The sequence below is a fragment of the Salvelinus fontinalis genome, chromosome 41, assembly GCF_029448725.1.
Source record: "Salvelinus fontinalis isolate EN_2023a chromosome 41, ASM2944872v1, whole genome shotgun sequence".
Lineage (NCBI taxonomy): Eukaryota > Metazoa > Chordata > Actinopteri > Salmoniformes > Salmonidae > Salvelinus > Salvelinus fontinalis.
This window is the reverse complement of record NC_074705.1, coordinates 10,961,422-11,033,510: the sequence shown is the minus strand read 5'-3', so window position 1 is coordinate 11,033,510 and position 72,089 is coordinate 10,961,422. Positions and strand designations below refer to the sequence as shown.

At 44.4% G+C, this 72,089-nt stretch overlaps 1 protein-coding gene across 1 annotated transcript; it reads right to left on the bottom strand.

The window, feature by feature from the left end:
* Window positions 1-21,911: 21,911 nt before the first annotated feature.
* On the bottom strand, window positions 21,912-67,224 carry LOC129840408 (rho GTPase-activating protein 6-like). Its single transcript, XM_055908255.1, has 13 exons — window positions 66,795-67,224; window positions 49,764-49,923; window positions 40,936-41,007; window positions 35,457-35,734; window positions 35,112-35,307; window positions 33,478-33,533; window positions 31,210-31,360; window positions 28,849-28,997; window positions 27,765-27,944; window positions 25,386-25,477; window positions 24,967-25,199; window positions 24,572-24,643; window positions 21,912-24,484 (listed from the first exon to the last, which is right to left on the bottom strand). Exons 1-13 carry the CDS (start codon window positions 66,834-66,836, stop codon window positions 23,892-23,894), a joined length of 2,274 nt encoding a protein of 757 aa, XP_055764230.1. The 5' UTR covers window positions 66,837-67,224; the 3' UTR covers window positions 21,912-23,891.
* Between the last annotated feature and the right edge of the window lie 4,865 nt (window positions 67,225-72,089).

Below are 72,089 nucleotides of genomic sequence, written 5' to 3'. Positions count from 1 at the left end.
ATCGCTAACTTTTGCTACTGGGAAATGGCTTGTGTTTCTGGCTATTGTGGTAAGCTAATATAACGCTATATTGTGTTTTCACTGTAAAACACTTAATAAATCGGAAATATTGGCTGGAATCACAAGATGCCTGTCTTTCATTTGCTGTACACTATGTATTTTTCAGAAATGTTTTATGATGAGTAATTAGGTATTCGACGTTGGTGTCTGTAATTATTATGGCTGCTTTCGGTGCAATTTCTGATTGTAGCTGCAATGTAAACTATGATTTATACCTGAAATATGCACATTTTTCGAACAAAACATATATTTATTGTATAACATGTTATAAGACTGTCATCTGATGAAGTTGTTTCTTGGTTAGTTTGGTTGGTTCTTGGTTAGTTAGGTTGGCTTTGTGCATGCTACCTGTGCTGTGAAAAATGTCTGTCCTTTTTTGTATTTGGTGGTGAGCTAACATAAATATACGTGCTCTTTTCGCTGTAAAACATTTTAAAAATCGGACATGTTGGCTGGATTCACAAGATGTGTACCTTTCATTTGCTGTATTGGACTTGTTAATGTGTGAATGTTAAATATTTAAAAAATATATATTTTGAATTTCGCGCCCTGCACTTGAGCTGGCTGTTGTCATAAGTGTACCGACACCGGGCTGCAGCCAGAAGAAGTTAACTCACACACACAACGCAGCAGTCTAATGCACTGCATCTCAGTGCATGAAACGTCACTACAGTCCCTGGTTCGAATTCAGGCTGTATCAAATCCGGGCGTGATTGGGAGTCCCATAGGGCGGCGCACAATTGGCCTAGCGTCGTCCGGGTTTGGCCGGAGTAGGCCGTCATTGTAAATAACAATTTGTTCTTAACCGACTTGCCTAGTCAAATAAAGGTTACACACACACACACGCACACACAAACACACACACACACACACACACACACACATACACACACACACACACACACACACACACACCACACTGACCAAAAAAGTTACGTATGTCCCTATTACCAGTAAAACATAATCAAAACCTATTTATTTCACTTACTTGCTGTGTTGTTTTGTTGTTCATTTGTTCAGTTGTTTCATTCTCAACCAGGATTTCTATGGAATGCCGTTTGCATCTTTGCGTGTCAAAAAAGATACATGTCAAATAACAGTATTTGACGTGTCAAATAAGCTTGTTGACCAATCAGGGCCTGAATATGACTGCACGTCACATAATAATTGAACGCGTTCATACATTTTTTACGTATCTATGTGAAGCAAGCCACAATAAGGATTAGCCACAATACTGGACTTTGCGGTTAGCCTTCAAAATAATAGTATGTCATTGACAGCATTGCAAATGAATACAAATAGTATCATTATGCCATAATTGAATAGATCATGCTAAACAAGGTTGGAATGTTGTTATATAAAATCAACAAAAGACAATAATTTGTTAATCTGACAAAAATCTGTTGAAATCACACTCGATGTATTATACTTTAGAGTTGCATTGTGGACAAACATATTTCACTGTACAGCCTTACCTATGGATTGTGGATCAATGACATCTGGGTATCAGTCTACTCAGTGACACTCAGAGAACATTAGCATCGTAGCTCTTATTGCGGGACTCTGAAACAACTGTTTATTAAGACACATTTATTGTCAACCTATCTGTATTGATCACTGATCCTGAGGAAAAACAACCCTGCGTGGATGTTTTGGAGTCTGATAAGTCTGAGGAGGACGTTGGGAAAAAATATCTTGGGTATTGAGTAGTCTTTTGCCCCATTTTATTGATCCCCAATCCTGAGGCAAAGCTGTCCAGTGCTATATGAATGTCTATACACACCATAGGCTGACTGGGGAGGTGATTACACACAGTCATAACGTCCTCCTAAGAGCTACAACGCTAATATTTGCATAAACTCTTCACAGTTGTGTTCTGTGGTTGTCACCGAGTAGACTGATACCCCTATTTCATTGCTTCACATTCCAACCTTATTTAACTTGATCTAGTCTAAATATGGCATGATTCCACCAATTGTAACCTTCTGCATCACTTTCAAAGAGGTACTTTTATTTTTAAGGCAAACTGCAAATTCCACTATTGTCCCAAATCCTTATTGTGGCTAGCTTCACAACATATAACCCGGTGCGGTTGAGCCTCACTACCCAGATGAAGCTAGCTAGCTGCTTATAACGTTAGCTTTGGGCAACAGGGTTAAGTAGCTGGCTAGCTATTTATTTTCATGAACTGAAGTTCAATTTCAAAAAGGCGAACAACAAGTGGTTACCGAACTAATACTTACTTACAAGGATTCCTAAATCATTGATAAGAATCGTGAAAATGACTGCAGTTTCTACCGATCATTGTTTTCAGGCTAGTTGTATTGGTGCTAGCTAGGTACCAAGCTGAAGCTAGCTAGCTACCCAAGAAGTTGCGGTCGAACAAATATTACCAATGCGGTATTGTAAACACATCGTTCGTTGCCGGTGTTTGCTTGTTTGCAGACTTTTTTGTGCGGCTTTGACAGTGCTACTGATAGTAGTGGTGGTGCATGGCTTGCACGTGCAAAAACAGAACACACAACATTCTATAATAGAACTATGTTATTTAACGTGCTAAATTAAAAGCTTATTTAACGCGTCAAATAGTGTTATTGTCAAATAGTGTTATTTGACGTGTATCTTTTTTGACACTCAAACACCCAAACGGCGTTCCATAGTATGTCGTGAAGCTAATAGCAGTGACGCTATTACTGTTTAACTCCGATAGGGCAACATCTGAACAATAACGCACTTTTAACATTAGTTTGGGCTGGTGCTCGACCAGTCGCGAAAGCCAACATCACCCACGACAGAGAACAGTTGATTGTCAAGGGCAATGAATTCCATTATCTTACTCTTTCAAATAACTGCTGGACTTGTTGACTGCTCGATCCACACAGCAGACATTGTGAGCTAGGTTAGGAATGCTGTGTTGCACGTGTAGCGCAAAATTTTATGTGGTATCCTTACGTCATGTACCTACGTTATATAGGTATGCACGTCAGCTTTGACACCGGTTTTTCACATCGGCGTTAAACTAGACATCGGGCCGATACCGATGTTGCCATTTTTATCTAATATCGTCAGATTCTGATGTGTTCACCGATATATCGTGTATGTTCACCAATATATCATCCATGCACTTGAGCTCAATTTCGAGTCTAATAGCAAAGGGTCTGAATACTTCCGTAAATAAGGTATTTCTGTTTTTGTTTTTTTATACATTTGCAAAAATGTCTAACAACCTGTTTTCACTTTGTCATTATGGGGTATTGTGTGTAGATCGATGAGGATATGTTTAATCCATTTTAGAATACGGTTGTAACGTAACAAAATGTGGGAAAAGTAAAGAGGTCTGAATACTTTTCGAATGCACTGTATATATATATAATAATAATTTATATATTATAATATATTTATGCTATTTGATTCAATATGTTTTCCACTATTTCTGTGCCAAAACTGACAAAACAAACAAATATTGGGTTAGACTGTTGTATTGCGTAATCTTGGCCAGCATGCTTAAGTCCACTTTGTTCTCCTGTCATTCATTGCCATGAGATAAAACATTCAGTTTGAAATAATGAACACAAATTAAAGATAAGTAAACCGTTTGTCAACTACGATCAGTCAACCAGAGTAGACAGTACGCTTAGCTCGCCCCTGAGAAAAATCCATCAGCATCTGCAGAACCACGATTGTCTGAACCACTTTCCTCCCAATTCAATTTCAATGCAAATCATGCCCAAAAGCAATATTCAAGCCAACCAAAATACAGGAAGAAATAGTCTGCATTAAATTCATACAACTGGCCCGTAGTGTATTAGTCGCTTCATGTATTTTGATAGGATACAATCATTACATAACCAATGCGCTTTCATTATTGTAATGATGCATTATTCAAACATAAAGTCTGGGCAAAACCAAGTCCTGATCTTACCTTGTACACCTGTAACATTAGTAAACAGATTTGTGGGTTGCAGCATATGATCTTGAATTTTAATCCATGCTGAATATTTATTTGCCCTGGACAGGAGAGGATCATGAGTGAAAATATCCCCAACAACTGAAGTTCTATGGCGACGGAAGAAACTTACTGTACATAAGCCTTAGCCCTCCTACGCTATAGCCATAAGTAATTCATAAGAAGTCTTTATTTCAGTATAGCTATGAGAGGGAAACTGAGAGAAGCAGTGAGGAAAAGTATTTGGAACTTTGTCCCTGGACACAAAAGGGGAAAAAAGCACCAGCCCTGAAACATTCATGTGGACAGGACGGAGCGTGGTGATGCCTCACTCTTTTACATGAAACAGATTTCCTAAAGGGGAAGAATTAAGTCATGCTTACACTGCACTGTGTACATAAATCATACACCAACTAGGTTACATACAGTATTCACACACTGTATTCACACATTCACACCATACCTGTATAATGGGTGGCATTAGAAACTTTTCTTACATTTTGAAGGAAAGGTATTTTTTTCCACTGAAATGAAGAAGTAGGATGAATCCTTGGGGAACTTCCAATGAAGCCATCCACTTAACGACTGTAAAGTTAATTGTCATGTTTAATGATACTGGGTTTCCCTCCAGCTCTACGCACAGTAGCTATGAGAACCACATGGAGAGGGAAGAGAGAGATCAATGAAGAAGAGGAGAGGGAGAAGTAGGGTGGGATGGAGAAGAGGGAATGAAACGGGGAGGAAGAAAATATAAAGTCATTTCCTGACCCGTCCAAGATGGTAGACTAGAGAGGCAAGATACACACTTGCGTATAGGCGATAAGTCCTGACCTCCTGTGTCTTTCCAGAAAATCCCCACAATCTATCTTGCCTTTATACCATGGTTCCACTCAACAACCGCTAGGTACGGAATCATTATTTCACAGACAGCTGAAGCTCAGACCTCTCCAAACAATAGAATAATAGATGCCCATTAGGCATCTACCTTGCATTAGTCATTCATTCTCTCCTCTCCAAGTAATACATATCGCACAAGGCGATGCAACTTTTACCAAACTTCAGGTAAGTGAATCTCCCATAAAAGCTCTGCGGCGATGTATGATGTTTCAGGCCATTTGCGATCACTAGTCTTACCCAGTAGACTGAGTGGGAGGCCTTTGGAAAACATCACAACTCGGAAAGTATTTTTTCTGAATCTTATTTATTCATTCTAACAATAGATATGGAGTGGCATACAACTGCAGAATTGGCATCCATGACAAAGATGCACGGTGGACCACGGGAAGAGATTTGAAGGTACCTCAACATACATTCCGCTCGTCTCTTCAAGTGGGATTAATTGAAAGTTTATTTTTAATATGCAATTCAAAATGTGCAACCGTTAAACGCGTCTAAGTAGAGCAGATCTGTATCTCTCCAGTAACTCAACAAGAACATCAGCATAGCATTCTCATTAATATGAGAACGAGTTATCTAAATTAGAAATGGACTAATTATATTGTAGTACGGCAGTCAATCTGAGCCTCGACATCCAAATTCATCGGGCAGAGCAAGAGAGTTATTCTGTAAAGGGAAAGAGAGAGGGAAAGACAGAGAACATAACACCTGTTGGACTATATTGATTAGTATAGAGTTAAAAGTCAGGTTGGTTCTATCACTTCAACCCGTTACCTGCACAAATTTGCCTGTGTTTTGAGAAAAACATACATTGGTGACTTTACCTATTTCTGGTCTGTATAGCATACGATAGCTGATCCTTAAACAATTTGCCTGCTGCTGTCTGCTGTGCAAAGTGAGTTCTCACAGTAAATGGTGCATACCACTCCCAGCAGTCTTTTTACAGACAGGCTCACTGAGAGGGAGGTACAGTGAGAGAGAGAGGACAGAGGAATGTGGAAGAGAGCCAAAGGTTCTGCTTTTCTAATACTGCTCATAGTAACGAGGCCAAATTCAGTTCGGCCACCTCTCTGCCCCTGCTCTCACATGCTCAGGAATGTTCAGTGCAGTGAATGGTTTACATTGACTGTGTGTGTGTGTGTGTGTGTGTGTGTGTGTGTGTGTGTGTGTGTGTGTGTGTGTGTGTGTGTGTGTGTGTGTGTGTGTGTGTGTGTGTGTGTGTGTGTGTGTGTGTGTGTGTGTGTGTGTGTGTGTGTGTGTGTACATTGGTGACTTTACCTATGTGTGTGTGTGTGTGTGTGTGTGTGTGTGTGTGTGTGTGTGTGTGTGTGTGTGTGTGTGTGTGTGTGTGTGTGTGTGTGTGTGTGTGTGTGTGTGTGTGTGTGTGTGTGTGCTCCTGTCTATGTGCCTGTGTGTGTGTATAGGCCCAAGATGACCCTGCCTGTCCTCAGAGTCGTCTCTTCAGAAAATACACAGCCTTCTTATCATCAGGACTTCTGCTTCAGCATAATTACTACCTGATCTGAGAGCCCATAGTTATGTGTTAAAAGGCGGTCGTGCCCAGAACAGTCTCTACACTCTTCGGAAAAAAGGTTATATCTAGAAGCTAAACCTCAGCTGTCCACATAAGAGAACCCTTTTGGAACCCTTTTTTCTAAGAGTGTATAGTGTAGTTTAGCTTTGCCCCATAGACACACTGTAACGGTCCTGACCTGTTTTATGTTGTTTTTTATGTGTTTATGGTCAGGGCATGTGTTTTGGGTGGGCAGTCTATGTTATCTGTTTCTATGTTGGTTTTGGGTTGCCTGGTATGGCTCTTGATTAGAGGCAGGTGGTTTGCGTTTTCCTCTAACTAAGGATGGGGGCGCTGTTTAGACTATTTATGCTAATGTGGCTAATTTTTTAAACGGCTTCCCACAAAATCCTTGATCGTACAATATGCATATTATTATTATTATTGGATAGAAAACAGTCTATAGTTTCTATAGGAGTTGAAATTTTGTCTCTAAGTGGAACAGAGCCCATTCTACAGCAATTTCCCTGACATGGAGTCAGATTTGAGAAATGTTGGCCACTTTTCTGAAGTCAGTTAAAAGGGCACTGTCGTTGCTATGACTATACGGACACTTCTTACGTCTTCCCCTGGATGCCTTTACGTGATGACGATTCCAACGGGCTCGATTGCTCGTTCACAGGCCCTACAAATGAAAAAAACCTTTAGCTAGCAAGTCTTTTCTTGCTGCGTAACGCGCGTGGAAGACACCGACCCTCTCCTGTTCCAAGCGTTAGTTTAGCCTGTTATATTTCTCCGGTCATCTTTTCACTCGTTATAGGAGTTAAAAACATCATAAGGTAGTTAATTTAAAGCGTTTTATAGCAATTTATATCCGTTTAGTGCGATTTTGGGACATTTATTTTTGCAACGATGTGAAAAGTTGGGCATGCTTTTCAGTTCATCCCGAACTCAGTTGACATTTCCACATGGCAAGAGGACAGCTTTCCACCAAAAGACGATTTCTCCCAAGAAAGGATCCTTTGCCCAAGATACTGATGGAAGAACAGCTCAAGGTAGGACATTTTTATTATGATAAATCGTGTTTCTGTCGAAACATTTTAGTGGCTTAGGACGCCATGTTTTTTGACGTAGCTTCGCTTGGCGCAAACTGTATTGAAAAGTAAGGATAAATTAAAAAATGTAATAACGCAATTGTATTAAGAATTAAATTGTCTATCAATCCCTGTCCACCCTATATTTTTTAGTCACGTTTATGAGTATTTATGTATAAGAGTAGATCACTGTCTAAGTGGCGCAAGGACATTTTCTGACCAGCTGAGCTACATTTCACATTGTCTAACCATGATTTTGGTGGCTAAATATAAACATTTTCGATCAAACTGTATATGCATGTTGTAATGTGATGTTACAGGAGTGTCATCGGAAGAATTCTGAGAAGGTTAGTGAAAAAATTAATATCTTTTGGCGATGTTGACTTTTATCGCTCACTTTGGCTAGAATCAATGCTGGGCTGCTAATTGCTATGTGCTAAGCTAATATAACGATTTATTGTGTTTTCGCTGTAAGACACTTAGAAAATCTGAAATATTGTCTGTATTCACAGGATCTGTGTCTTTCGATTAGTGTATGCTGTGTATTTTTACGAAATGTTTGATGATTAGTAGTTAGGTAAACACGTTGCTCATTGTAATTATTCTAGTCCATTTGTGATGGTGGGTGCAATTGTAAACTATGCCATATACCTGAAATATGCACTTTTTTTCTAACAAAACCTATCCCATACCATAAATATGTTATCAGACTGTCATCTAATGAGTTTTTTTGTTGGTTAGGGGCTATAAATATCTTAGTTTAGCCGAATTGGTGATGGCTACTGGTGTTGGTGGACAAATAAAAGATGGTGGATTATGCTAATGTGTTTTTAGGTAATAGATGTACATCTTTACATATTGTGTCTTCCCTGTAAAACATTTTAAAAATCGGAAATGTTGACTGGATTCACAAGATCTGTGTCTTTCATTAGCTGTATTGGACTTTAATGTGTGAAAGTTAAATATTTTAAAAAAATATTTTTTTTGAATTTCGCGGCACTGGTTTTTCAGTGGGGGGGGGGGGGGGTGTGCCGCTAGCGCCACGCTGATCCTAGACAGGTTAAGAGTCATATTTAGGTAGGGCGTTCTCACTGTTTGTTTGTGGGTGATTGTCTTCCGTGTCTGTGTCGTGTCGATACCATACGGGACTGTTTGGCTGTTCGTTCATTTTGATGTCGTCTGTTTCCTGTCCGTGAGTTTACGTGTAGTTATGTAAGTTTATGTTCAGGTTTCGTCAACGTCGTTTTCTTGTTTTGTAAATTTGAAAGTGTTTTGTGTTTCGTGTTGCCATCGTCGTATTTATAATAAAGATGGCTTATTTCCCTGAAGCTGCATTTTGGTCTGATGATCCTTCTCTCCTCTCCTCGTCTGAGGATGAGGAGAGCGACAGCCGTTACAGAATCACCCACCAAGCTAAGACCAAGCGGCAAGGGAAAAATAAACGGAGTAAGGGACAGGAGAAGAAGGAGCAATGGACATGGGACGATTTATTGGATGGAAAAGGTGTCTACACATGGGAGGAGATCCTGGCTGGTAGAGATCGCCTCCCATGGGAACAGCTGGAGGCACTGAGGAGAGCAGAGGCTACCGGAGAGAGGAACCGGAGCTATGAGGGAACGCGTCTGGCACGGAAGCCCAAAAAGCCCGTAAGTAATTCCCAAAAATTTATTGGGGGGGGGCTAGGAGGTAGTGGGCCAAGGGTAGGTAGGAGACCTGCGCCCACTTCCCAGGCTTACCGTGGAGAGCGGGAGTACGGGCAGGCGCCGTGTTACGCAGTAGAGCGCACGGTGTCTCCTGTACGAGTGCATAGCCCAGTGCGGGTTATTCCACCTCCCCGCACTGGTAGGGCTAGATTGGGTATTGAGCCAGGTGTCATGAGGCCGGCTCAACGCGTCTGGTCTCCAGTGCGTCTCCTCGGGCCGGCATACATGGCACCGGCCTTACGCATGGTTTCCCCGGTTCGCCTACATAGCCCGGTGCGGGTTATTCCACCTCCCCGCACTGGTCGGGCAACCGGGAGCATTCAACCAGGTAAGGTTGGGCAGGCTCAATGCTCAAGAGAGCCAGTACGCCTCCACGGTCCGGTATTTCCGGCGCCACCTCCCCGCCCCAGCCTAGTACCTACAGTGTCTACACTACGCACTAGGCTACCAGTGCGTATCCTGAGCCCTGTTCCTCCTCCACGCACTCTCCCTGTAGTGCGTGTATCTAGCCCGGTGCCTCCAGTTCCGGCACCACGCACTAAGCCACCTGTGCGTCTCCAGAGCCCTGAACACACTGTATCTTCTCCCCCTACTAATCCTGATGTGCTTGTCCTCAGCCCGGTGTCACCAGTGCCGGTACCTCGCCTCAGGTATAGAGTGGGCTTTGAGAATGCAGTGTGCCCTGTCCCTGCTCCCCGCACTAGCCCTGAGATGCGTGTCCCCAGCCCGGTACCACCAGTCCCGGCACCACGCACCAGGTCTACAGTGCGCCTCAGCCGGCAGGAGTCTGCCGTCTGCACAGCGATGCCTGAACTGCCCGTCTGCCAAGCGCCATCTGAGCCATCCGTCTCCTCAGCGCCATCTGAGCCATCCGTCTCCCCAGCGCCGTCTGAGTCATCCGTCTGCCAGGAGCCTGCAAAGCCGCCCGTCTGCCAGGAGCCTGCAAAGCCGCCCGTCTGCCATGAGCCTGCAAAGCCGCCCGTCTGCCATGAGCCTACAGAGCCATCCGCCAGACAGGAGCCGCTAGAGCCGTCATCTAGACAGGAGCCGCTAGAGCCGCCCGCCAGACAGGATCTGCCAGAGCCGCCCGCCAGACAGGATCTGCCAGAGCCGCCAACCAGACAGGATCTGCCAGAGCCGCCAGCGAGCCATGAGCAGCCAGAGCCGTCAGAGAGCCATGAGCAGCCAGAGCCGTCAGAGAGCCATGAGCAGCCAGAGCCGTCAGAGAGCCATGAGCAGCCAGAGCCGTCAGAGAGCCATGAGCAGCCAGAGCCGTCAGAGAGCCATGAGCAGCCAGAGCCGTCAGAGCGCCATGAGCGTCGAGAGCCGTCAGCCTGCCATGAGCGTCGAGAGCCGTCAGCCTGCCATGAGCGTCGAGAGCCGTCAGCCTGCCATGAGCGTCGAGAGCCGTCAGCCTGCCATGAGCGTCGAGAGCCGTCAGCCTGCCATGAGCGTCGAGAGCCGTCAGCCTGCCATGAGCGTCGAGAGCCGTCAGCCTGCCATGAGCGTCGAGAGCCGTCAGCCTGCCATGAGCGTCGAGAGCCGTCAGCCTGCATAGACCTGCCAGAGTCCCTTAGCCAGGATCTGCCAGAATATATCAGCCGGGACCTGCCCCTTGTCCCGGTGTTGCCCCTTGTCCCGGTGCTGCCCCTTGTCCCGGTGCTGCCCCTTGTCCCGGTGCTGCCCCTTGTCCCGGTGCTGCCCCTTGTCCCGGTGCTGGCCCTTATCCCGGTGCTGGTCTTTATCCTGGTGCTGCCCCTTGTCCCGGTGCTGCCCCTTGTCCCGGTGCTGCCCCTTGTCCCGGTGCTGCCCCTTGTCCCGGTGCTGCCCCTTGTCCCGGTGCTGGCCGTTTATTTAGGGGATGTGAGTTTTAGGGTGGTCATTGGGAGGGGAAGACTGAAGCGGGGAGTGACTATGGTGGTGTGGGGACAGCGTCCAGAGCCGGAGCCACCACCGTGGTCAACTGCCCACCCAGACCCTCCCCTGGACTTTGTGCTGGTGCGCCCGGCGTTCGCACCTTGAGGGGGGGGCTCTGTAACGGTCCTGACCTGTTTTATGTTGTTTTTTATGTGTTTATGGTCAGGGCATGTGTTTTGGGTGGGCAGTCTATGTTATCTGTTTCTATGTTGGTTTTGGGTTGCCTGGTATGGCTCTTGATTAGAGGCAGGTGGTTTGCGTTTTCCTCTAATTAAGAGTCATATTTAGGTAGGGCGTTCTCACTGTTTGTTTGTGGGTGATTGTCTTCCGTGTCTGTGTCGTGTCGATACCATACGGGACTGTTTGGCTGTTCGTTCATTTTGATGTCGTCTGTTTCCTGTCCGTGAGTTTACGTGTAGTTATGTAAGTTTATGTTCAGGTTTCGTCAACGTCGTTTTCTTGTTTTGTAAATTTGAAAGTGTTTTGTGTTTCGTGTTGCCATCGTCGTATTTATAATAAAGATGGCTTATTTCCCTGAAGCTGCATTTTGGTCTGATGATCCTTCTCTCCTCTCCTCGTCTGAGGATGAGGAGAGCGACAGCCGTTACACACACACTGAGGCAAGATCAGGTTTTACTAACTGCAAGGTCAGCAGGAGGTACCACATTGTCCTCAAAAGCAGTCCTGTCATTTGTAATTATCTATGTTCACTTTTAAATGATATGTTACTTGCCAGAGAGTTTTGGTTTAAATGTTTCTTAAGCCTCCAAAAACAACCATCTCTCAACGTATTCTAAAAATGTTTAGGGAGCAAAGCTACTACTTCGAGTTCAGTGAAGAAGGGGAGGGAACGTATTGATGGTCTATCTTAAATCCATGTAGACATAACTGAGATTTCTTTCACAACCATTTTGCACCTGCAATATCAATGAGAGTTCAATTCAAAATTCCATGTTGAGTGACATAATTTCCTGTCAAGATGGTGACAAGTGATCCAAAACGTCACTTTGGACCTTTCTGCTGTCCTACTGTTACTTACTTTCCACTGAACCGGTCAAATAAACAACCTGCATCTTCAAACAACTGGTTTCCCTTCTCCTGACGCATGCTGGGATTAATATAATCTCCGAAACAGTGTTGCCTCTCACCCCAGAGGTTACTAAAATCAAGGGGAGCACAATCTGTCATAACACCTTATTCTTCCTGTACTTCCCATGTGGGACTATACCGTCATTGCAGAACTCCCCTCACCTCCCCTGAAATAACAGAAAGGTGTTAAGTCATGAAGTACAATACCAGCTCTGGGATAATATGCCTGCTGCTGCTACGATACAGTTCCGCTTGATTTTCCATCTCTACAATAGTTTTTGCAGACGACGTGGTAAAAATGTGTGTAGAATTTTTTTTGGACAGCTATTACATGTAATACAAAGCTGTTCTTTAGAAATATGAGTTTAAAATGGTTTCAGATGGAGAGAGAACCATAAACACCCCTCAACATATTACATAGATTTTATCTATGTGCTTTTTAATATCCTGAGTGAAATGTAATATGGTATGTGCCTTATCACGTCTTTCCGGAAGCTAGCCTGGGTGCAAGAGGAGATGAGAGGATAGGAGGGGAGGGGACAGCGTATCAAAAGTCATTTCACGAAGCTTTTGAAACCTGGTAACGTGGGGATATTTAGTTGATATGAATATCAATGGTGAATGATGCCTTTATTTGAGCCAGGTGATGGGGCAGAGCATGTTGCAGGATGTTTTAATAACCATTTAAACAGATAGCTGACTGTACCTGTCTATAGTTACCCTGACCTTCCTGTACCCATACACTTCCATTCGCTCATATGTCAACATAGGTATGCCAAACATTTCACTGAGTATGTCTTCACATAAGGGCGGCATCCCAAATGGCAGCCTATTCCCTATATAGTGCACTACTTTTTACCAGGGTCCATAGGGAATAGGCTACCATTTGGGATACACCCATGTAGTCACAGTTCTTATTGGAGAGAACCAATCTGTCTGTCTCAGGTCCATCCGCAGCACGAGCCAAACTGTCTCCATTTGGTTCGCTGCCAGTGCAGCTAAAATGGAAAAAAGGACAGCTTACTCATAACAGTCTGTCCGCTCTGCATGCAAACATCTGGACAAATGAGCTGCGTTGGAGTTGCAAGGCCTTTCTTTCACGGATGTAGTTGATGTGTTGATTTAATGGGTTTTGACTGTTGGATGGCATGTCCTTTTCACATTGTCCGACTTGATTACCCCATGGTGTTAATGTCACGTGAGACATTCCATTACTGTAGATTAACATCATATTAAGGTCATACACGACACATGTGTGAGTATGTGTTGACATATACTGTACATCCAGTAGATGAATGAATGAAGTCATGTTTGTTAAAACCAAGAGCACCGGCTCTACAGTCACAGGCTAGAATTCCTCAATAAACTAAAAGATTAGAGACATTGGTTGTAGGACAAATTTAATCTTTGCAAACAACATGCAGACACTTCATGAGGGGCAGATCCCAGCTGTAACACATCACATTGGCAGTTGGCATAGTGTTTGCATTGGGGGATGTTAGTTAGTGCGATCCTCCCTGCCAGAAGTAACAATCTCCTGCTGCTGCCCCGCTGGAGGGACCATTCAACCTGATTGTCACAATCAAAACAAAACAGGAAATTGCACTCAGCCAGTCAGAAGCAGCAAGGCTGTCGCCTAGGAAACCGGCGGTGCAGTGAAACAGAAAGATACTGTATGTGCCCCTGATGTGACGAGGTGCTTATCAAATTGGCTTATCACATCTGTTCATCCAACAGACTACATGGGACCGCCCTTGAGAGTGTCAAAATGATTGAGGAATGTTTTCTATCAGCTGTTTCCTCTACAATATCATGCTGGCATGTTTCATAGACTTGACTATGAACTGGAATGGTGTAGAGGAGAGATTGACTGCATCACCACTTGCCTTTGTGAACTGTCTGTTCAAACAGCTAACACACAGCTCAGACATCTTCCACATCAAGTAACTCAAGCGAGCCGTAAAATCCAATTGAAAAAAAACAAATAAAACACCTCACGGAACAACGCGGACTGTGAAGAGACACACACACAAACACACACACACACAAATACACACACACACACACATTGTAATGATATGGTATTGGTATCAGTTAGTGCTAAATACGGCTGCTAGAATCCTGACTAGAACCAAAAAATGTGATCATATTACTCCAGTGCTAGCCTCCCTACACTGGCTTCCTGTTAAGTCAAGGGCTGATTTCAAGGTTTTACTGCTAACCTACAAAGCATTACATGGGCTTGCTCCTACCTATCTTTCCGATTTGGTCCTGCCGTACATACCTACACGTACACTAGGGTCACAAGACGCAGGCCTCCTAATTGTCCCTAGAATTTCTAAGCAAACAGCTGGAGGCAGGGCTTTCTCCTATAGAGCTCCATTTTTATGGAATGGTCTGCCTACCCATGTGAGAGACGCAGACTCGGTCTCAACTTTTAAGTATTTACTGAAGACTCATCTCTTCAGTGGGTCATATGATTGAGTGTAGTCTGCCCCAGGAGTGTGAAGGTGAACGGAAAGGCTCTGGAGCAACGAACCACCCTTGCTGTCTCTGCCTGGCCGGTTCCCCTCTCTCCACTGGGACTCTCTGCCTCTCTGAGTCACTGGCTTACTGGTGCGCTTTCATGCCGTCCCTAGGAGGGGTGCGTCACTTGAGTGGGTTGAGTCACTGACGTGGTCTTCCTGTCTGGGTTGGCGCCCCCCCCCCCCCCCCCCCCCCTTGGGTTGTGCCGTGGCGGAGATCTTTGGGGGCCATACTCGGCCTTGTCTCAGGATGGTAAGTTGGTGGTTGAAGATATCCCTCTAGTGGTGTGGAGGCTGTGCTTTGGCAAAGTGGGTGGGGTTATATCCTTCCTGTTTGGCCCTGTCCGAGGATATCATTGGATGGGGCCACAGTCTCCTGACCCCTCCTGTCTCAGCCTCCAGTATTTATGCTGCAGTAGTTTATGTGTCGGGGGGGTAGGGTCAGTTTGTTATATCTGGCGTAATTCTCCTGTCTTATCCGGTGTCCTGTGTGAATTGAAGTATGCTCTCTCTAATTTTCTCTTTCTCTCTTTCTCTCTCTCGGAGGACCTGAGCCCTAGGACCATGCCTCAGGACTACCTGGCATGATGATTTCTTGCTGTCCCCAGTCCACCTGGCCATGCTGCTGCTCCAGTTTCAACTGTTCTGCCTGCGGCTATGGAACCCTGACCTGTTCACCGGACGTGCTACATGTCCCAGACCTACTGTTTTCAACTCTCTAGAGACAGCAGGAGCGGTAGAGATACTCTTAATGATCGGCTATGAAAAGCCAACTGACATTTTCTCCTGAGGTGCTGACTTGCTGCACCCTCGACAACTACTGTGATTATTATTATTTGACCATGCTGGTCATTTATGAACATTTGAACATCTTGGCCATGTTCTGTTATAATCTCCACCCGGCACAGCCAGAAGAGGACTGGCCACCCCTCATAGCCTGGTTCCTCTCTAGGTTTCTTCCTAGGTTTTGGCCTTTCTAGGGAGTTTTTCCTAGCCACCGTGCTTCTATACCTGCATTGCTTGCTGTTTGGGGTTTTAGGCTGGGTTTCTGTACAGCACTTTGAGATATCAGCTGATGTAAGAAGGGCTATATAAATACATTTTGCTTTGATTTGATTTGATTTTGTGGATTTGATATTGTAATTTGTAGTAATAGAGTAATAATGCAATAATGTATTGTATGTTGTATTGATTTATTTTGTGATGTAGTTGTTCTAATCCTGTTCGGACCCCAGGAATAGTAGCTGCTGCTTTGGTAGCAGCTAATGGAGATCCTAATAAATACTAAATACTGGCATGATTGTTGCAAAATGCAAAAAAATAGCTGCATAACTTTGTTTTTTGAATTTCAACATTTGACCTTCCCGTTGCATAGTTGCATCTGAATGTTCGAGATCTGTTTGCATATACTTTGTCTGTCGACAATGGCTGCCAGAGACTACTACACTTCGTAGCTCTAGGCTGCTTCCAAATATCTAACAGTTCTTCATTCTCTCTGTTTCAGTAGAGTAAATGCATTGGGAAGGCTAAAGGAGGTTTGAGGGTTATACCTCCACTTCCTCATTTCAGCACTTCCTGGGTAACATCCATCACACAGCGCTGAGCTCTGGAGAACACGTCCATGGAAAACGTGACCGTGATGACCAAGGCCTGAAGTCCTTATTGTCACGCTTCACGGCTGCTGTCATTGAGTGATCAACGACTGAGAAATGATCAACGACTGAGAAAATGTGCATGACATGTTGTATATGATCTATGTTTGTCATAGTTCTATGTCATCTGTCATAGTTCTGTCATCTCAATTGTCATAGTTCTATGTCATCTGTTATATAGCATGTTGAGCGTTTGGGTGCTTTGTTTGTTTGCACCTAGAATAATGTAATTTATCTTACTGTTTCTCAGAGCCAGAATCTTGTCAGACCTACTGTATGATCCAGGTACACTAGATGTTGCCCCAACCTACTCTTACCATTGGAGGTAAAAAAAATAAAATCTGACCTTAGATCAGTTCTTTAGGTAAAATGGAATTGAGTCAAATGACCAGGTACAGCAGATGTTTCCCCAAACTACTCTTACTATAGTGAGGTAAAATGCAAAAGTGACCTTAGATTAGTTTATAGGTGTGAATCAAAGTCAAATTATAATATAACCCACTGAGCCAAAAACGAAGAACAACACAGGATACTGTCCCACAACATTGATTTCACCCAGAACATTCAATATGTGTTCAGGTGAGAGAGACAGGAAGGACATACCTGAGTTGGCCTTTATCTTCAGCATGCTCACACAGGCCTGTTCCATACTGTAAGGGCCCACGGCAGGCTTCGATCGGACAGAGCAGGATATGGAACACATGTGCTTTCACATGGGGAAGGATCACAGCTGTTTCAGGGCTATCGGTGTTGAGTTGCCCTCTTACTCATCAAGGGAGTGGGTGTGTGTGAAGGGTAAGCAGGGTGTCTGTGTGTGTTGGGGGGGGGGGGGGGGTCAATGAATGGTTTGATGAGCATGAAAACGATGTAAACCATACGCCATGGTCGTCTCAGTCACCGGATCTCAAACCAATTGAACACTTATGGGAGATTCTGGAGCGGAGCCTGAGACAGTGTTTTCTACCACCGTCAACAAAACACCAAATTATGCAATTTCTCGTGGAAGAATGGTGTCGCATTCCTCCAATAGAGTTCCAGACACTTGTGGTATGTATGCCAAAGCGCATTGAAGCTGTTCTGGCGGCTTGTGGCGGCCCAACAGCCTATTAAAACAGAACAGAAGAGGAAGGGAAGCGCTGCTAAGGTACACAATTGTCGGTTTTGGTAAACAGAAGGTGCTCTTTGGTGAAAGTGGTAAATTGGTCATCAAAAGGAAAGGAGGACCAAGGCACTCTTTATATAATGAACGGCATGTTCAATGGAAAGAGTTTAAAAACTCCGACGCGTTTCGGCTGCTGCGTACTGACGAAGAACATGCAGCCGAAACGCGTCAGAGTTGTAAAACTCTGTTTCCATTGAACATGCCACAAATAAAGGCATTTTAATGAATTATACGAAGAGTGCCTTGGTCCTCCTTTCTTTTTAATGACCTATTAAAATACTTCATGTTGGTGTTTCCATTATTTTGACAGTACGTTGCTCCCTTTTCTACCATTATCCTTTGTTGTGCATGGTAGATTAACATTTATGTAGTTGAATGGGAACATTTAAGGCTTTTCTTTTCATATATATTGATGTGACATCAAAATGCTGTCAAAAACATGGACACATTGTGTGTGTGCGTGCACCTTTGTGTATGTGCACGCTTCTGCTCGTCCGTGTGTGAATGTGTGTGTTTGCATGTGCTTCCATATCTATCCATATGCAGTACAGTATGTTAGCATCAGTATGAACATGTGTGGTCCATGTTTGCTCCCTATCCCCTGTGGACAAATTTGACAATGTTATGGTTGGATGGAACACTTCCTCCTCTTCCTCTTCCTCTCCTCCTTCCTCCTCCTCCTTCCTCTTCCTCCTCCCCCTCCTTCCTCTTCCTCCTGCCCTCCTCCTCTTCCTTCTCCCCTTCCTCTTCCTCCTCATCCCCTTCCACTCCTCCCCTCCTTTCTCCTCCTCCTCTTCTTCCTCCTCTCCCTCCTCCTCCTCCTCTTCCTCATGCTCCTCTTCCTCCCTCCTTCCTCCTCTTCTTCCTCCTGCTCCTCTTCCTCCTCCCCTCATCCTCCCCTTCCTCCCTTCTTCCTCCTCTTTCTCCTCCTCCCCTCCTTCCTCCTGCTCCTCCTCCACCTTCTCCTCTTCCATCTGTTCCTCCTCCTCCACCTTCTCCTCCATCCCTTCGGCTGCTAACAGAGCTAACAGAGGTCTGAATCCCCCAACTTCCATCCTCCTTGCATCTCAGCCCCCCTGATGATGTGCCCATCCACTCTGGGCACTGTGAGCATCCAGTCAAATCAGAGTCCCTCCCTGTCCCGACCACCACAACCTCAAACATGATGCAGATGAGCCAGTGGTAAAACACATCTGGAGGATTGTTTACTAAGTATTACAGAGTTCTTGATTCACAACTGTCTTAGGGCTGAGAGTCACTAAGGCACACAGCGTTATGCAGGCTATTTAGTTCATGTGTAAAACATCAGTGGGTCTCCGTGGGCAGAACCAGTACCAGATCACAAAGATCCAGGATATGTAGCATTTTCTCACCGCGTGATAACAATGACAGAGGGATAATTGGGTTAGAAATCTTGATTTTAAACAGACAGCTAGCTGCTGGTCCTTTTTGCTAATGAGGTCCTCAGGGGTACAAACACCCTTCATTGCCCGACACATAAACACTAATGCATGAACGCAAACGCACAAACACACACACGCGCGCGCGCACACACACACACAGTGATGGTGAGACATAGAAAAGTGATGGAGTAAAAAGCATTGAGGATAAGAGACTCATGAATGCATTGGGCACCGTAGCACGTGCAAATAGTGTGGAAAAATAGATCCACACATTCTACATCTAACTAAACACTCCAGTACATCAACGGTTTGTTGACCTCCCACAGCTAACACCAACCAACTGTTAACCCCCCTGCAGCAAGAAACCAAAGGCCAGTGAAAAGGACAAGTTTATCTTCCATTGCCAGACGGCTTATATTATTAGGAGGCATGTCATTAGGCTCAGAAAGAAAGCTGCTTTGTATTTTCTATGTTTGTTTTCACGGTCCATGCAAAGGCTATTTAGAACAAAGCTCCTATCCAGAAAACAGACATGTCCTACGGGCCAAAAGAGACAAAAGACAAAAGAACCGGGCCTAATAAACACATCCCATTGGGCACACACTGGTTGAATCAAAGTCGTTTCCACTTCATTTCAATGAAATTACTTTGAACCAACATGGAAAAGATGTTGAGTTGACGTCTGTGCCCAGTGGGATAGTCAAGCATCAGTCCCGATCGCTCTCGCGTTACTAAGGCAGATTGAAAAAAGTGAGTGTTGCAAGGCTTCAATACAGTATTTCTTATATCACACACACTGTAAGTAGTCAGCAGCATGTCGACTTTTCACAGTATCCTTTGGTGGGCTGATTTGAATAACTAGAACATTGAAATTAAACGGAAACAATGCATGGGCAAGCATTCAGTAACAGACGAAAGCTTCTAAGGAGAAAAGTAATTGTGTGCCGTTGTTTGGAGTCATTGTTTGAGCTTCGATTGTACTGGGCTTGTCTGTTTTTGGCCACAAAAGAGTTTTGTTTTACAGCTCCTTTCTAGTTGTGATACCAAACAATACTTCTGGAGGCGGAGAAATACTCAGGAGAGAATACAGAGTCAGTCAAACCTTCTCCCTGAAGGCACAGGAGTGTGTGTGGTCATCTCTTTGAAGAAGCGCACTTTCACTTGTTCTCTCTCTCTCCTCTGTCTCTCACAGTCCCCCTCTCTCTCTTTCCCTCTCTCTCTCTCCCTCTCTCTCTCTGTTCTCTCTCTCTTTCTCTCTCCCTCTCTCTCTTTCTCTCTCCCTCTCTCTCTCTTTCTCTCTCCCTCTCTCTCTCTCTGTTCTCTCTCCCTCTCCTCTCTCTCGCAGTCCCCCCCCAACATCTCTCCCTCCAGGAGTGTTTTCCATGAAACAGGGTTGCGTGGGCAGGGTAGCAGAGTGGAGTCGGATCTCAGAGACAGAACAGAACCTCAGACGGGCGTGTTCCTTCTCAGAACCAGAACCAATCCTCCTCCACTGGGCTAGGGATTGAGGTCAGCCTTGAGTCCGGCTCCAGAACCATCTGGTCCCCGTATTTCCACTTTGCAAGAGCCAAACCGGAGACGGAGGGAATTACTGTGGCCTGCATGCGATTATGTGCCTCCACTGTATCTGCTTGTTCTGCAACACTGACAATCTATTACAATACATGGTTAATGTCAGATGAATAAGGGAAAATAGCTACACTGGTCCATACCTGTAGAGTATGATCACTGCTTTCCCGTAGACTAAGATATCCCCTGGAAACGAATATAAAAATATATCCCTTCAGTGGTTGATGTCAGTAAGATAGTATGTACTCAATTTGAGTGGTCCTAGTGATGTAAATGGATTCATTATGTCTTGTATCCTTTCTCTCCTTGTGTCTGTGCTTACATCATGCTAAGGGGAAGTTGAGCTCATATTGAGTAAGAACGGTAGGCCTACCACTGCCTGCTCGGAAATATTCAGTGGTCTACAGATGGATAGTGATTGGAATTCTGATTGGGTGAACCACAGACTTTAAAGGAAGTACTTTAATCACATGCTTTGACTGCTGTTTTGGACGCTGAACTAGGGGCGGGGGGGGGGGGGTTCTGAACAGTCCATGGGACACTGCACCATTGAATGTCAACTATTTTTGAGGAAATCCATTTTCAGATCATTATATACAGTCTGATTCCACAAATCACAATGATTTTGTTTTATGGAAGCTATTTTCCACAGAAAGCTTAACATCCCTTTTAACTATTTTAATAAGCTAGGGGATTTTATTCATTTTCAAATGTTCAAAATACTTCTAGTTGATGGTTTGCAAATAATTGCACAAAATGACCTACCAAATAGCTTAATCAATCATCAAATTATCAAATAGTAGACCACATGTTTTTATGATGCTCTGAAGTCAGTGGAATCTTTGTGTCTTCTGACCACATCTCTCTGGCTGTACTTACACACCCAATTAGCAGGACATTACCAGTTTAAGATGTGGGTAATAATCTCCTGGAAGTTTATTTTCAGCTCTGTTCTGTGCCGTAAACAGATGTAGGACTTCTTCTGAGCTCAGTGGGAATTAAAGCCGGCAGCGTGGAACGTTCTTACGGAGGTCTTGGTTTTCACTTGTACCTCCTCCCTTCCACACTCTCTCTTTCGCTCTCTCCTCCTCTCTCTTTTTATATGACTTTTCCTCTTTCAAGGTGAAGAATGATCAAATTGTCCAAATATGTCCAAACTGTTTTAAGAATGTTGGGTGATAAAGAATGATGTGGATGATTTAGATACCTTTAGAATGACCTGTGGACAAAACGACTAAGCAAAAAGATCTAGGGTCCCCTCTTTTGGTTTTATACTGTTATTACACCATCAAACATTCATGCATTCGAAATCGGTTACATCGCCACTGGTAAAAGGTATATAAGTGCACAAGCTGTTAACCAACAAACCAAGTACACAAAACACCTTCTTTCACGTTTAATTCCACAATGGCATATTTAAGACGACACACAATACAAAAGCGGACATCAGATCAAAACTCAGGCCATATACATGTGTTTGTTGATTTTTGGGGGGAGTAAAAACAGTTATTTCCATATATTACAATACTGAACGGACATAACAGTTGTAATAATTTTCAAAGAGCATGGATCTATGGCATATTTGACTCCAAACACACAGACATTGATGATAGTGCATAGAAACACAAGCTGTTGAAAGCGTTTTTTATAGAAGTAAAGATGGGACGCGTATTCGACAAGTACTGACATCTTAGGGATACTGTAAAGATATGTAGAAATGTGCAAATCCTTGTAAATAATTCAAATGTCTCTCACACTTCAAATTCCTCTTGACATGCAGACGAATTGAAACAAACATGACCACCCAAACTACCATTTAGAAAGTGTGCAGTATTTGCCAGCAAATATCCACAAACCTGGGAAATGATTGTAGACTACTAGTGTATTTGGGAGCAAAAAGCATCAGGTAAATTATAGAGTATCAAGAGCTGTAATCACATCCGGCCGTGATTTGGAGTCCCATAGGGCGGCGCACAATTGGCCCAGCATTGTCTGGGTTCGGTCGGGGTAGGCCGTCATTGTAAATAACAATTTGTTCTTAACTGGCTTGCCTTGTTAAATAAAGGGCAGCTCAAACATATATTTTTTTTAATTTTACATTTGTAATGACAAAAGCAAGAGACGTGTTTGTTTTGTTGTTGAAAAGGAGGAATCAAAAAAGCTTTGGCAATTCCGAGAGTCCAGTAGAGTAAGTGCAAATATCTAGTAATATCCAAAATCAATCAGATAAATACAGTGAGCGGGAAAGCAATGAATCTGTCAGGCCAACAATGAACCTGTCAGGCCAGCAATGAACCTGTCAGGCCAGCAATGAACCTGTCTTTTTAATCTGCTTCCAAAAATATTCCCATGCAGCCATAACCTTGACATCAACCACCTAATGGAATGAGAGAATCATTGGAATGAATTATATTGATATGAGCTTGTAAGATAAGCCATGCTGTAGCAACCATGGTGAAGTGAAATCCAATAGCTAAAAGAACAATGTCAACTACGAAAAGAGAGAAAGCAGATGAGACTTTATAGACGCCCAGAAAACATTTGATGAAAAGAGAGTACAGGAATTAAAGAACGTTGACACAGTACTGGTCTTTTAGAACCCAACTTGGTTCAGTAAAGCTTTGACAGACATTATCTTTATAAACCGAGTTAAAACCACACAACACAAACATTTAGACAGCCAGTAAAAAAATGTTAGCTAGGTCGACATAAAATACATTATAATGCTTATATACAAACTGTTGCAAAACTGTACTATGGGCTCTGTTACTTGATGACTGACATTGAATAAAACTCTGTTCATACAAACGTGTACGCTACTTACCGGGATATATTATCGGCAAGTAAATACCTTCTGAATTCTAGCAGCGATCACTAATATATGCGATGACTTCACTAAATATATAAGGGTAGGATTGGTCATGTAAATTGACTGTAGCTTATCAAATTGTTGTCATAAACGTGAAACCTTCCTATCTTCAAAAGTCACTTGTACATATTTAATTCGGCTCAATTTAAACTGGGGCCTTATCGAAATATGGACATGCAATAATAATAATTGTGAATCAAATTGATAAACTTGAGGTTTGAGGTATGTTTTGCTGACAGTTTAATGTTGATCCTCTCTGAAACAGCTCAGAGAGAATATTTAATAACATGCAAAGGAGTGACCAGGATACAACATCAATCGCGGATCAATACATAGCAAGCAGGAAACACTAGTGACTCTGTACCAAGTCTGTACTATAGGCAGCAGCTGCACATGTAAACAACCCCATGGCGCCCATGTTTGGGGGGAAGGACGGAGGGGAGGGCAGAGGGGAGGGATGGCTAACACTACCCCACGGTCCTATGGTCCAGCTTACACCAGTGTCTCTGGGAGTGTGTCTGCGTTTTCCGAGGACAAGAGTTGCCAGATCTGCCATCTGTCCCTCTGCCAGTCCTGCCACTCTTGGCTCATGGGTACCATGCTGTCCGTGGTGGGGGAGGCTGAGGTCTGTGGCACCATTGGCCTCCCACCCTGCAGGGGGTGCTGGTGAGGGGGTGCTGCGGGGGAGGGGGAGACAGGCTGGGCTGGTTTAGAGGCAGCGGGGGAGAGCCTGGAGGACAAGCCGCCATAAGGGGGAGGGGGCGGACCCGAGTGAGCGTAGTTAGGGCTGGGGATAGCCTGGTGTCTAATGCCCTGGGGGAGGTCCTCTGCGCTGCTGGCTGCTGATTGGCTGTCGGGGTGCGGATGGGGTGGGGTCACATGGTTGAGGCTCAGCAGGAGGCGCGGCCGTCCCGCCTCGCTGTGAGGGCTGCTACAGACCCGTGTCACAGGGGGATGGGGCCTGCATTCGGCCACGCCAAGCGAGGTCTGTGTCCGTCGTACCACCTGCCTGGCATCGCCTTGGAGACAGTCAAGTCCTTCCTGGGAGCTGCGTGAGCTGCCCTCTGACATGTTGCTATGGGAACCTGGAGATACAGATGTCAATGGGAAAAGTCCGAAAATGAAGATAAGTAAAAGTCCAAAAATGTGATTGTTACATTTCAACAGCTTACCTGCATAAGGCTGGTCCTTCAGCCCTGGTTTCAGTGTGGAATGCCAAGCTCCCCAGATATTAGCATGCTCCTCTGACATATAGGACATAATGAACATGACCATGTTTAGGGACCATCATACTCATCATCATCATCGTCATCAGTATCAAGATTATAATCATCATCATCATCACCTCTACCACAATCATCATCATCGTCATCATTATCAAGATTATAATCATCATCATCACCTTCACCACAATCCTCATCATCATCATTAAGATCATCATCATCATCATCACCACAATCATCATCATCATCGTCATCATCGTAATCATCATCATCATAATTATCACCACCATCACCACGATCATATCAACCACAGCTAAGTAAGACTGGACAAGTAGTCCCCTCACCTTTTGAGACCCAGGGATTGGACCCATGGGTGTCCCGTGTCCGTCCTGCCACCTGCCTCACCAGGGTGTACTGTTCTGACCCTGGGCTGGTCCCTTCCCCCGGGTGCTCAGACAGAATGGGGGAGTTGTTGTCATAGGGGGACAGCTCTCCACTGGAGACCTTGTTGGAGTCACTGGAGGAGCGCCTCTCGCTCAGGGAGAAAGGATCCTCCGATCGCAACACGTCTGGACTCCTGTGGAGTGGAAGGAGGGATGGATGAGGGAGAGAAAAGGATGGTAGAGAGAATAAAAAGATATTGCCATAGATGATGGGTTCTTCACTTTCTCTCAACAGACATGAACACCAGGCTAAGCAACTACTTTCGATGAGTACTCAAAATGTGTGACTGTGATATGTGCCGTGGAACCAATGTACTCACTGTGATGCCTTTCTCCTGAGCAGATAGTCTACCACATCAGGATCAGTCTCTAGTAAACTCATCAGGACCTCATTCTGCAGGTCTGGGGGCACCTACACACAGAAAACAACAGACATGACCAAACAAGTACAAAAAAACGGTTTATGTATGTAATGGCACATGGAGCCACTAGGGGGTGCTATTGACCAAGACAACCTCATGGTGAAAGGGAGTCTAACTTTTTCCATCTTCACGTTTGGTGATCACAAGCCAGTCAATACATGAACACATAGTATAACATTGAATACTATTAAATACCAGTCTATGGATCCATGTATAGCAGGGATGGGCAACTTGGCGGCCCACGGACTGCAACCTCTGCTAAATTGTAATTATTCGATGTATTGCCTACCTCATGCCTTTTGCACACATTGTATATAGATTCTCTTTTTCCTACCATGTTATTGACTTGTTTATTGTTTACTCCATGTGTAACTCTGTGTTGTTGTCTGTTCACACTGCTATGCTTTATCTTGGCCAGGTCGCAGTTGCAAATGAGAACTTGTTCTCAACTAGCCTACCTGGTTAAATAAAGGTGAAATAAAAAAAATAAAAAAAAATAGGTCCGTGGACCAATTTCACACCAAAAACAAACAAACAAAAATATTTTGGGGTGGGAGGGAAGAATAATAGAATACACAAGGTTCAATTTAGAAACGTGGTTGTGCATCAGAATTCACTCAATTAGCCCATTTCAGCATTATTTAAAAAAAAAATAGATTGGTAAATTAGTCTAGCGGCCAGCTATCTAAACTTATCGTTAGCATGGTTGAATTACCGACCGGGTTGGGGCCCATTGATGATCAGTTATCATCTTAAAAACTGCAAACATTTGCCTCCATCTTATAGATAAAAATGTAGAATTGAGGGAAATGAGCTGTAAAACTGCAAAAAATAATCTCCGCCCCATAGAAAAATTATTAGAATGACATGAAATGAGTTATAAAATTGCTAAATGCTATGCTCCATGGCAAAATATGCAGAATTGCAGGAAATTAACTTTAAAAATATAATGTAAGTCGACCCACGAGCCACTGTGGCCCCTCATAATGAGTTCCGATTTTTTTGCTGCCCCCATCAGTTGTATAGTGTCTGGGCAATGAGCAATAAAATACATGGGCAATAAAAGAAGTGATTTGGCAATGAAGCACGACAGTTCAAACACATCCAACTAAAGAGCTACAAACATATTTTTTTGGTTTACATCAGGACCTTCAGCAAACAACCCAGCCCAGTTGAAAAACACGAGGGATAACATTTCAGAACCTAACAAGACCTCTTTCCAGCGTCCCGCCACTACCCTGAATTCCACGATCTGAGGAAAAAACAACCTCTGCAAAGTTCAACGAATACGACTTCTGTTCAGGGAAATGGTGGTGGTGGTGGTGGTGTCGGAACAATCAGTGCAAGGGATTGGCCCATAAGTCTCTCTGGCACCGTCTCTCTGGCATCAAAAGCCTGTGATCTGTAGTGGTCCGGAACTGGGCCCTAAGGCCTTTAATCAGGTCCAGGATCAGCTCTAACAGCTGGCCCACAGAGCTTTGTTTTCATTCTATAAGACAGAACCATTGTCTGGTAAAGCCTGGAGATTCTATAACTTAAACACAGGCTGCATCCCAAATGGCACTGTATTCCCTATGAGCCCTGGTCAAAATTAGTGCACTATATAGTGTACAGGGGGCCATTTGGGATGCAGATATATGTTACTGAGTGGCACTGCTAACCCGGGACAAGGGAGAGAGAGAGGGAGAGAGGGAGAGAGGGAGAGAGGGAGGGAGGGAGGGAGGGAGGGAGGGAGGGAGGGAGGGAGGGAGGGAGGGAGGGAGGGAGGGAGGGAGGGAGGGATGGGGAGAAAGAGGACAGGCAGAGGTAATAGAAATGGTATGGCTGTATATGGACCCAGGACATAGAGAGTTCATCAAACGTGTCAGTGCTAAACCCATGTATTTGACATAGTAACTACATAAACAGATTGAGTTGACAAAATGTAGGTTATGTAGTTGTTACAACTTCTCTACGACTGTGTCACCTCACCTGTGTACAGTGTATACAATGAACTCACAAGGGAGTCTTACTTACTGGCCAATCTAAAGTGATAATTCATTGTAGCTTGTTTGCTGGCTATTATGAATGCATTACTGTAATTACACAGTACCTGCCTGTCCAATTACCATATACGTGCAAGGTTGTATTATAAAGAGAGACTAAACAGGAGAGTGGGTAGGATATCAACACACACACACACACACAGTATCTCTATATCTCTGTTCAAAGTATGACATCTATAAAAACATACACATACGTGCACAGGCACGCACACACAAGGAATCCCCCACACACCATGAAGAGGGAGTGGAAGGTTGCGATCATCCTCTGGAGAACAGCGATAACAGCGGTGCTCTCCTCCGCGCGGGCCGAACTCTGCACACTAAACTCCTTGTCTGAACTCTTCTGCTTGTGGAGCAGGTTGGGACCAAAGATGGTGGCCAGGTTCAGAGAGGTCATCTTGTTCCCCGTCACCTGGAGGAGATGAGGACATAGGAAAAACAATAATGCCAGCTGCTTAGCAAATGTTTTTATCTAAAGCCACTGACAGTACAGTGAGTGCATACAGTTTTAGTGTGTCCTGTATGTGATTCCTGCATAGCATGGAATCACATACAGCCACACTAGACTAGACAAACAAGTGCAATTGACTGTCATTAACGCAAAGAGATACACTACATTAAACTTCCTGATTTAAAAAAAAGAATTTGACCAGATATAATACCATATTGACCTCATAGACTACCATATTGACCTCATAGACTACCATATTGACCTCATAGACTACCATATTGACCTCATAGACTACTATATTGACCTCATAGACTACTATATTGACCTTATAGACTACTATATTGACCTCATAGACTACTATATTGACCTCATAGACTACTATATTGACCTCATAGACTACCTTTTTGACATCATAGGATGCGATATTTGAGTGCTTCAGGAAATTAACTAGATTGGACAACTACCATGAAAAACACGCAACAATGGCTAAACTGAGACTTCACCACGATGTCACAGAACAGCAGCCCTCTGTATCCAACCCTCCGAAATAGCCTCGTCCCCTTGATCACATCAAGAGACCAAATCAGTCACTGTGCGTCAGAGGGACACAATGACATGACAATGTTTTGATTGCGTGTTCCTGAGAGCTTGTGTGCCCCCCCGAGAACCCGAGATCACGAGACCTAGTCTCAGTGCGAGTTAGGGAGGGAGGAAGCTATGCTGTTGAGGGGCAGCTTGACGCCGGTTACACACCTATCCAATCCTCTCAGATCTAGTTTATAGGGAGGTCTAGGGGGTAGGGGCTTGTGGTTGTTTTGGGAATCATGGGGAGCGGTGGGGGTAACGGAAGGGGTCTTTGCCTCACCTCCTGTCCGTCTTTGTCCTGGCTGTCGTGGGCGTGGTTGGCCACGGTAGAGAGGAACTGCAGGAGGCGATGCAGAGTGTCGCTGTTACAGGCTGGCAGCAGGTAAACCAGGAGCTGGGTGGCACTCCGCTGCTCCTCACAGTCCAGCACTACAAAGGAACAGGACAGGGGTCAGGGGTTATAGGTTAGAGGTCAGGGTGTCGCTGTTACAGGCTGGCAGCAGGTAAACCAGGAGCTGGGTGGCACTCCGCTGCTCCTCACAGTCTAGCACTACAAAGGGACAGGTCAGGGGTCAGGGGTTATAGGTTAGAGGTTACAGCCTGGCAGCAGGTAAACCAGGAGCTGGGTGGCACTCCGCTGCTCCTCACAGTCCAGCACTATAGAGGTACAGGACAGGGGTCAGGGGTTATAGGTTAGAGGTCAGGGTGTCGCTGTTACAGCCTGGCAGCAGGTAAACCAGGAGCTGGGTGGCACTTCGCTGCTCCTCACAGTCGAGCACTATAGAGTTACAGGACAGGGGTCAGGGGCTAGATGTCAGGGGTTAGAGGTTAAGAGTGAGGATTCAGTCTAAATCATTTGAAATATGTCACACTCTCACATATATACATAGGAAAATATACATACACATAGACATACAATCGTGGCCAAAAGTTTTGAGAATGACACAAATATACATTTTCACAAAGTTTGCTGCTTCAGTGTCTTTAGATATTTTTGTCATGTTACTATGGAATACTGAAGTATAATTACAAGCATTTCATAAGCGTCAAAGGCTTTTATTGACAATTACATGAAGTTGATGCAAAGAGTCAATATTTGCAGTGTTGACCCTTCTTCAAGAACTCTGCAATCCGCCCTGGCATGCTGTCAATTAACTTCTGGGCCACATCCTGACTGATGGCAGCCCATTCTTGCATAATCAATGCTTGAAGTTTGTCAGAATTTGTGGGGTTTTGTTTGTCCACCCGCCTCTTGAGGATTGACCACAAGTTCTCAATGGGATTAAGGTCTGGGGAGTTTCCTGGCCATGGACCAAAAATATCGATGTTTTGTTCCCCGAGCCACTTAGTTATCACTTTTGCCTTATGGCAAGGTGCTCCATCATGCTGGAAAAGGCATTGTTCGTCACCAAACTGTTCCTGGATGGTAGGCAGAAGTTACTCTCGGAGGATGTGTTGGTACCATTCTTTATTCATGGCTGTGTTCTTAGGCTAAATTGTGAGTGAACTCACTCCCTTGGTTGAGAAGCAACCCCACACATGAATGGTCTCAGGATGCTTTACTGTTGGCATGACACAGGACCGATGGTAGCGCTCACCTTGTCTTCTCCGGACAAGCTTTTTTCTGGATGCCCCAAACAATCGGAAAGGGGATATATCAGAGAAAATGACTTTACCCCAGTCCTCAGCAGTCCAATCCCTGTACTTTTTGCAGAATATCAGTCTGTCCCTGATGTTTTTCTTGGAGAGAAGTGGCTTCTTTGCTGCCCTTCTTGACACCAGGCCATCCTCCAAAAGTCTTCGCCTCACTGAGCGTGCAGATGCACTCACACCTGCCTGCTGCCATTCCTGAGCAAGCTCTGTACTGGTGGTGCCCCGATCCCGCAGCTGAATCAACTTTAGGAGACCGTCCTGGCGCTTGCTGGACTTTCTTGGGCGCCCTGAGGCCTTCTTCACAACAATTGAACCGCTCCCTTGAAGTTCTTGATGATCCGATAAATGGTTGATTTAGGTGCAATCTTACTGATTCCAAGCACCACCCTTCTTTCTTTTGAAGCTTCCAGTCTGTTATTCTAACTCAATCAGCATGACACAGGGATCTTGTCCTCGTCAACACTCACACCTGTGTTAACGAGAGAAATACTGACATGATGTCAGCTGGTCCTTTTGTGGCAGGACTGAAATGCAGTGGAAATGTTTTTTGGGGATTCAGTTCATTTGCATGGCAAAGAGGGACTTTGCAATTAATTGCAATTCATCTGATCACTCTTCATAACATTCTGCAGTATATGCAAATTGCCATCATACAAACTGAGGCAGCAGATTTTGTGAAAATTAATATTTGTGTCATTCTCAAAACTTTTGGCCACGACTGTACATGTAGACAATGACATTCACATACACAACACTTGGCACAATGTATGCACTCTGGTAGGCTAAAGTCCAACATTTACAGTGCATACAGCATGCCTGTGTGTCATCGACCCAAGTATACACTCTTAAGTGTGGGTTTAGTGCAAACTGAAGGTGTGTCCTACTAAAAGAGGCCAACGAAGGTGATTGGGCCTAGGGCAGAGAGTGAGTCTACTACTGCACACACAGAGGGTAGTATTCATAAGTAGTGAAGTTGATATTTCCTCACACATGGTGTTGATGAAGGCAGTGTAGAGCTCCTTGGTGAGGAGAGGGTCAGGCATGTCTCTGAGGAACTCCTTGAGCAGCGCGGCCACGTCGTGGACACTGTGCTCCTCATCCAACTGGACGTCCACTCCCCGGTCAAACTCCTCCCTCAGCTAAGAGACAGCAAAACAGAACATGAGATGTACCGTGTAGTCCACATAATTTACTGTTTATAGCGACTACGTTAGAAAGTGAACTCAGAGAAACACTCAAACATATTCACATCGCACGCATGTAAACACATTCCGCACACATTACGGGGTCACACAGATACGCACACACCAGGTGTGACCTTGGTGGTGAAAACATTCTCACAGGTAGTCCTGGTACAACCGGTTCTGTTCCCATACTGTATCAACCTGCTTACTCCACAATCTGACCCCTAGCATTACTCAGGATTAAAATGTGTCCACTTAGTCCAGTAAGATAAGCATTATAACCAAGTATTGTATTTGATTAAGCATTATAGTGAAGTTTGATTATAGCTTGTGTTTTAGATAAAAACTTGGTTACAGATCTAAATGTTGGCAGGAAGTAGCCTACTCATATAGCTACTTCCTTAAGTGAGAGATGGTTGAGATTTAAGTAACTTTGAAAATACAATCTGTTAGTAATGTTGATGATATAGTCAGTTCTTTTTCAAGTCAGCAAACGGGGGATTACAGTGAGAAATCATGTAAATTGTCTCACATGGTGACATTTTGATTCAACACGCTGATAGCATTGTATCCCTCAAACGGTGAGATGTTGAAAATAGAAATAAACTCCCCATCACAGAACGGAAACAACACCATTTAAGACCGAGACTGAAACTGGCTGGCACCAGTGCTTGTTTTTGCTGACTTGAACGAAAGATTAGGATCTGCCATTGTGAGCGTTGCGAATGAGCTACGCAAACAGAGAAGACGAGAAGTCCAAATTCAGAGAACACAAGTCAGAAAAACACTCAAATCTCCTTAAAAAACAGAGACATTGTTAAAAAACAACACTAAAACGAAATGAGTTCTGTCATAATAACCAAAAGCAAACGTTCAACTGACATAAAAAAAGGAAGGGGGAAAAATGTATGGCGAGCAAAAAAGATGTGGTTTGGTTTTGTGTGGTTTTAAAGAGTAAAACCACACTATGACGATATAGGCAGAACATACATGTCCATGTATTCTGATTCATTATGATATAAAAGGCGAACCTGATCCTAGATCAGCACTGGGATGGAAATTGAATACAGGCCCTGGGATGGAAATTGAATACAGGCCCTGGGATGGAAATTAATGCTAAAAGCCCTGCTTGAATTACAAATATGTCATTAAGGCGCGACTGCGTCCCTTTGTAGACTAGGGCCACGACTACAGAGGAGTCTGGCTCTTCAGCCGGGGCCAAGTTCATTCGCTCTGCTTCCTTTAATAACGTACTAATGCTGTAACGATCTGGGTGTCAAGTCAGGAGCAGGAAACAGAGAGTTCAAGGTAGTGCTCTTTAATGCACACACGGCGGACATAGGCCATCTCACGAAACACTGGGTGCTAGAAAACAAATGCCCCAAACACGGGGACTAAAACAGTCCAGCAAAACCCACGAACAGGAACAAACACGTTCGTCTCCGACATACACAAATGTTACCACAAACAATCCCGCACAAAGAAACAGGCGGGCCGGCTGACTAATAAAGCCCAACTAATCCCCACAAACGCATAACAGGTGTAACCAATAAACAGACAAGGAGGGGGAGTAAAGAATCAGTGGCAGCTAGTAGGCCGGCGACAACGACCGCCGAGCGCCACCCGAACGGGAAGGGGAGCCACCTTCGGTCGGAGTCGTGACAAATGCTTCGGTCGGTGTGTATTCTCCGAAGCAGCGGCAATATCAAAACCAATGCATGTATATAAATATATTATGTCAATATATCAGAATTTGAATAGCTTCTATCTATTTAGATTAATTTCAATAACTCCTATCACAATATACAGAAATATAATGTAATTAGCATTGGTCCCTGTAAAAAAAATTATAATAAGGACTTATAAAACCATATTGTCAACCAGAACAGTCAATTCATAAAATGTGTAATTCATTTCAATCGATGCTTCAACTGAGTTAACGATACAAGATCCCCTATTAATAAGATGGATTAAGTTATAAGGTGTCGCCGACCAATCACGGTGGGCTGAAACAACAGCTTTGTGCAGCAATGTGTGAGAAGTATCAAAAAGTGTCTCTCCCAGGTTCTCACCTGCCTCACTCTCTTCTTGGAGCTACCCACTCGGAATATCCCCACCGTCTGAAGACCTGTCGGAAGAAACAGCAGAGGACATAAATGAGCATCATCCTCCACTGGTGAAAGAGACACTCAAGCCGAATAATCACAGATGGAAGAGACGTGAAGACGTAGCCACCAAAAGCCTCCTTTCAACACAGACATCATAAACCAACAAACCTAAACCAATGCTACTGTGGCCCATTCCTGCCTAAGTGGACGTTTAGCTCCTAATGCTCAGTCCAGCAAGTGAGGATTTAAAGACTGCGGGAGAGTGGGGGAGTAAACCCAGGGGTCCACGTTGAGAAGGATTGCAAAGTCGGTTCACTGAGTGTCAGGAATGAATGGCCAGACACTACTGCCTTGTTTCTACAGCATCTTGGTTGGGCAGTGCAGTGCAGGGCGGGGTAATGATGTGGGGCTGGTTGGGCAGTGCAGGGCGGGGTAAAGATGTGGGGCTGGTTGGGCAGTGCAGGGCGGGGTAAAGATGTGGGGCTGGTTGGGCAGTGCAGGGCGGGGTAAAGATGTGGGGCTGGTTGGGCAGTGCAGGGCGGGGTAAAGATGTGGGGCTGGTTGGGCAGTGCAGGGCGGGGTAAAGATGTGGGGCTGGTTGGGCAGTGCAGTGCAGGGCGGGGTAAAGATGTGGGGCTGGTTGGGCAGTGCAGGGCGGCGTAAAGATGTGGGGCTGGTTGGGCAGTGCAGGGCGGGGTAAAGATGTGGGGCTGGTTGGGCAGTGCAGGGCGGGGTAAAGATGTGGGGCTGGTTGGGCAGTGCAGGGCGGGGTAAAGATGTGGGGCTGGTTGGGCAGTGCAGGGCGGGGTAAAGATGTGGGGCTGGTTGGGCAGTGCAGGGCGGGGTAAAGATGTGGGGCTGGTTGGGCAGTGCAGGGCGGGGTAAAGATGTGGGGCTGGTTGGGCAGTGCGGGGCGGGGTAAAGATGTGGGGCTGGTTGAGCAGTGCAGGGCGGGGTAAAGATGTGGGGCTGGTTGGGCAGTGCAGGGCGGGGTAAAGATGTGGGGCTGGTTGGGCAGTGCAGGGCGGGGTAAAGATGTGGGGCTGGTTGGGCAGTGCAGGGCGGGGTAAAGATGTGGGGCTGGTTGGGCAGTGCAGGGCGGGGCGGGGTAAAGATGTGGGGCTGGTTGGGCAGTGCAGGGCGGGGTAAAGATGTGGGGCTGGTTGGGCAGTGCAGGGCAGGGTAAAGATGTGGGGCTGGTTGGGCAGTGCAGGGCGGGGTAAAGATGTGGGGCTGGTTGGGCAGTGCGGGGCGGGGTAAAGATGTGGGGCTGGTTGGGCAGTGCAGGGCGGGGCGGGGTAAAGATGTGGGGCTGGTTGGGCAGTGCAGGGCGGGGTAAAGATGTGGGGCTGGTTGGGCAGTGCAGGGCGGGGGGGGTAAAGATGTGGGGCTCGAATCAGATCAGGTGAGTGATCCCTGACAAAGATGAGGATTTTGACCACAGGAATAGAGCCGTGTCCAACACATAGGAATGTTTTGAAACAAGGAGGTGCTACCCGTGCTCATTTTCGTTTTCCGTTGCAAAACCTTTTGCTACATTGTGCTCTACTGAACAGGCCCCAGGTGTGATTAGTGAGAGTGGCTGTCTTCATTCGTACCATACTTCTCCAGGTGCTGGCAGCAGCTGTCCACCAGGCGAGGCACCTGTCTGTAGATAGGGTTGAGGCTCAGCCTCTTGTCCCGGTGCTTCTCCTTCTTGCTGGGTGCTTCAGCGGGCAGAGAGAGCTGCAGCGCCTCCAATAGGCGGGATTGGTTATCATCCAGGTCTGTGATGGAGTCCACCGACATGCCCCCCTGCAGACCACAGTGAGAGCATTATCAAGCTGATGTCTACTTGAGGTCACAGACACACACACACAAACACACACACACACACACACTCACACGGCGATGGAGTGTGTGTATGGAGTTGGTACAGTAGGCGTGTGGGGGGAGACCCTCACCCTCCTGCGTGCCCGCGGGGCAGCCTCGGGCGTGTTGGGCGACGTGGACTCGTTAGCTGTCTCCGAGGTGGAGCTGAGGGAGGAGTTACTGCTGGACAGCTCCTTATTGGTGGACCTCTTGGTGGCAAACTGCAGGATGGACGACACCAGGTCCGACGGGTCCTTATGCTCCTCCCTGTGAGGAGGGTCCTGACGCAGGCCATCCTGGCGCTGCCTGTGGGTCCGGTCGTTGGCGATCACCTGGGACAGGGCCATACCGAAGGCCTGGGGTATGCATTCTGGAAGGGGAGGGAGAGAGAGGAATGTAAATACCATATTCTTAGCAGAGAGAGAGAGAGAGAGAGAGAGAGAGGGAGAGACAGAGGGAGAGCGAGGGAGAGAGAGAGACAGAGAGAGGGAGAGAGAGAGGGAGAGAGACTGAGAGGGAGAGACCGAGAGGGAGAGAGACAGAGACTGAGAGACCGAGAGAGAGACAGAGTGTGAGAGAGAGAGAGACAGAATGTGTGAGAGAGAGACAGAGAGAGAGAGAGAAACAGAGAGAGAGACAGAGTGTGTGAGGGAGAGAGACAGAGAGTGTGGTCGTGTATACATGAAAGATGTGTGTGGTCCTCCGTGTGAATGTGTTGTGAACGATAGAGGTCTTTAGATTATGATCGTAACTGTATTGATTGTTCTGTGATTACTCATTGAATATTTGGCCGCAGGTGTTTTTGCGCACGTATCAACATATTCGACTACATCATATTTACTTTGAGACATTGATAGGCCCACAAGAGAAAAAGGAGACATTCTTAACGTGTGCTATAATAGTATAAAAATTATGTTTCAAAGGTTTCCTAATTCAGCTCCAAATCCTAACTGGAGAAGTGCGTGTGTAGCTCAGAGGTTTGTGTAAATCATGCATTGATGTCAATGGGAGCTTGGCACGGAAATTCAAGTTACGTACTTGGATCTCCAGTGAGGAACTCAGCCATCACTGTCTACCCAGATTCTAGCGGACTAATGAAAAACAACAGTGGACTAATGAAAAAAATACCAAAAGATAATTTTCAGGTGGTATTTTCCTTTAACATGATGTATCAATTCCCCTAACAGACACAGGTCCCTGACAGTACACTCTTAGAAGAAAAAAAAGTTCAGCTGTCCCCATAGCACCATTTGAAGAACCCTTTTTGGTTCCAGGTAGAACCTGCATTTTAGTCTAAATGTTGTTATTGACATAAATGTTGTTATTGACATAGCCTTGTTCTGGTCAATGTTCTCTACCTACAGTATATAGTAGTCTAAATATCCCAATTCCTGTTTAGTTCAAAAGAATACAAGACACAAATTGCTGACACAAATGAGGGTTTGGAACTTTAAAGCCAATTATCTCAGAATCCTCTTTTCGCAGATAGACCCTTATAGTCCCAAGCTCTCGATATATAAAAACAATATTAACAATGTATTGTGATCATAGTGACCAAGAGACAATGCAAGAGACATGACTGACATGTATGAGACAGAGAGGAAGGGAAGGAAGACAAGGGAGAAAAAGATTGAAATTCAATTCAGACAATGGAAAGAGAAGGGATATTAAGCTAAAAAAAATTGCTGTTTACAGACTTGGTTTATCGCAGCTCAGGATTATCAACGTGAAACAAATCTCCAATTAAACATTTCAAGATACCATCTGTGTTTCGATGAACACGCCGAAAAGAGATTACTACACATGCTACGAATAAAACAGATGAAACTAAATCTCATAAAACGTCTCACCCAACCTATATTTCCCCATAAATAAGTCAACAAGGAACCATTTCTTAACAGCAAGTCAGTGTAAGACTTCTCTGCACGTACGCCCACCACATTAGCCAGGTGGTCTTTGATTCCAGTGAACAATAAAGTCCTGCTACAAGTCATTTTAAGAACAGGCTCATGGCAGTCTCGTAAATTCAATTAACAGCGTCCGTGTGAGCTGGCACTACTCTAGGCCTGTTCTCACTCTCTGTCTAGGAGAGAAACTATTTTAGTGTGCCTACTCAAAATGAGCACACTAAAATCAACTACTGTCACAACCTTTAGAGCAAGTGCGTCTCCAAACTAGAACCGAGAGAGATACAGACTACAGTAAATGTTCAGCCATGTTAGGTTCAATGTGGAAACCGTTGTTGACATTGGATGACAATATATCTTCCGGTCCACAACAAACCCAAGGTCCACCCAATCACAAGCCAAAGGCATCCCCCAGACAGACTTCTGTTTCAGTCCCTGAACACATTCTGTTGCTGCAGTGCAGTGTAAGAAGGCTACATTATAAAGTGGTCCATCTCAGGAGTGAGTTTGATGCAGTGTGTACCCTACTGTAAGTTCATTTACTATTGTTGTCTAAACAGTTGAGAGAGAGGCTGCTCCAGAGGCCAGTACGGCATCACGTCAACCCAATGGACCACAGCACATGCCACATCATCACACATGTCCCACTCTGGTGACAGATTGAGCCAGAGCTTTGAGACAACACATGACAGCTGGGATAGAGAGAGGGAAAGAGGGGAAAGAGGGGAAAGAGGGGAAAGAGAGAGAGAGAGGGAAAGAGAGGAGAGAGAGAGAGGGAAAGAGAGGAGAGAGAGAGAGGGAAAGAGAGGAGAGAGAGAGGGAAAGAGGAGAGAAAGAGAGGAGAGAGAGAGGGAAAGAGGAGAGAAAGAGAAAGAGAAAGAGAAAGAGAAAGAGAGAGAGAGAGAGAGAGAGACGGGGGGAGAGAGAGGTATGGAGGGACTCAGGGAGGGAGAGAGAGAGTCATCATGTACTAAACAACCACATATGCTATTTGACACAATCCACTCTCTCTACAACCACAAACTTTGAGAATTATTCACTTAAACACACACACAAACATGTATGCACGCACACACACATACATACACACACCCTAATGACAGCATTTGGCAGCCTGCATGTTCACAGCCACTATGTTTCTAACCCAGTACCGCAGGGGAATGTTTCATCGACCACCGATCTCTCACACAGTGAGTTTACATGACATGAGAAACTGAGAATGGGACTGCTGCTGTGATGAATTATTTACATACAGTACCAGTCAAAAGTTTGGACATACCTACTCATTCAAGGGTTTTTCTTTAATTTTTTTATATTTCTACATTGTAGAATAATAGTGAAGACATCAAAACTATGAAATAACACATGTGGAATCATGTAGTAAACAAAAAAGGGTTAAACAAATCAAAGTAGCCATCCTTTGCCTTGATGAAAGCTTTACACACTCTTAGCATTCTCTCAACCAGCTTCATGAGGTAGTTACCTGGAATGCATTTCAATTAACAGGTGTGCCTTGTTAAGTCAATTTGTGGAATTTCATTCCTTCTTAATGCGTTTGAGCCAATCAGTTTTGTTGAACTTCTAAAGTTTCTGCAAGTGCAGTCGCAAAAACCGTCAAGCGCTATGATGAAACTGGCTCTCGTGAGGACCGCCACAGGAAAGGAAGACCCCATTTCTGAGGCTGGTAACTCTAATGAACGTATCTTCTGCTGCAGAGCTCTGCTGCAGAGCTTCAGAGTTCAAGGAACAGACACATCTCAACATTAACTGTTCAGAGGAGACTGCGTGAATCAGGCCTTCATGGTTGAATTTCTGCAAAGAAACCACTACAAAAAGAACACCGATAAGAAGAAGAGACTTGCTTGGGACAAGAAATACGAGCAATGGACATTAGACTGGTGGAAATCTGTCCTTTGGTCTGATGAGTCCAAATTTCCGATTTTTGGTTCCAACCGCCATGTCTTTGTCAGACGCAGAGTAAGTAAACCAATGATCTCTGCGTGTGTGGTTCCCACCATGAGGCATGGAGGAGGAAGTGTGAGGGTGGGGGGATGCTTTGCTGGTGACATTGTCAGTGATTTATTTAGAATTCAAGGTACACTTAACCAGCATGGCTACCACAGAATTCTGCAGCGATACGCCATCCCATCTGGTTTGCGCTTAGTGGGACTATCATTTGTTTTTCAGCAGGACAATGACCCAACACACCTCTAGGCTGTGTAAGGGCTATTTGACCAAGAAGGAGAGTGATGGAGTGTTGCATCAGATGACCTGGCCTCCACAATCAGCCGACCTCAACCCAATTGAGATGGTTTGGAATGAGTTGAACCGCAGAGTGAAGGAAAAGCAGCCAACAAGTACTCAGCATATGTGGGAACTCCTTCAAGACTGTTGTAAAAGCATTCCAGGTGAAGCTGATTGAGAGAAATCCAAGAGTGTGAAAAGCTGTCATCAAGGCAAAGGGTGGCTCCTTTGAAGCATTTCAAATATTAAATATATTTTGATTTGTTAAACACTTTTTTGGTTACTACATGATTCCATATGTGTTATTTCATAGTTTTGATGTCTTCACTATTATTCTACAATGTAGAAAATAGTAAAAATAAAGAAAAACCCTTGAATGAGTAGGTGTGTCCAAACTTTTGACTGGTACGTTATACCACTTAGAGTAGTTTTTACCTCCATCTCTATTTGAGAGTATGTGATGCAAGCACAGTGGCTGTATTTCAGCCCAGTCCCCTTAGAAGGAGTTGCTCCACTTTGCTAAATATATCCCTGCTCCTCCCCTAGTAAATATGTCTATGTTTCATAGCCACTCTGCTATTCACCTGGGCCTGGGGCTACACTTTTAAAAAAAAAGTGCTATCTAGAACCTTAAAGGGTTCTTTAGCTGTCCCCATAGGAGAACCTTTTGAAGAACAATTTTTGGTTCCAGGTAAAAGCCTTTTGGGTTCCAAAAGGGTTCTACCCAGAACCAAAAATGTTTCTACTATGGGAACAGCCGAAGAACCCTTTTGAAACCCTTTCTTCTAAGAGTGTGGGGCTGGGGACTGACACGTTTCTGTTCTCTCTGGGACTGGGAAAACGTCTTCATAAATGTGACAGCGTAAAAAGAAAAAAGTAAAACTCAAAGACAAAATTCAAACAAGAGCGCTCCCCTTAACCCCTGGTTCTAGTTTGCATCTGAAAAGACACCCAATCCTTATCTTTCCAATATCTTTCCAATATTTCCACTATCCTTATGCCTCCTTGGTCCATTTTGAAGCACCAAGAGTGAAGGGACTGCTTTCAACATCTGCCTTGTTAAACAGTGTTAATTGTATTACCAAGGAGGACACCGCCTACATAGCCTACAGATCTGTTATATTAATTTGACCAGTTTGTCACAGCAGGAAAATGTACAGTACAAAGCACTTAGTCTTTCCATAAAATACCACGCTGAGGGGTTTGCACTAGTTACCACAGCTACAAAGTCAAACATTGGCTATATAAATTAAATAATTTAAATAATTTTGGTTAGGGTTAGGCATAAGGTTAGCAGTGTGGTTAGGGTTACGTTTAAAATACAATTTTAACAAGAGAAACTGAAGAAATGGGCAGGCTTTATGACTTTGTGGATGTGGTAACTAGTGACAACCATGTTGAGGGCTTCACATCAATGTACCTTTATCTTTGTTTTTCTCTTTCGCCAAAGAGTCCAACTTCCTCCTCAGCGACTTCTTCCTTTTCTGTCCATCTGAGAGAAAGAAAATCATGAAAAACGGTCAGTTATCTGTACACACTGATAACAATCCACACAATAACCTGCTGTCACATTAGCTGATATCTTCCATTATCATGTATGTCGGCCATTTTGGAGATGATCAAGCCAGTGGCTTCAAAGAGCATTGCTTATCAAAACACTGCAGCAATAAAGATGACAAATGAGTGTCTCCAGCCTCTGATCCAGTGATTTCATCAATAGAGGCTCAAGAGGAAAGAAACAGAGGACATTCTCATTTCCTCTTGATCCTCAGGCTTTCCTGTGAAGAGGGATTAACAAGGAATCAGCCAATCAGCATTCAGGGCTCAAAACATCCACTTTATAATAAGGAATCAGGGCCCCAGTTCACATGAGCTCAATCCTGGAAGTGAAACTTAACCCTGAGAAAAGTAGAGAATGAGCACCTTCAATGTAAAATGTATTTTATAGCATAATATTCTACTATTATATCAAGGTTACAGCACACTACTTCACAAGATTAGATATCACCAGTGGAAGATTTGGACAATTTCACATAAATTGGGGTGGATCCAAATATGAGTTTCATTTTGAAAACGACTAAATAATTATGAGGAAGGGAATGAAGTGTTTTGTCAGCTGTCAACAAGATCTATGAATCCTAGCAAGATCTTTGATTAATGCACAGGAAACCTCTGGCAGCGTGGACCAAGGGTTGGAACTCTTATTGAGGAAATACCTCAAAACTGTGTCTATAGCCAGAGCGCCTCTAATCAAACAGTCGATGAATCTGTCTTCAAAACAGTCAAGATGTTATTAACTGGGCACACACTGATTGAATCAATGTTGTTTCCACGTCATTTCAATGAAATGACGTTGAACCAATGTGGAATAGATGTTAAATTGATGTCTATGCCCAGTGGGTCTGCTCTTTTATGATTGGAACACAATCATAACAAGGATGTTTTTTCCCCCATTGGCTCAGTCAAATCCCACTGTTCGTGGAACAGGTATCTATATATATTTTTTCCCCCCCACCTTTTTTTAACCAGGTAGGCTAGTTGAGAACAAGTTCTCATTTGCAACTGCGACCTGGCCATGATAAAGCAAAGCAGTTCGACACATACAACAACACAGTTACACATGGAATAAGCAAACATACAATCAATAATACAGTAGAAAAGTCTATTTACAGCATGTGCAAATGAGGTAGGATAAGGGAGGTAAGGCAATAAATAGGCCATGGTGGCGAAGTAATTACAATATAGCAATTAAACACTGGAATGGTAGAATGTGCAGACAATGAATATGCAAGTAGAGATACTTGGGTGCAAAGGAGCAAGATAAATAAATAAATAGAGTATGGGGATGAGGTAGATTGGATGGGATATTTACAGATGGGCTATGTACAGGTGCAGTGATATGTGAGCTGCTCTGACAGCTGGTGAGCTAGTGAGGGAGGTAAGAGTCTCCAGCTTCTGTGATTTTTGCAGTTCGTTCCAGTCATTCCAGTCAGAGAACTGGAAGGAAAGGCGGCCAAATGTAGGATTGGCTTTGGTGGTGACCAGTGAGAGATACCTGCTGGAGCGCATGCTACGGGTGGGTGCTGCTATCTTTGTGGCTTGCATGGTCGAAAAAAATAAATTGTCAGCCTGAATTTTTTTTTAAGCCTTAAGGACCTTGACTATTGTCTGAATCTGGCACGTAAGAATGTTGTGTTGTGATGGTTCTCCATAGATATAGAGTGTCTGACCAGTGAGCTGAGATAAGGTGGGGCTTTACCTAGCAGAGACTTGTAGATGACCTGGAGCCAGTGGGTTTGGAGTCAAGTATAAAGCGAGGGCCAGCCAACGAGAGCGTACAGGTCGCAGTGGTGGGTAGTATATAGGGCTTTGGTGACAAAACGGATGGCACTGTGATAGACTGCATCCAATTTGTTGAGTAGAGTGTTGGAGGCTATTTTGTAAATGACATTACGAGGGTATGTTTGGCAGCATGAGTGAAGGATGCTTTGTTGCGAAATAGGAAGCCCATTCTAGATTTAATTTTGGATTGAAGATGTTTAACGTGAGTCTGGAAGGAGAGTTTACAGTATAACCAGACATCTAGGTATTTGTAGTTGTCCACATATTCTAAGTCAGAACCGTCCAGAGTAGTGATGCTGGACGGACGGGCAGGTGCGGGCAGCGATCGGTTGAAGAGCATGCATTTAGTTTTACTTGCATTTCTGAGCAATTGGAGACCACGGAAGGAGAGTTGTATGGCATTGAAGCTTGTCTGGAGGTTAGTTAACACAGTATCCAAAGAGGGGCCAGAGGTATACAAAATGGTGTTGTCTGCGTAGAGGTGGATCACAGAATCACCAGCAGCAAGAGCGACATCATTGATGTATACAGAGAAGAGAGTCGGCCCGAGAATTGAACCCTGTGGCACCCCCATAGAGACTGCCAGAGGTCCGGACCACAGGCCCTCCGATTTGACATACTGAACTCTATCAGAGATGTAGTTGGTGAACCAGGCGAGGCAATCATTTGAGAGACCAAGGCTGTTGAGTCTGCCAATAAGAATGTTGTGATTGACAGAGTCGAAAGCCTTAGCCAGGTCGATGAATACGGCTGCACAGTAATGTCTCTTATCGATGGTGGTTATGATATCGTTTAGTACCTTGAGCGTGGCTGAGGTGCACCCATGACCAGCTCGGAAACCAGATTGCATTGCGGAGAAGGTACGGTGTGATTCGAAATGGTCGATAATCTGTTTTTTAACTTGGCTTTCGAAAACCTTAGAAAGGCAGTGTAGAATAGATATACGTCTGTAGCAGTATGGGTCTAGAGTGTCTCCCCCTTTGAAGAGGGGGATGACCGCGGCAGCTTTCCAAACTTTGGGAATCTCAGACGATACGAAAGAGAGGTTGAACAGGGTAGTAATTGGGGTTGCAACAATTTTAGAAAGAGAGGGTCCAGATTGTCTAGCCAGGCTGATTTGCAGGCGTCCAGATTCTGCAGCTCTTTCAGAACGTCAGCTATCTGGATTTTGGTGAAGGAGAAGTGGGGGAGTCTTGGGCGAGTTGCTGTGGGGGGTGGAGGACTGTTGATTGGGGTAGGGGTAGCCAGGTGGAAAGCATGGCCAGCCGTAGAAAAATGCTTATTGAAATTCTCAATTATAGTGGATATATCGGTGGTGAGAGTGTTTCCTAGCCTCAGTGCAGTGGGCAGCTGTCAGGAGGTGCTCTTATTCTCCATGGACTTTACAGTGTCCCAGAACTTTTTTGAGTTTGTGCTACAGGAAGCAAGTTTCTGCTTGAAAAAGCTAGCCTTAGCTTTCCTAACTGCCTGTGTATATTTGTTCCTAACTTCCCTGAAAAGTTGCATATCACGGGGGCTGTTCTATGCTAATACAGAACGCCACAGGATGTTTTTGTGCTGGTCAAGGGCAGTCAGGTCTGGAGAGAACCAAGGGCTAAATCTGTTCTGGTTCTACACTTTTTTTGAATGGGACATGCTCATTTAAGATGGTGAGGAAGGCACTTTTAAAGAATAACGAGGCATCCTCTACTGACGGGATGAGGTCCATATCCTTCCAGGATACCCCGGGTCAGGTCGATTAGAAAGGCCTGCTCGCTGAAGTGTTTTAGGGAGCATTTGACAGTGATGAGGGGTGGTCATTTGACCGCAGACCCATTACGGATGCAGGCAATGAGGCAGTGATCGCTGAAATCTTGGTTGAGAGGTGAGAGCAGAGGTGAGAGCAGAGGTGTATTTGGAGGGCAAGTTGGTTCGGATGATATCTATGAGGGTGCCCGTGTTTACGGATTTGGGGTTGTACCTGGTGGGTTCATTGATCATTTGTGTGAGATTGAGGGCATCAAGCTTAGATTGTAGGATGGCCGGGGTGTTAAGCATGTCACAGTTTAGGTCACCTAGCAGCACGAGCTCTGAAGATAGATGGGGTGCAATAAATTCACATATGGTGTCCAGAGCACAGCTGGGGGCAGCGAGTGGTCTATACAAAGTGGCAACGGTGAGAGACTTGTTTCTGGAAAGGTGGATTTTTAAAAGTACAAGCTCGAGCTGTTTGGCTACAGACCTAGATAGTAAGACACAACACTGCAGGCTATCTCTGCAGTAGATTGCAACACCGCCCCCTTTGGCAGTTCTATCTTGTCAGAAAATGTTATAGTTAGGGATGGAGATTTCAGGGTTTTTGGTGGTCTTCCTAAGCCAGGATTCAGACACGGCTAAGACATCCGGGTTGGCTGAGTGTGCTAAAGCAGTGATTAAAACAAACTTAGGGAGGAGGTTTCTAATGTTAACATGCATGAAACCAAGGCTTTTACGGTTACAGAAGTCAACAAATGAGAGTACCTGGGGAGTAGGAGTGGAGCTAGACACTGTAGGGCCTGGATTAACCTCTACATCACCAGAGGAACAGAGGAGGAGTAGGATAAGGGTACGGCTAAAGGCTATCAGGACTAGTCGTCTAGTGCGTTCAGAGCAGAGCCTATAAGTAAAAGGAGCACGTTTCTGGGCATGATAGAATGGGTGGCAGCGTAGCCTAGTGGTTAGAGCGTTGGACTAATAACCGAAAGGTTGCAAGTTCAAATCCCTGTGCTGCCAAGGTACACATCTGTCAGTATTCCCCTGAACAAAGCAGTTAACCCACTGTTTCTAGGCCGTCATTGAAGATAAGAATTTGTTCTTAATTGACTGACTTTAGCTAGGGGAAACTATTTTTATGTTTGGAAAAATAACGTTCCCAAGGTATTTCTCAGGCCCAGATGCTAGAATATGCATATAATTGACAGATTGGGATAGAAAACACTCTAACGTTTCCAAAACTGTCAAAATATTGTCTGTGAGAATAACAGAACTGTTTTTGCAGGCGAAAACCTGAGGAAATCCAACCCGGAAGTGCCTTTTATTTGAAAAAAAAACTGTTCCATTGCCTGCCCCTCCTCCATTTAAAGGGGTATCAACCAGATTCTGTTTCCAATGGCTTCCTCAGGTTGTGACCAGGCTTTAGACATAGTTTCAAGCTTTTATTTTGAAAAATGAGCGAGATTTATCAAAACGCGTCAGGTGTCCTTTGATTAGTTCTTGCGCGCGAGAGATGTAGCTCGACATTTTCTTTCTCTGTAGTATTGAATAGTTTACCGTCCGGTTGAAATATTATCGATTATGTATGTTAAAAGCAACCTGAGGATTGATTATAAAAAACGTTTCACATGTTTCTACAAACATTACGGATACTTTTTGGAATTTCTTAAGGCTAGGGGGTGCTGTTGTCACTATTTATGGTAATCGTGTAATTTTTGAAACGGCTTCCTACAAAATTCCTGATCGTACAATATGCATATTATTATTATTATTGGATAGAAAACAGTCTATAGTTTCTATAGGAGTTGAAATTTTGTCTCTAAGTGGAACAGAACTCATTCTACAGCAATTTCCCTGACATGGAGTCAGATTTCAGAAATTTTGGCCTCTGTTCTGGAGTCAGTTTTAAGGCCACTGTTATTCCTATGAGTATATGGACACTGCTTACGTCTTCCCCTGGATGCCTTTACGTGATGACGATTTGAATGGTGTCGATTGCACAATCACAGGCACTATAAATAAAAAAAACCTGTAGCTAGGAACTCTTTTCTTGCTGCGTCACGCGCGCGGCGGCCACCGACCCGCACTTGTTCCAAGCATTAGTGTAGGGAGTAATATTACTCTGGTCATGTTTCTACTCGTTATAGGAGTTAAAAACATCATAAGGTAGTTAATTTAAAGCGTTTTATAGCAATTTATATCCGTTTAGTGCGATTTTGGGACATTTATTTCTGAGACGCTGTGAATCTCTGGGCACGCTTCCAGTTCATGCCGAACGCAGTTGGCATTTCCACATGGCAAGAGGACAGCTTTCCACCAAAAGACGATTAGACCCAAGAAAGGATCCTTTGCCCAAGATACTGATGGAAGAACAGCTCAAAGTAGGAACAATTTATTATGATAAATCGTGTTTCTGTCGAAAAATGTTAGTGGCTTAGGACGCCATCTTTTTTGACGTAGCTTCGCTTGGCGCAAACTGTATTGAAAAGTAAGGATAATTTAAAAGCAACCTGAGGATTGATTCTAAAAAACGTTTCACATGTTTCTACAAACATTACGGATACTTTTTGGAATTTCCGTCTGCCTTTCAGGACCGGAACGAGCCTGTGGTTTTCTGAACATAACGCACAAACCAAATGGCGGTTTTTGGTTATAAAACTAATCTTTATCGAGCAAAAATAACATTTATTTTGTAACTGGGAGTCTCGTGAGTGCAAACATCCGAAGATTATCAAAGGTAAGCGATTAATTTTATTGCTTTTCTGACTTTCGTGACCGGGCTAATTTGCGGCTAGCTGTTCTTACTGTTTTGTCTAGTGATTGATAAACTCACAAACGCTTGGATTGCTTTCGCTGTAAAGCATATTTTCAAAATCTGACACGATAGGTGGATTAACAACAAGCTAAGCTGTGTTTTGGTATATTTCACTTGTGATTTCATGATTAAAAAAAAAAAAAAAAAAAAAATTATTTGGCGCTCTGCAATTCAGTGGTTGTTTTACGTACGTCAAGAAGTTAAATAAAGGTAAAAAAAAGAATAGATTCCAGGCATAATGTACAGACAGAGGTATGGTAGGATGTGAGTACATTGGAGGTAAACCTAGGAATTGAGTAATAATGAGAGAGATATAGTCTCTAGAGACGTTTAAACCAGGTGATGTCACCGCATAAGTGGGAGGTGGAACTAAATGGTAGGTTAAGGCATATTGAGCAGGGCTAGAGGCTCTACAGTGAAATAAGACAATAATCACTAACCAGGACAGTAATGGACAAGGCATATTGATATTAGGGAGAGGCATGTGTAGCTGGGGGGTCCAGTGAGTGGTTGGGCTGGCTGGAGACAGACAGCTAGCAGGCCGGGGCTAGCAAGCTAGCAGAAGGGCCTTAGAGGGACGTCTCGATGGAGAATAGTCTGTTTTAGCCTCCGCGTGCGGTGACGTCGATAGACCAGTCGTGATGGATTAGTAGGGTTCCGAGTAGCAGACTTTTCGCCAAGTTCAATTGGCAAAATAGGTATAGTACTCGGATACTATACTCGAATAGCAACTAGCTAGCTGCGATGATCCAGGTGAAAACGTCCAGAGCTTGCGGTAGGAATCCGGGGATATGGAGAGAAAATAGGACCGGAATGCTCTGGTTTGAGTCGTGCTGTACAAACTGGCGAGAGCTTTCCAAGCTAATGGTTAGCTGATGACCGCTTGCAGTGGTTAGCTGACTAATAGCTAGTAGCTAGTGAGCTGGCTAGCTTCTATTGGGGGATTCCGGATTCGAGGTGAATAAACATACTTTAGAAAAAAACAGATCCGCAGCACATTGGGTGAGGCGGGTTGCAGGAGTGTGTTTTGAAGTTGAGGTTTAGAAAAAAATATTAAAAAGATATGCGAGGAAAAATATGTAAAAAGATATATACATGGGACACGACAAGACGAAGGACAAAAGACGTCTGACTGCTACACCATCTTGGATTAAGTTGAGCACAATAGGTTCATAGAGACGCTGACACCAATAACAAGCTTCAAGTGATTGCAATTATAGGCAGTTAGATCAGTCCTGAGCAGTGTCCTCTATGTTGCCCCTGGCTCTGCCTCTCACTGCCACCCAGCCTCCCCTCACTGCCTCCCAGACTCCTTGGCATATATATATATATATGGCACATATAGAACAGGTTGCTAAGAAACTATGCTTCGACATATCTACAGATCATTATGGAATATCTGAAGACAGAGTATGAGAGAACAAACAATAGTAAAGAATAGAGAGGGAGCAGGAGAAAGACAGCGGGGGGTATGAGAGAGAGATGGTATGAGAGAAAGGGAGCAGGAAACAGTATGTGTGTGACAGAAAATAGAAAGAGAGAAAGAAAGAAAGAAAGAAAGAGAGAGAGAGAGAGGAAATGGTTTGGATTCTTGTCAGTTGACTCGGCAAGTTGGACAGCAATCCCAGGAACCTTCAGTCCTCTCTCTCTTCCCCACTCCAACAACTTGTAAAACGATCCAACGAGCCATTTGCTTTTCTTTTCTCTATTTCTTCAAGGATCTCCGGGCCTCAGCAAAACACCGGCTAACCCAACCGCAGGCGCAAGATAAACAAAACCCACAATCGAGGTGCTGAAATATCTCAGTAACACATGCCTGAGGGGTTCTGGAATTCATAAGGAACACAGACAAACGCATTAAATCATCCGGGGGAGAGGTAGAACCTTTGACTGGAATGCACACCCTGGCTAATATACAGCTCTCCACAGAGCATGACTTAGAACAGAGCAGCAGGCTATGGCCCTATGATCCTGAGTGGAAAGGGCTACATCTTCATGTGTAAGTGTCTTACTGACACTACATAAGACAGGAAGTTCACTCCTGAGTCTTCTAGATGTACTGTATAGGAAATCAGGTGTACTGAGGTTTACATCTCAAATCACAAGTGCTTACAGCTTCCTCAAACACACTCTGTGGAGGGGAAGTTCAAGATTGTCTGCTAGACAGTTTGAGGTTGGTCTCGGAAAGGTCCAAGGCGGATGTTGATGGCAAATGTTTGTGAAAATGCTTGTAGCATTGGCACAGGGACAGACTGACTAGCCATATGAACAGACAGACGGACAGGCGGATGGACGGCCTAGAAAGGAAGACAGACAGACGGACATTTACACACACACACAAAAATAGCTCTATACTTTACCTTTGGGGATGGTGATCTGACAGCCCAGGTCATAGTCTTGATGGAGCCTGTTGAAGGCTACCTCCTGTAGCCAGGTCCGCTCCAGCTCTGACAGGCTCTGAATGGCCATCGGCATCAGCCGTACACTCCGCCCTGACAGACTGTTCCAGGTGAAGTCACCCTGGGGAGAGATTTTTATTCTGTCACTTGGCAGAGGAACATTTGTTAGCTTCCAGGGCTAGTGGCTAGCACCACTGTTACGCTATCTCAAAGCAGCTGTTCTTATTTAAAGTAGCTAGCTTGAGTGTTGGTTATAGCCCCTAAGAACACCTCCACCGTTACCACTCTCATCACTGATACTGTCACCGTAACCTGACCGAGTTGTCAGATTTGGGTCTGCAATCACTACAACTGACTGTGATGCCCATAATGATCGAAGGCTGGTTGTTTGTGAAGTTGCAACACCTTGAAAGGAATGGACAAGTCTCGACCATCGTCACCAGCATCATCCACCAGAACAGTGAAAAACAGGAGGTGGAAACAGAATATCTACACAGTTGTACTAAGAGGACAGAGGCTTCTCACCCGCCCTGATACTTCCTAGCTAACGAGCATGCAGAGGAACAGCCAGATGCACTCGCTCCAATAGTCAGTCGTTAGCGTCTAGCCCTGTGTGGATGAAACCACAGCACTGTAGTCGTGAGTTCCCCACCCCACTGGTGATGGCAGGGAGCTCATTCCGTTCCAGTCCCCTCCACTGGTTGCACACACAGGACACACAGGGGTGAAGGGAAGGAGGACCCTGCGGTTGAAGGGGGGGGGCTGGAAAAGCAAGGGCTGCTTGTCTCCTGAGCTGTTAGGTTTGGCAGGGGGGCTGAATGAAATGGCTAAGCTCCAATTCCCCCGAGTCCATCGATGGAACATGTATGGAATGGTTATGGAACGCTGGTACCTCAGAAATGCTGCTCCCTCCCCACCACTTGGGAGTTCTCTTCAGACTCTAACTCTAGTCTCTATGAGCACATTTACAATTCAGTAAACAGGAAAGCCAGTTGACTTTGACAGTGCTTAGTGTACACAACTCATTTGTTACAAAACAATTCAACATGCTTGTAAGAGCCATGAATTAAAGGAGTCAAATGTATCTACTGTGGCTGCTCCCTTAACAACCTCAGGAATAAAAATGATATCGTCCAATTTTATCCTCTCCGCTGTACGTACTGTAAACCTTTGCCAGAGAACCAATCAATATTGGGCAGGTTGCGTTTCGTAATCACTGTTTTCACACTTGGCTAAGGATTACAGTTGACTAGGGATGACTAGAAACTACATCTCCCAAACCTGTTAGCCATCTCTACTCCTGCTCCAAACCCCCAGCTCTGGGGCCCACACGGTCTTCCACACATGGCCTTCTCGTTATATAAAGACAGGATCTGACGAGGCTGCCTCCCTCCATCCCCTTAGTGTGTTTTATACATCTCTTTTTCCACTACTCACACATAATATCCACTCTGCGCCTGAAAACACGTTTACCCTTGACACAGGTAGACCTCACGGCCAGAGAGACTGCTAATAGGACTAGTACAGACTGTCACTCAGAATGAGTTGTCCTCAACACATCAACTCCATTTGAGTTCCCAGTGAAGTCAGGAAATGAATTCAACTTCCTTGCCAATTGCATTGAGCTGAAATAATAAGGTTACTGTTTGCCTTTCAGTAGAGCATTGTCATAGGTGTCAATCACGTCTGAGCTTGATTTAATAGCGGGATGAGAATAGAATTGTTTGTCCTTAAACAGATGTTTGTTTATCCTATGACCCCATTCCGTTCACATTCTAAAATGGCTGTGTGCTGCAATCGAGTTATTCCATTTGCTTTGAACATCTCTACTCAACCAATCATCAGATGATGTGCTTGAAAACACTTCATGTTGTCTAACTATAATCTTATTCAGGTTGCCATGCTGCTGTGACTAATCATATCACTTAACAATTTGGTTTATGTAATTCAATTTCTTTGAAAAGTGTGAAAGTCTTACAAGAAAGGTTGTAAGACTGTCATGTAGAGTAGGCTATTACTGTACTGTGATATACAGGACAAGTCTACAATAATGTCTTAAGGCAGACTGACGGTTTGTTAAACAAAGTATACAATGTATAGAGGGAGGAACAACATCATGTTACACTAATAATGGCTATTCCAGACTCTCAAATCCAAACTGAAAAATCTATTGACTCATGACAACATTCAACCTATAGGTTCTGTTCTCTCCAAGATACCTCTGTAATGTCTTGTGGGATTTTACTGTTTGTCAGGGCAGCCCTTTTCTAAATAGCTTTGGGATGACTCAGCGAATGAGGTGGGCGTATGCGCCTTTTTAAAATCGGTTCAATGAGCGAGGACAAATTGCACAAATTGGAGCAAAATAATGTGTGTTTCCATGGTAACTTATACACAGAGCCGCAAGTGTTTCGGGATATGCAGAAAACATCGCCATGGCAACCATCGATCGAACGATCAATCGCTAAACTCGCACAAGCTACTGACCTCACTGAATGGACGTATAGTGAAGAAAGTGCATCATCAGTTGAATCAATGAGCATGTTTTCATATTAGAAGACCTAATGGAATGTTCCATCCGTTCTCTCTCATTTCTCAGTCAAATGCAATGACCTAAAATCCTCTTCAACAACTCAGCAACCATCAGCAGTAGCAAACTGCACAGTAACTTCAACCACATCATACAATCAAACATTTCATGGTGATTTTCATAACACGCTGTCTGCATGAAAATCAGTGAATTTAAAATTGGGAAGGCACAATAGCCCTGGCTGGCACTCTGCCAAAGACAACATGTTCCTCTTGCTTAGATTGAGAACATATTCATCTGATCCAAAGGACCAGAAGAACCTGGGCCCAGAACTGAGGTGTAGGATGTCACTCTAGGGATCAACACACAGTCATAGCCTATAGGTGAGAGCATAGAAATAGAGGTACACTCAATATGGCCGCCGGAATGTTGACTTGAATGACCGTTCTAGTCATTCTAATTCAAATGGGTGAGAGAGCGTAGAAAAAGAATGTTGACTTGAATGGGAATCCTCTGATATGACTGTATTGACAACACATGTCCATAGCGTTGGTTGCAGGACAAAAGATCACGCCATCACCCATTAAAACCCAGCAAAAAAACAATGTAGCATGTTCTGAACCTAACTAATCAATTCACCAGTCAGATTAAATACTGGGCCACAGGAGGTTGTTGGCACCTTAATTCGGGAGGACAGGCTCCCCAATTAAACTTTAGAAAGAGAATCCAAACCCTGCAAATGAACCAATTTGATCCATCTACAAGAACATTTTAAACAACATTACAGTACAGTAGGCTACAGTAGACAAACACTTCATTATGCCTCGTGAACTTGATCTCAAAATTTCTTGCACCATTGACCAGAACGCTACAGACCTCATTTGAGGACTTCTTATTATAACAACAACCATGTGAATGTCATGGTGAACAGATGAAATCAGTGACAGCTGATGACCCTGTCATCAACTCTCGCCCCTCTAATTTTCTAAATCCATTGTTACTGCACGTGTATTCTATGTGATATTATGAAAGAGAATCCAATTCATGCAAAAACAAACCTTGAAACACTCCAAAACTAACATATCCACACCACAGAGGACAAGCCCTTGGGCCCTTGGGCTCCAATAGTACAAAAATCATTTTCTCAATGGAGGAAAATGCACTCCGTCCGCACATGTAACTAACAGCAACATCTGTTCCGTTTTAAAATGACGGTTGGCTCTTCAACCCTCTCAGAGGAGGATACCACATCACACATCTGGGGATGAAACATCCCAATCCCAAAAAGGCCTCCCAATCCCAATTTCGCATAGGGATACCGCCTGATACCGTGGCCCAGGAAAAAGATTTTTAGAAAAGAGGGAGATATGTTAAGAGATTGCAGCAAAGGAATGTTCCTTTTAACATCATTGTTTTTACTCTTTATGTTTTCGTTTTACAGGTCCCGTTGACTCTGACAGGGTAATGGATTACTCGTGTAGCGTTGGAACCGCACCAAGGTGAACATCTGCTTGTAATTACAGCGCCACTGGGCTAGCTAAACACTGGTTGGCCTGTCAGAGACAAAGGATTGATGTACCCCTCCACCTGCCGTGGTCCATCCGTCTTGCTGCCTGAGAGAAAATAGCCCGGGAAACATCCTGATATGTCAACGAGCAAAAGTCAAGTTATCAGAAGACAACCGGGGGGCTAATGAGGAAGAACATATATCATAAACATACAGTAAGAACGAAAAACATGGCTAACTATCCAAGCACATAAATTGTGAGCCTTCATCTAATCTCGAGCATGACTGTCAGGGAGAGACTATATCCCCCGCAAAATAACCACGGTGAAGCAGGTGAGGTAACTACCACTGGTCTTATCAACAATGACAAAATATTTAGTGTTTCAGGGGATGGCGTGCTTCCAATGTACTATTCTAATTTGCAAATATGTGGGACTGTGACAACACACCAGCTCTATCTCATGACAAACATGCTTGCTTGATAATCCAGTGGAGGGGGGTCATATGAGGTAGGTTATTTTGAAGACATTTGGGTAGCACAAACTCAAAACTGTGACGACATAAGAACGTATGCATTAGGGTAACTGAGTTCAACCCTTGAGGTTGAGGGTATAGATTACATCATTGTTACATAACCTATAGAACCAAAACAACTCTGGTATCAAGCAAATGTGACTGTTAAGGAGAGTTTGTAGACATTACCCCAGTCAGGCCAGTAAGACCACATGGGTTCAATTAAATCAGAACCACATTGGCCCTTTTTTCTACTGACAAACTCAATCACAGAATGGTTTATTACTGTAAAGTTTTATTAGTGTAAGTTAAATACTGTAAAGTTTTCCTTCAGCGTGCTATAACTTTATGTGGGTGCGAGTGGCCCGTGTGTGTGTGTGTCATATATTTTAGTCATATAACCTCATGTAAAACTAAACCACACCTCCTCCCACCGCTCTATTCAGCCTATAGCATGACCCAAGATCACTCCCCTCTCTCTCCTTCCTTCTCTCTTCTTCCCCATCCCCCTGTCCATCCAGCCAACCAGCCCAAACACTAAGGGGCTCTGGTGCATGCCCTCCCTGCTCTCTCTTCCCCTACAGCCGAGGTCACCACCTCCGAAGATCGTGTGTAATCTCCCATGCATGCCAGCAGGCAAATCCTCTAGCCTTTAAGCTCAACAGCGCAGTGAGCTAATGAACACTCTTAATGATTCCAATATCATATGCAGAGCTTTCAATGTTTAGTCAATCGTGGGGGAAATGTGTGGGAAAAATGTGCCGCCCCTTGCAATTTGACTTGAGTGCTGCTGCGTGATTACAGCTCGAGAGGAAGGCAGACCTTTCCTCGACTCTTGGTGAATTGGAGCCTTTTGAAGTAGCAGTTGCGACCTCCGAATGGCCGCACAATAACAAAAGATGAAGACGTCGTAACAAACACGTAAATGTGAGGCAGGAACGCAAAGAAGTGTGTGGCGCTGGATATCAGTTTCATCGAAAATACATAATAATTTTGACTGTATGTTCCCATGTCTCCATAATCACTGTCAATGGTCAATGAATGCATACTCTATGTTGTCCCATTTTCACCAATGCATATACTGCCAGGGACCTGTGTCTTTTAGGGAAATTGATACATACCGTTAAAGGAAAATACCACCCAAAAACGATCTTCTGGTATTTCTTTCATTAGTCCGCTAGAAGCTGGGTAGACAGTGCTGGCTGAGTTTCTCACTGGAGATCCAAGTACGTAACTTGAATTTCCGTGCCAAGCTCCCATTGACATCAATGCATGATTTACACAAACGTCTGAGCTACACACGCACTTCTCCAGTTAGGATTTGGCGCTGAATCAGGAAACCTTTAAAACATAATTTGTTATGTTTTTTTTTATACTATTATAGCACACGTTAAGAATGTCTCCTTTTTCTCTTGTGGGCCTGTCAATGCCTCAAAGTAAGTATGATGTAGTCGAATGTGTGGATATCATACGCAAAAGCACCTGCGTCCAAATTCTTAAAGACTAATGACAGAACAATCAAAACGATAACGAGCATAATCGAGAAATCTCACTTGTTCACAACACAAACACATTCACACGGAGGGCCGCACATCTCTCTTCCATCTCCCCTCAACTGCTGCTTCTAATCTACACAGCTAGAAGCTCCTGAGGTAAGGCATCGTTATAGTAGGATTTACATATATTTATTGACTGGAGGGAGGAAACTCTGAAGTCCTAATAGTCCCACATTTAGACTGCTTACGTAGGTTCCCTGACACATAGGTTGAGTGATTTTGCTTCATACCCAAGCGTTTGTTACTCGAGGTATGCAGGCCACAATGGCACCGCTGTTCTGTGTTTACAACAGAGGATGTACTCCATTAGTTTTCAATTGTCCTTTGATGTCAAAGCTACCAGGGGTGTCAAACATGTGACCCGAGGCAAAACATGAGGTTCTGGTTAGGTTAAAAAGGAGCGATCTCGAATGAAATTACCTTTGTCCAACTTAGTTAATTATAGTGCTGTGAGTTATAGACTATGCTCAAATCAGAGGTGGCAATGACAGTATAGCTGAGGTATGTTATAAGTATGGCCTTCCAATGTGTGTCAATAACTCTAGGAACTCTAACTGCAAAAGTTAGCTTCAGTAGTCAGCAGCTTCTGGTCTCTTTCCCTCTCTCAGCTTCTTTGTCTGTCTAGGAGGCAGTTGAGCCAGCCTGAGACAGCGTGTTCGCTAACTAGCCCACTGGGCATTGGTTTCCCATAGAACCCTCCGAGAGAACACTCTGCCATACCCACGGCATGAGAGCATATCACTACATTAACCATTCCCCAAGAAATAATGTGTCACTCAATCCTCCTCCTCAGTCGGGACATCTGGAAATAAATAGAGAATCAATCAGGAGCAATCAAGCTGAACGACCATGTTGAAACACATGATCCACTAGTTGGTTTCGGATGAACTTTGGTTCCTAAGGTGGTTTTCTTAGAACCAAGAACTGGAGAAAAACAACAACACAGTATTTCACAACGTTCCACCATCAAGACTGGAGGTTTTCTGTGGTGTCAGAAAAGTGAAATGTTTTATTTCCCTCTCTCCTCTCCTCTCTGTTCCCTTTCCTCTCTTCCTTCCTTCTCTCCTCTTCGTTCCCTTTCCTCTCTTCCTTCCCTGTCTCCGCTCTCTTTTCAGCAAACCAGTGTTTGTTCGCCGGATAACAAACACACCGGGGACCTCCAGACGCACTACACTCGCTGTGACACTTCACACTTCCTGCGAACCAATCGCAACATCCCTCTAGCATGGAGGGACGAAATCTGTGGCCCTTGTGGCCTGTTAATGTGATGTCACGGCAGCTCTGGCTCTTACGAGAGCTTCTTTAGCAAAACGGCTTTAACAGCGCTTAAACAACGCTCGAACTAGCCCACTGTGAACGAGCCCCAAGCCACACTGCATTCCATCCGCTACCTAGTCTCACTTTGACAGGCGCTGTTAAAAAAAAAAAACAGGGATTACAACACTGCTTGGTTCCACTGGGCTGGTTTAAAGCTTTGGTGACAGGGGGAAGGCCGAGCACCAGGCAATGCCCCTTTACGAGACACATGGCACCGTTTACACTCGCTACGCGCTAAGACTCTAAGAAGCCATCAGACGTTGATGAGAATGTGATTGATGGTTACAGAGTGTTATGGCTGTGCTGACTTAAGCAGGCTGAAAATGAAAGCGATTCATAACCAGAACGGTTACGCAGGGCCTGTAAAGGCGTTTCTCAGATGTCCTGATGGAGAGGTTAGTACAGTACATTTGTCCTGTCCTGTAATTCTTCCTGTCAAATTTTGACGGGAGATTATTCAGTCAACATACATAAGGGTTTCTTTAAACTATGGGTCGGTACACTATTTCTTCTTAATTTGGGTTGTTGGAGGAGGATTTGTGTCACGGGAGGACGGTCATCTACTGATTTGGGTCTCATGATGAAAACGTTGAAGAATCCCTGAACTATATAATGGAAGAAGTTGAAAACCCCCACAGATACTTCACACTGGGCACACACTGGTTAAATCAATGCTGTGCCCAAGTCATTTCAATGAAATGACGTTGAACCAATGTGGAATAGACGTTGAATTGACGGCTGTGCTCAGTGGGTTGCTGTTGATGCATCACCACTTTGTCATGAACTGTGTCATGAATGCCTATGTATAGCTAGTGTTTGTCTTTGAACCCTGCCAACTGTACACTCAGTAGGTGATATGACCAATGGGAAAGGAATTCTTACAGAACTTTCTCTTGGACAAAGAGAACTCCATGGCTGAATCAGATTGCTGGTATGTCGGTATGACTTGGATGATATCTGACCGTGGCACAAGAGGTCACCATTACTTGATGGTTCAACAAGTTGAACACTTTCTTCCACCTCAGAGAAAAACCTTTAAAAGTTTTTTGTTTTTTTGTTTGTCTCTGTGTGTGTGTGTGTGTGTGTGTGTGTGTGTGTGTGTGTGTGTGTGTGTGTGTGTGTGTGTGTGTGTGTGTGTGTGTGTGTGTGTGTGTGTGTGTGTGTGTGTGTGTGTGTGTGTGTGTGTGTGTGTGTGTGTGTGTGTGTGTATGCATCTGTGTGCGTGTGCATCCATACAGGTCTGTGTGTGGCATGTATGTTGAATTTTGTCCTTATCTCTACCGCAATTGAGTTGTTTTGTGCACAATAACACTACCACAGTTTGATTTACCAGTTGGATTTGATTTAACAACGACTCACAATGTCACAAGCTGCCACAGTCAGCCATTGCTGCTAATTTGTGTGTGCGTGTGCGTGTGTGCGAGCAAGAGAGTCCTTGGCTTTTAAACAACTTTGACACAGAAAAGCCGCCTGGCAACAGTGCCCAGCTTTCCAGAACCAGGGCACTGTACATCAGTTAGGTCGGTTAGGTCACAGGGTGGGAGGCTGGTGCTTTATTGATTTTCCTGGCAGACTATTGAGCCGAGTTGCCCGGCTCAACCTCCTCCCTCCAGCATCGCAACCTTCAGCTGACCTCTTCACAGTTCAGCGTTGTGGACAACTTTCCCTTTTAGACGAGTGTTTCTATGGGCATTTGAACTGTGGGGTGTAGTCACTGTTGACAATTTTTGGGGTGAATTAATAAATCATCAATCCATTTGGGCACACCCTTTATAAAAATACAATTTAGTCAGATATTTTTGAGTCTTAATCACACCATGTATCTGTATACTTTACTGAGCTAGTTTTCTGTTAAGATTTCACCTTCGTTTGGGACTTCTTTACCGCAGTTAAAATAGATTCCTCTTGGAAAGCAGGAGGTCTGGCCATTAATCCAGCTATCTGCTGGCTGTCACCAGAACCACCCAGCCTTTTATACTCTGTAGGACTTGGCAAGGGAAGAGATAAAGTGCTGGACCTGAACAGTCTTCACTGAATGTTTTCTTAGACAAGGACCCTCCAAGTTAAACTGGGCTCTATCCTCCTCAGGGTCTAAGAGAGAGGGGTGGGGAGCAGCCTTTTCGGCCTTTTCAAAGAAAAAGAAGGAAAACACTAAAGTTTTGTTCTCTCTCTCTCATTTCGTTCTGACATCACAGGAACCCTGTGAAGAAAAATGGGAAGTGCTTTGTCATTTTTACGTTGAGTCTGGAAGGGGGCTCATTGGGAATACACAGCTAGCTCTAGACATGGGATATATACTAACGAGGAGGCCTTGGTTGATGTGACGTTACTGGCAAAAGGGAACGAAAGGTCCATCATGGCATCACCTATAGAACAGTGCTTGGACTTAGCCACTGACGTCTCCTTCCTCTTGGACTCAAAACATGGAATAAGTGACAAACAACTTTTACTTCCTAAAGGAACTTGCTCGCCCAGTCGATTGAGAGATTCGCTCAGTCTAACCACATGAGGCTGTCAGACACAAGATAAATGTCCACATGCTGGAGATAAGAGATAAGAGAGACTGAAGGCAGAGGAGACAGCCCTCAAGCCCCACATAACTTCTGACGGATGGTTGTTTGGTGTCCCGCTTATTCCGTTGGTGTTTCCTCTGTGCCATGCACCTCTGACCCTGCCTGTTGGAATCCTCTGATGGAGAGAGGAGCTATCAGCTCACAGTCACAAGACACGACCAGCAAACATGCCAGGAGAGTGGGGGAGACAAGCACGTTCTGCTTTTTTTCAGCCACATACAATGTTTACCACAACCAGTTGAAAGTGAAGGATGCAGTAATTCAGCAGTAATGATGAGGAATGTCATCCTGAGCTTTGATGTGGTAAATATAATATATTGAGTGGAATTTCAGTGTAGTTGAAAATTCACTAATCAGTGATGCTTAACCTCGTTCGGCCTCAGTGTATGATGATGATGTCACACACTGGACTGTGTGTGTGTGTGTGTGTGTGTGTGTGTGTGTGTGTGTGTGTGTGTGTGTGTGTGTGTGTGTGTGTGTGTGTGTGTGTGTGTGTGTGTGTGTGTGTGTGTGTGTGTGTGTGTGTGTGTGTGTGTGTGTGTGTGTGTGTGTGTGTGCGGCGTGCGTGCTGTATGCGTAGACACACTTGTTGGCCTGACATTCCTCACCTCAGCATGGTAACAAGCGTATCTACTCTTAAAGGGAAAATCCACTCAAAAACTATATTTTTTGAATTTTTTTCATTAGTCCACTGTTGATACAGTCCCGAAATGTTTTGCATGTCAGCTGTCACATTTTCAAGATACTGGACTTTCAAGAAGCAAAGTGTCACCGGCCACATCAGCATGAGCTAAGAGGTCACACACTAGGCTTGAATTAACCATGGCCACCCATACACAGACCTGTGAATGCCACAACACACAGACACACACATTCACTCACACGAGCACTCAAGCATAGACACCCGTTTACACATAAAATCAGCACAAGCCCTCTTAGGCCTGTAACCTTCTGTGAATAAGTAGTCTGCAGATTTCTCCTTATATGGTAGAATATGTGCTCTTCATCATCTAGATTGGCAGTGCTTCTGTTTCCAGGAATAGAAATTGAACGTAGAACCATTACACTCACTTTACAGTCTAAAATAAAGTGCTAAGTTCGTTCGTTCTTTGCAACTATAACTCTTCTGAGCATTCAAGTGTCCATGTGAAATCAAGTGGGAATGTCCTTTCTATCCATTCAATTGTAAGTGTTTTGGGCGCTGCAGGAAAGTGGCTCCATGTAAGCAAAGAACATGAATTTGTCAAGGAGTTCCAGGTTTTTGATCAGGGAAAAATATATAAAAAGCTTTTTATATCTACATCATCAAGAGGAATTTACAGGGAAGCAGGGAATCTTGCAGAGTTCATTTGGACACTATTTCCATCGGAAGCATATCCCACTATTTTTCCATACATCATCTAAGTTTTTGAGTGTAGCTGCATAAGCTTTTTCTTTGAATGTTCCTCTCCCCTGGCTGGTTGAGTTAGCCTAGCCACACTCCCCCGATCCTGAACATTTCCTTGACTGCAGTCCAGTGAGCTCCATGACCTTTGACCTTACACAGAGAGACATATCAGAAAAGTTAATCAGATGACAGAGATGTGCTGACACCTGTCTCCCCTTTTGACCCTGTGACCTCTAAAACCACAGGATTTTCCAGTCCCAGGCTAAATGGGCACTGGAACAAAATAACTGCATCCGATTTTAACGTCGAACATTTGACCCCCATTGGGCTGTTACGGCGGTTTTAATCCTACAATACTACTTAAATCATGAGATAAATAAAATAAGAAATCGGTCTGACCTCTTAAAATGTTTTTTGAAAATGATATTAAACAGTACAGCTTTTTCCTTGTATTTATATGTGAGGTTCTGGTCAGATTACAGAACCGTAAGTAGAGATCCAACACACTGAATCTGTTTCCTCAGAGTCCAATACAACGTGTTATACTGTATCATTAGTTTGACCATGCTGGCTGAAATCACTGAAATTGCCGGTAACAGGAAAAAAGTAAAGCCTTGATAGAAATAGATATGTTAGAACTAGAACAGCTCTAACTCAATCAGAATCAATAGAAATCTACTCAAACACTGCTGGAACTGGGCAACATCCTGGATGCCATAGGATCCGACTGTGTTTAATCATGGAGTCAGGTGCCCTGAAACAGCCTTCTTTGTGTGGTCGATCACCCGAGTCCTATTTGCAGAGGGAGTGGTTGTGGTTGGGGCAAAGCAAACAGCCTTCAGGAAACCACAAGGACAAGGTGAGCGGAAAACAGGTAAAGGGGTCAGACCCCGTTACGAAACATCTACTTAGTACTAGAACAATGAGAGGAATTTGGAGCCTGTCTGGGCAGGTACTTGGCCCTCAGACTAACGAGGCTCTCTGAGTGTCTCCAGGATAGGGAAAAGGGTGGATGCAGGTTCCTTTTTGGCCAGTGATGCCTCGGTTAGGGGGAGAGGCAGGAGGGCGAGAGAGAGGCCCAGCCACTGTGATACAGAAGTATTTAGAAGGTCAGCTGAAAACACCAGCACGTTTATAATCAGTCATTAAATTAATCAACAATTAAACAATCTGATCTGTAGTCAACGTGTCTGACTTTCTGTCTGCTTCCTCTCTCTGAGTCAGTCAGATGCACACAGTAGACAATAGGTCTGTTGCTACATCACATAATGTACCAAATCTGTACCCATTTCCTGCAGTCATATGACCAAAGCACCCTCTAGTGGCCTCATGGGTGGAATGTTATTCATATTTTTCATAATTTCCTAATTAATAACCATTTCAAAAAACGTTTATGTTTCTATGTCAAACAATGGTGTTATGGCCTCCCGTGTGACGCAGTGGTCTACTGCATCACAGCGCTAGCTTATCGCGCACCAGCGACTCCTGTGGCGGGCCGGGCGCAGTGCACGCTAACCAAGGGAGCCAGGTGCACGGTGTTTCCTCCGACACATTGGTGCAGCTGGCTTCCGGGTTGGAGGCGCGCTGTGTTAAGAAGCAGTGCGGCTTGGTTGGGTTGTGTTTCGGAGGACGCATGGCTTTCGACCTTCGTCTCTCCCGAGCCCATACGGGAGTTGTAGCGATGAGAGAAGATAGTAATTACTAGCAATTGGATACCATGACAATTGGGGTAAAAAAAAATAAAAAAATTAAACAAAAAAACAATGGTGTTATATTTCAGTCTTCCGTGATGTATATAACATGTAATATTGGGATGCAAACTCAAAATTGAATATATTTCAACTCTATATCTGACATGGTACAGGGGTCTTGTTTTTTTTAAGCCCATAACCACGTGTGTGAGGTGTATACTTTTGTTATAAAATAGATCTATTTAAGACTACCAAGAAACACTCTGTGTAACCCTGAGTTTTTCCACTGCAGTAAAAGGTTAAAGGACACAATGGAGAGCCAGGGGAGAGTAAAGATGCAGCTTTCAGACAACAGTGATACAGGCCGGAGTAGCAGGAACCAGCCTCAGCAGAGTGAGTGGCAGTTGAGGTTGACGTCACTTCCTCTAACCATGCAACAAGCACGTGCCATCCTGTATAATGCCCTGACACTAAAACCAGCCACCAGATGACATCAACACATCACCATTTTAGTCAAGGAGGAAGCAGGCAGCAGATGTTTGGCCAAATGAGGAAGAGACAATCCATCATGGATCCTCAAACTCCAACAAGACAAAAGCATTGGAGGAAAGAATCCGAACACATTAGATAACAACCATGTAATAACACCCGTCTGGGAATGGTCCGGAACAAGGGGGCGACCTTGTTCCAGACCTAGTAGAGCCAAACAGAACCTAGCAGAGCCTATCAAAACCTAGCAGAGCCTAGCAGAGCCAAGCAGAACCTAGCAGAGCCTAGTAGAGCCAAGCAGAACCTAGCAGAGCCTATCAAAACCTAGCAGAACCTAGCAGAGCCAAGCAGAACCTAGCAGAGCCTATCAAAACCTAGCAGAACCTAGCAGAGCCTATCAAAACCTAGCAGAACCTAGCAGAGCCTATCAAAACCTAGCAGAGCCTAGCAGAGCCTAGCAAAACCTAGCAGAACCTAGCAGAGCCAAGCAGAACCTAGCAGAGCCTAGTAGAGCCAAGCAGAACCTAGCAGAACCTAGCAGAGCCAAGCAGAACCTAGCAGAGCCTATCAAAACCTAGCAGAACCTAGCAGAGCCAAGCAGAACCTAGCAGAGCCTATCAAAACCTAGCAGAGCCTAGCAGAGCCTATCAAAACCTAGCAGAACCTAGCAGAGCCAAGCAGAACCTAGCAGAGCCTAGTAGAGCCAAGCAGAACCTAGCAGAGCCTATCAAAACCTAGCAGAACCTAGCAGAGCCTATCAAAACCTAGCAGAACCTAGCCGAGCCAAGCAGAACCTAGCAGAGCCTATCAAAACCTAGCAGAGCCTAGTAGAGCCAAGCAGAACCTAGCAGAGCCTATCAAAACCTAGCAGAGCCTAGTAGAGCCAAGCAAAACCTAGCAGAGCCTATCAAAACCTAGCAGAGCCTAGCAGAGCCTATCAAAACCTAGCAGAGCCTAGCCGAGCCTATCAAAACCTAGCAGAGCCTAGCAGAGCCTATCAAAACCTAGCAGAACCTAGCAGAGCCAAGCAGAACCTAGCAGAGCCTATCAAAACCTAGCAGAACCTAGCAGAGCCAAGCAGAACCTAGCAGAGCCTAGCAGAGCCTATCAAAACCTAGCAGAGCCTAGTAGAGCCAAGCAAAACCTAGCAGAGCCTAGTAGAGCCAAGCAGAACCTAACAGAGCCTATCAAAACCTAGCAGAGCCTAGTAGAGCCAAGCAAAACCTAGCAGAGCCTAGTAGAGCCAAGCAAAACCTAGCAGAGCATATCAAAACCTAGCAGAGCCTATCAGAGCCTAACAGAGCCTATCAGAGCCTAGCAGAGCAGAGCCACATGGCTGCCTACAAGACAGGTTCAAAGTTTGTGCTTTGGCAACTGGCATGGTGCTGCTCTCTCTCCTCTTCAAATCCTCAATGTCTCCAAACAGTATAACACTGGAATCTGGAACATTTATACACAGTGGACAAAATTACAGAATATGGAATTTGTTTATTGGAAGGCTGATGGGGAAAGCTTATGCGGACCTAATCCTCCTTTCACGCTTTGTCTCCAACTTTGGGATCCTTCGGCAGTGATATTACCCGGCAGCGATATGCCAGAGAGTTCACTACTAACAGCCAATCATAAACCACTCCTACACACTCTCGAGGCAGCAGCACTCAAGTTGCTGTGTCTAAGGCTAGGTGGAGTCTGCTTAAATAGTTACAATGAAAACCAAGGCACTCTGCAATATGATATGTGCCATGTGTTGCTTACACTCCACATGACATTTATAACTCCAGAGACAGTGGAAGTTGAACGACCAGTTCATTGCGGGAGAGAGATGCGAACGTGTTGTTTATCTAAGTAAACTGTGTGTGAGTGATACCACAACTTAGAAGCTACACACTTGCATGGGCTTTTCATACACACTACATTTCATACCCCTCAAGAAACAATGTCAGTTGGGAGACCACAGTGTTGGCCAGCGAAGCCAAAGAAATCTGTATTGTTTTTCAATCTTTGGTTGCGCTTTTATGAGTCTTCACCTCAAAAACATAGCTCATAAAGTGAAGTCGACCCACCGAACAGCCTCAGTGGGCAGTAGATTACTCACACATGGAGAGAAATTACCCCACGTCGTTTCCAAGGGGAAAGACAGCAACCCGCAACGCTGATCTAACCACCCATGAGGATTTACAAGCAGAAGAGTTCTTTGTCACTCCACGATTTGGTTAAGACTCCACTACGTAAACAAAAGACACCACTCACAATTGCTAAAGAGGCTATAGTTGCATTAGTTCAGGTATTATCTGTGATCACCGACAGCATAGATTTGATTTGTCCTTATCTACCACCGCTGTGGTGCCTGATGGAGTCAACCACTTAACCACATCAAAACACAAATGTGGCAACATGGGGTCATTGGGACACAGAGCTCCTATAATGTTTTATGTAACCCCCTATCTTTTAAATCCCAGAAACGTGTAAATTAACCTGTTTCTGAAGGGTTATCTAATTACGTGTTACATTGGAATGAGCCCTAATGCATGCTGGGATTAAGCAAACATGCAACCCATTCTGACAGGTGTAAGGCGTGTGCGTGTGTGCGTGTGTGTGTGTGTGTGTGTGTGTGTGTGTGTGTGTGTGTGTGTGTGTGTGTGTGTGTGTGTGTGTGTGTGTGTCTCTCTATCCTCTACTCTGCCTCTCTGAACCTTGCATCATTAGACCATCATCCACCACCATCTCTCTCTCTCTCTCTCTCTAATAAGAAGCAATATAGAATGTGAAGTTAGCACAAGAGGGAAGACTGTGGGCTGATGGTACAACATTTTCAGTTCATGAAATACTGGAAAACACTGAGGTTCCAAAAGCACAGGGCATTATAGGCTACACAAAACCTGTTGCTTTCTATGCTCGGAGCTCTATGTGAAGCCTGAGTGCACTCACTGCACTGGAACCCTGAGCTGACAGTGAGAAAAAGAAGACTTATGGCTTTGCTTGTACTGTTCTTTCTTCATCTCTGTGGTAACATCCACTCAGCCAGCCACATAACTCTCCAGAGTCATGAGGCAGCCTACCACTGACCTTAGCTGCCTCTGGCTCTCTCCTCTCCTGTTTTGACATCGGGAAGGACACTGGATGGCCTATTGTGTGTGAAACTAACAGATTTTAGTTGCATGGTTCGATGGTAATTACATTTGAATAGCAGCGGAAATGAGGTGAGGCTAAAACACTACTGCCTGGAGGAAGAAGAAAAACAAGTGTGCATAGCACATAGCCTGGATTCATATCGATGCTGCACAATGTGTCAGTCATTTCTTTTCAGGAAACAATATCCTCCCATCTCTGTCCTCTAACATAAACAAATACAGGAGGAAGCCTATGTCTCAGCTACCATACTTTTTAACCACAGGCTGTATAGAGAGAAGCATAGCGCAGAATACTTACAAGGTACGAATTGTGCCTCTCCAAGAATACGGAGTCGCCCATGATTCAGAACAAGTGTCCACATATAAAGTAGCCTATCTAAAAGTGAACGAGGAAAGAATATAAATGTTAATCGAATCCCTCCAAAAGTAACGGAACGAGTGTTATCCTTATATCCTCACCACTCGCTGTATCATCAATTTCGATTGAAGAAATAAGCTACAAAAAAAAACACTTGTAACAGGTTTATGCTGAATAGTCAAATCCCCGAATAGGATAACACTTGTACGGTTGGAGGTTATGCATGCCACGGAGGACAGCAGTGTCAGTGCGCAACAGCTCCCGCTCCATGCTGGCTACTCCGCTCTGTAGTGGACCTACTGCTGAAGTTAGCGAAGCTGCGCCGCCGTTCTGAACAGAGAGGAAACGAGTCAGGGAGAGGGGCGAAAGGCGGGGCACCTCAAGGGAGCACACGGAGAGCGAGTGGAGAAAGTGAAAGAGATGAACGACCAATGCAACAACCACATAAAGATATTCAGTGCATTTTTGATGCAGTGTTACAGTGCATTTCCTGCAATTCTACACAATTATCCATGGGGTAGTGAGACACTTTTGCTGTTTTAAAGCTCATTTCTTGCAGTTCTTTATATTGTTTCCTGTACTTATGCCATGTTCATGATATCTGTGTGAGAATGACTGGAGGTCAGGGCCCCTGTAACCTAATGTAGCTGGTGTAGAAGAAACGCCTGAGTGGGTCCCCACTTTCGGTTTTCAGGGGAAAACATATAGCTAGGTTGAAGATACCTTGTCCCTGAAAACCGATTGTATATTCAGTTGAGGATGGGGCCCTGAGCAGATGCCCTGCATGTCAGGTAAGGTAAACTGGTGATGATTAGGCCTACTATATACAAGGTCTATATAGCTGGCTAGACTACTTTACCTAGCAATAAAAAAAAACATGTGAAAAGCTAGCTGACGTGGGCTTATTGAGTGACTGACATAACAAGTGAAAAACTGCTGATGCACGACGGATTTTGAAATTGCACCCTGTGCATTCTACTTTTCCAACTCTCATCGGTGAGTTGAGACCCCGACTGAGTTCCCCAAAAACATTTACAAAACGCACACATAGGCGAATGAAAAGGTGCCTTTTCCAGTGCACCCGGGTCCATTTCATCTTCCCCTCTATCAGTGGAACAAGCTCTCGTTTCTCAAGCTGTTATAAGCTGTTTACTCAATCACCCTCCCGTTGTACAATTATTGTAGGCTGTATTATGCATGGTTGTCACAGCGGTGTGTAATTGGATTAAAAATAAACAGTTCACCCCATTGCTTCTACAGAAACTTACAAAGATTCAACAGCCTTTGGGGTACTGATGCAGGGAAATGACTGTAACCCAATGAATGTGTTGTGACTTCATCACAACGCAAAACCCCTTCTGTACATTGTTTGCGGTGGGGGGGGCTATAGATGAGACCCTCAGACTTCAAAGTTATGCACGATGGCTATGTGTCACACTACTGTTAAAAGGATATTAAAGAGAACTAGTGGCTAAAAATAAAAATAAATGAAAAAGCCTGTTAGGGCTTTAGGGGGGCATTGCTGAGTATGTGCAATGCTTTGTGTGAGACCAGAGTTGAGCAATCCTGGCTAAGGTTTTCCTGCAATTTCTACGAACACAAACATGAAATAAAGCGGTTTTGTAAGGTCACAGTGTACAGGGACTAATACTGGCCTCCTGTGAGGGGTTTACAATACATTTTCCAGACTCATATTCACTTGAGTTAATGCAAACCATTTCCCTTGCTCTCTATTGGCTAGCTGGCCAGGGGTTTATTGGGAAACTTTCTTCACTGTCCGTCTCTCATGTACAGAGCTCTTCTAGGGGACATTAATACTGTACCAGCCCGGGGGCATGGTTAAACCTCAGGGGACTCGATTGAAAATGACATGCAGCACATGATTAGGGTATGTAGGCTATACGCACATTCATACACACACACAAACAGACTGAATACCAGTGTAATCAGAACGAGACGTGTAAACATCTAAAGAATGTGTGAGGCACAGCAAAGTGAAATCTGCTGACTAAAAGGAAAGGAGGGGTTTTGCATTACACTACAGTATAGCTATATCAAAGGGCATGATCACGATCAACTGACGTCATCATTGTTACAATCTGAGTATGGATCCTGGGAAACGTGTTAGTTTGGCCAACCCTGCTTCCTGAAATAAACATAGATCATTAAAAAATGATTAGGTCATAGTACTATAGATGTATTTTTTCCAACTCATTGAGTTCACTCCACTGGGTAAGCATGAGTTCATATCTGAAGGAGACACTTTGTGATCCCCCTGGATAAGTCCTTTGTCTCCTAAAATGGCTGTTTGATAGTCCCAGTGTGACTGTAGCTGACACGCTGACATAGCAGCCTGTGCTGAAGAGGAGGGAGAAGGAGGAGAAGGAGAAGGAGGGGAGGAACGTGGCAGAACATCCCAAAACTCCAGATGTGTTGCGTCACACAACATGGAGCCGTTTGTCCCAACCGAGAAGCGTTCTCAGTGTTCAAACCCTGCCAGTGAGAGAGAGTTTAACTCCAGAAGGAAAGCTGATCAAAAAGAAAAGGTTAGCCGCAGTGGTTTATTAAGTGAAACAGAAGACATGTTTAAGCTCCTACACCTCTCTATTGAGAAAAGGTTGCCAGTTCAGATTCCAAACTGGCCACTGCTATGTTATGTTGAGCAATCCACTTCATTCTGCTTCCACACAGCTGTGTGAGTTAGTGAGTAGGATATACTTTGAATATGCCCAACACTATACCTTCCATCTTCATCTTGCTGTCGAACAAATGCCTCATAAACATGTCTGGCAAATGTCAACCTAACCAAGAGTCCATACTGAAGCCTCCAAACATATTACATACATATTATCCTGAGCTCTTCTTGCAATTTACTCACAGCTCGTCAAAGTATAGGCCTAATCCAACAAGTGAGAAATAGTTCAAAAGTGCAGCTCCCTCCCAGCTTGCTCCCTCACAACGTAAAGCTTTGAAAGTGTAAGGCTCCGAGATGGGACCATGATAGTCATCATATTCAATCTGACCTGAGTCATCTTGAAGCACATACATCTTGAGCCTTGGGGTTTTCTCTGTAACCTTTAACCTGCTACTTGTGCTAACGTTCAGCAGCAGGGCCATTTTTTGTTATTGTATTTAGCACTGTGCTTAATTTTTCCACTGTTGGTGCTTCATTTTTCCACTGTTGATTCTGGCATAGAATGATCCTATTGATGGTCGACATATTTCTTAGTCAAGTCATTAATATTTGTGGCAATGAGAGGAGAAAGGTTCAGATGGTAATAACAAAAAGACTAACAGTTGGACAGAATGTGGACTGTTACTACTCCCCAACACATGAAACATAAACACAAATTTCTAATAATATTACTAATTTCTTCTTCACATGCTCCATGATGCTTCACACCTCTGTTATTGCTGGTTGTGTGTACATTGGTTGTATGGACTATTGCTTTTTGTGACTCAACTATAGCACAACGTACAATGTATTGTCACACCCTGATCTGTTTCACCTGTCTTTGTGATTGTCTCCACCCCCCTCCAGGTGCCGCCCATCTTCGCCATTATCCCCTGTGTATTTATACCTGTGTTCTCTATTTGTCTGTTGCCAGTTCGTTTTCGTTCATTCAGACCTACCAGCATTTTCCCCCTTGCTCCTGTCCTGTCTATATTGCCTGTTTCTGACCTTTCTGCCTGACCTGACTCTGAGCCTGCCTGCCGTCCTGTACCTTTGCCCCACTACTCTGGATTACCGACCTCTGCCTGACCTGACCCTGAGCCTGCCTGCTGTCCTGTACCTTTGCCTGCCCGTGTTCGATTTAATAAACTTTTGTTACTTCGATATTGTCTGTACCTGGGTCTTACCTTCAAACCTGATTGTATATATAACCCTGACATGTTCTACTGTCTGCCATGTGTCTGTTTTTATAACTGGTATTTGGATTGTTGATTCCTGGGCCTGATTCCGTGTGAAGTGATTTACTACCTCAGTTATTTCTCCCAGACTATGCATCTGGAAAAATACTAAATAATGAAATGCACTCATCTGAGGCCATCCTAATACCTTCTGTCATCATAAACTCAGAGTGTGGAGCAAAATGCAAATGTTTACATCGCTCAGTGACTACGTGCCCGCTTTCTCCAGTCAAGTGACTACATGTCTCTGCACTGAAATCACTGAATCGTATGGAAAATCTCCCATAAAAGGATTTACGGCAATCCAATAAATGACAAAATATCCCATAAGTGGTCAAGACCTGTCTAATAAACATTCACAGAAATCGATGTTGTGACATCAAACTCGACATTAAATACTTGCACAAGTTTTGCTGTTGCCCTTTCTGTGATCGTTTGGTGGATTAGTTTTGTTTATGTGACTCTCTTTCCTCATCTAGATATCTCACATGATACAAGAAAGAGCTAATGAAACACTGCAATAGAAAAATAATAACATTTAACCCTGGACAAATTTACAGCACTTGTTTGTCCAGTTTTTTCTTTCGTTTGAGTTCACGCTCTCTTCTCTGTGAAACACCATCTTATGAGATAAGCACGAGAAGGGATCTGGGGAATACAAACGAGAGCGAAGAACAGAAGTGGGGAGAGGGAACGCTGAAGGTTGGGTACACACATAAACGACTTTACTGCGGGAGCGACACAAAGCGACCTGAAGTGATGACCTCAAAGCTGGGGAATGCAGTTTCAACTCTTTTCCAGAGAGGAAAATGTAAAAAAACAGCCGCTTATTACCACTGCGTCTATCGCTGACATCTTCAAGAACCTCGGATAACGTCACTGTACGAACATGAGTTCTTGCAGAGAAAGAGGGTTAGGGTTAAGACACCCTTCTTCGCATCCACCCCATCCCAAACACACAACACCCCCTGGTCTGGATTCAATCACCAGGCTTCAATCAGCAGGCAACAGGGACCACTTGCCCTGAATCCATTTCTATCCTGAGGGTGAACAGGACTTCTATACATATTGTTTACTCCAGTTGGCCAATCCAAGAGCTATTCAAGAGCTATGCTAAAGCTCAAATGGGCAGAATTTTTTTTTTTTAACTCAAAGTTAAAAGTAAAGTAGGAAGGAAGTAAAACACTAATCAAATCCAAGTGTTTCAGAAGACAAAAGGCTATGGCAATGAGATGGAATCCAGGCTCGCGTGCTTTTTTTGGGTCAGTGTGTCCTAGTTACACCCTCTTGCCTGAATATCTGGCTGCTGACGGCTGGCTATAC

Coding starts and splice junctions, on each gene's coding strand:
- LOC129840408 (XM_055908255.1), bottom strand. CDS start 66,836: ATGGGCGACTCCGTATTCTTGGAGAGGCACAATTCGTACCTT. Junction 27,945..28,848: donor AGGACAAAGACGGACAGGAG/GTGAGGCAAAGA, acceptor CATCTCCTCCAG/GTGACGGGGAACAAGATGAC. Junction 25,478..27,764: donor CCTTCCACTCCCTCTTCATG/GTGTGTGGGGGA, acceptor TTCTGTGTGTAG/GTGCCCCCAGACCTGCAGAA.